The 72089-nt window shown below is 41.4% G+C and overlaps 1 protein-coding gene and 1 pseudogene across 1 annotated transcript; one reads left to right on the top strand and one right to left on the bottom strand.

The window, feature by feature from the left end:
• The window catches only part of LOC100611571 (cytochrome b-c1 complex subunit 2, mitochondrial-like), a 13002-nt pseudogene extending 5637 nt beyond the window's left edge, over positions 1 to 7365 (top strand).
• A 43886-nt stretch (positions 7366 to 51251) lies between these two features.
• On the bottom strand, positions 51252 to 53548 carry CCR3 (C-C motif chemokine receptor 3). Its single transcript, XM_003309768.4, has 2 exons — positions 53497 to 53548; positions 51252 to 52804 (listed from the first exon to the last, which is right to left on the bottom strand). The coding sequence occupies exons 1-2, from the start codon at positions 53546 to 53548 to the stop codon at positions 51726 to 51728; spliced, it is 1131 nt and encodes a 376-aa protein (XP_003309816.1). The 3' UTR covers positions 51252 to 51725.
• Positions 53549 to 72089: the final 18541 nt, after the last annotated feature.

Here is a 72089-nt window from a genome sequence, read left to right as displayed (position 1 = left end):
CGTTCAAGAACCATTGCACTAATGGGTAACTTCAGATGCTTTAGGGGATGAGCTCTAGGCTGTAGGAACACAGCCAAGCAACTCATCCACTGGTCAGAAGCAAGGAGGTTCATTTTCATTCATTCCTTCAGTCATTCAACAAACATTGAGTGTTTACTATGTGCTAGGTGTGATTTTGAATACTGGTGGCATGAGTTTACAGAGATAAATCAGTCATAGGTTCTTCCCTCAAGAATTTCACAGTTTAATGGTGAAGAAAGTTACTAAATTGATAATTGGAATAACGTGATCAGTACCTGAAGCTCACACTTTCAAAGAAATAAGACATCCACATTTATAATCCACCAAATCTTCAGGGAACAGCTATTCTGGGTCAGGCGGTAAGGTTACAGAAATGAATAGGACAGAGTCCCTGTCCCCTGGAAACTTCGAGGCTAGTGAATGAAAAGGAAATGTGAACAGGTTGGCTAATTATGGTTCCTTGGAGTCCTGGATGATAACTAAGAGAAGATAGGACTTTTCTGAGTCATGGATGCTTGGAATTGATGCCTGGTGAATCACCATGGAAACAGGATTGATTCTCATTCATGAAGATAGTTCTAACAAATATTTTTAAGCACCTAATTAATATTTTTTCCAGCTCTGTCCCAGTTATGCTCTGTCCATGGTCATAATCCACATCCCACAGAAAATCAGATAGTCTGTTTTCACGTTGCTGATAAAGACATATTTGAGACTGAGCAATTTACAAAAGGAAGAGGTTTAATGAACTTAAAAGTTCCACATGGTTGGGGAGGCCTCACAATCATGGCGGAAGTTGAAAGGCATGTCTCACATGGTGGCAGACAAGAGAAGAGAGCTTGTACAGGGAAACTCCCCTTTATAAAACCATCAGATCTTGTGAGACTTATTCAGTATCATGAAAACAGCATGGGAAAGACCTGCCCCCATGATTCAATTACCTCCCACCGGGTGCCTCCCACAACACATGGGAGTTCAAGATGAGATTTGGATGGGGACACAGCCAAACCATATCACCAGAGGAGGGGAGAGTTTTGATGTTTAATGATTTTAACAGGGTTCCATGTTCTTTTGACATTCCATGGCCTGTAACACTACTGGTGTTGTCCCCAACCACTCCAGCTCCAATGTCATAATATTTCAAATCCATAGGGGTCCTAAGTCCTGAATTACAAAGGCTTTATGCTCCACAGGAGGGAAATGTGCATCTTGCCTTTCCTAGAAGCCTGCAGCTCACTTCAAGTGGAAAGGAGTCATTCCTCTGACTTCTGTCTGCTTTAATGGTAAGGCCCAGAACTACATGGCCAAAATCTGGGTTGTGAGAAAAGTTAGGTAGGACTCTGGGGTCTTCAGCTGTAAGTGCTGTTGTGATGAGCTTAGTCGTAAGGTCATCCACCTGAAGTAGCATGTGTTTCAATCTCAGCCTTTGATTTGTTTCAGCAAACATAACCAAATGAAAAGAGGAAGGTATTATTTCTAACTTCAGGAATGAGGAACCAGTGTATAACACACATTCAATAAAGCATTACCACCAAGCATTAGACATTTGTCATTTTTTATTTTTAAAAACAATGAAATCATTGTATTTGTGAGCACTAAGGATACTATTTCACACACTTTTCTTTTTACATCTGTAATTTTCCCTTGGCCCTATTCTGTACAAAATCCACAAGAATTTCCTCCTTCTTCTCCTATATAAAAATCCATTTTTTTCTTGCATTTGCTCTAAAGTAATTCATGAAATTATCCAATGTGGTATCAGTTGTGGTGATGAGCTGGTAAGTGCTGAAGGCTGAGGGAGGTGCTGTGAGGACTGACATATTGAGGCTCCCTGTCCTTAAGAAGGATGCTCTCTGGGGAAGGAGGTGAATTTAACAGACCTGGAGGGGCAACCAACAATCCTACATTACCTTATCTGTAGAACAATGAAGCTCTGATTTATGCATAAGACTGCATTGTACTTCATTTATGTTCATGAAGGATACTGATCTGTTGTTTTCCTACACTGTCTCTGTATGATTTTGGTATCAGGGTAATGCTAGTTTCATAAAATGAGTTGGAGAGTATCTCCTCCGCATCAATTTTATGAAAGACATTGTGGAGAATTATTACTGTTTCCTGTTTGATTGTCCAGTAGAATTTACCATTGAAGCCATCTGGGTCTAGAGTTTGCTTTGTGGGAAGACTTTTAACTATAATTTCAATTTCAATTTTTTTTTTTTTTTTTTTTTGAGACGGAGTCTTGTTCTGTTGCCCAGGCTGAAGTGCAGTGGTGCGATCTCGGCTCACCACAACCTTGCCTCCCGGGTTCAAGCAATTCTCCTGCCTCAGTCTCCTGAGTAGATGGGATTACAGGCACGCACCACCAAGCCTGGCTAATTTTTGTATTTTTAGTAGAGACAGGGTTTCACCATGTTAGTCAGGCTGGTCTCAAACTCCTGACCTCGTGATCTGCCTTCCTAGCCCTCCCAAAGTGCTGGGATTAAAGGCTTGAGACACTGCGCCTGGCCTTAATTTTGTAATAGCTATAAGACTATTCAATTTGTGAGTATTTTAGGTGAGCTTTGGTTGTTTGTGTCTTTCAAGAAATTTGTTTTATCTAAGTTGCCTAATTTATAGTCATAAAATTATTCAAAGTATGCCCTTATACTTTTTATATCTGTAGGATCTGTAGTGATATTGCCTCTCTCATTCTTAATACTGGTAATTTGTGTCTTCTCTCTTTTTTACTTGATCAATCTGGCTAGAGTTTTATCAATTTTATAGATCTGCTTAAAGAATCAGCTGTTTGGTTTGATTTTTTTCTTTTGTTTTCTATTCATTGATTTCTGCTCTTATCTTTATAATTTCCTTTCTTCTGTTTACTTTGGCTTTAGCTTATCCTGCTTTTTCTATTTTCTTAAAGTAAAAGCTGAGGTCATTGATTTGAAAGCTTTTTCATTTTTTAATATAGGAATTTGGTGCTATCAATTTTCCTATAAGCATTTCTTTAGTCTTATCCCACAAATAGATTTCAATTTGGAGTGAAGTAAAAGCAAAACAAATGCAGAAATATATTATCTTGGAAAATCCTTAGGACAAAAATGGGAGATAGATCATCTGACATTAAGTACAACACAGTCATTCAGGACCTTTGAAGATGGTTATGTGGTTGGGTTGCTAGTAGGGACTAGGGTACAGTCAAACCTCTGGTCACAAAGCTGAATGGTAACTGTGGTTTCTGAGAAAGAGCACCTTTTCATAATTTGCCTGAAAGGATCCTACAGCTGCTCTGTCAATGTTTGTTTTCATTATTGGAAAAGATCACTTCTGTTTTGTTTTTTGTTCAGCTTAAGAAGTGATTGGCTCACTTTGAGGAACCTTATAAGACAAAAAACAGATATCTTTATGTTGAAGTTTTCTTATCAGATGAGGCTGGATAATAATCTGTGGCCTGTTAAATGTTGTAAATATTTTCTTGTAATCTACCTTGCTTAACAAGTTGCCTATATATTTTTTTCTAGGAAAGGTGAAAAAAAAAAAACAAAGAAAGATTGCTTATATTTTTAACTTATTTTTATCATATTTGTCTTCATTTATTCATTTATTACTTCTGTGTTTTGCTTAGTAAGACCTTTTCTATTTCAAAGGAATAAAAATATTCTTCTTTTTTTCTAGTAGTTTTAGAATTTTATTTTTTACATTTAAATATTTCATCTGTCTGGAATCTATTTTTCGCATATGATACAAAGTAGGAGTTTCACTTTATTTCTCACCAATGTATAACCAATTTTACCCAACACCATTTATTGAATAACCCATCTTTTCCCAACTGATTTGAAGGACCATCTTCATTATACGCAAAGCACCTATAAATATATGAGTTTCCTGTGACTATCTGTCTTATTTTGTTCACTTGCTTGCTCATTTCTGCCCTCATGTTAATTACTATTGCTTTATAATACATTGTGGTATCTGGAAGGATGAGATTTTATTCTCTTTCTTTTTCAAATATTGTTTGGTACCTCACATTTTATTTTCCACGTAAACTTGGAATCACTTTGTCTAGTTTTTTAAAATCCTGTTGAATTGCATTGAGTTTATAATTTAACTTGAGGAGAATGAATATCTTTATGATAGCAGTCTTTCTATCCAGGAACATGGTAGGATGCTACATTTATTCAAGTCCTTTTTTATGTGATTCTGTTATTTAACTAATTAGATTTCATTCCCAACTTTGTGCTAATTGCCATTTCAATAAGGCACATCTTTAGCATCCTTATTCAAGTAACTGATAAATCATTGACTGGAAAATAGTTTGATATAATGCATTACAGCTTACTACTAAAGACTGTCTTTGAGAGTAAAATTAACTCATTAGTCAACTATCCTTGGATACTGCTGTTAAACTAGTCTTCATTTCTAATTTAGCCTAGCCATCCCACAGGATTCAATCCAATCCTATCCAACCCAATTCAATTCAATTAAATGGACCTCTCATTACTTGAGTTCCACATGCTAAGGTATGTATAGGCAGCAGAGAGTCTGCCAAATATCTTGTTGTCAATCAGCTTCATCAGGCATTCCTGGAATTATCTATCAAGTAATTTTGTTGACAAAGGGAAATGTGGTTGGTGTGGCATGAACTGTTTTTAGTGGATATGTGCTATCCTATAATGTAAGAATTGGTTGCTCTGCTGGAGGAGTATGGTGGCACTAGGCCAAGGGATTAAGCAACAACAAAACTAGGGATGGGCAAGTGTAGTAAAACTGGGAAGTTGTTGCCTAAGCATGCATGAGAAGAAGTTAACCAGAAGCTCATTGGCATTGTAGACAGACAGCAGGGAGATTCAGTCAGTGACTGGGGGTGGAAATGAACAAGCAATATTCAAGAAGTTCACAAACGTTGGACATTGAGTTTAGTAGAATGTGTAAGTGTTTGTTTCGTAAGTCTCTTACGGTCTAGCCAGAGGAAAAGGACATAAAAAACAAACAGGAACTTCCAGGAAGATAGAGTAGAAGTATTTTTCCATATTTCTCCTATTAAATATGACTAAATCCCTGATCTAAAACAAATAAGAAAACTCCAAAAGGTGGAGCAGATTAGCTAGAGACGTTGGGACCCAAGAAACCATACGGTAGTAACATCACTGGATTTTCTCTGTGTCTCACACATCCCAGACTGTGCTGGAGAAGCTAGGAACCTGGAAATACAACAGGTAAACACAAAAAAATACTTCCAACAAAAGTCTGCTCTTTCTAACCAAAGGGCTAGAAAGACAGAAAACTTTTGGACCTCAAATACTCCACTCTAGCCAAGCAGTACAGAGACAGCTATGGCCCCACACCCACCCATGCTGCTAAAGGCCCATTGGGAGCAAGACTTCCACCCTCGACAGGCTATATTGAGGCCTTCAAATCTCTCTTCACTCCTGTAGCAGGATGGTATCAGCGAAGGCCAGGTAGGGAGCTGGGGCTTTCATCCCTATCAGGCAGTAATGTGGCCCGCTTCCTCCTCCCTGTAGCATCAGTGGGACAATGTGGCAAGTCTGGACTTCAGCTCCCACCTAGCAGTAACAAAGCTTCCCTCCCACTCCCTACTCGGGTTGTTTTAGAGCAGGAGGGCTAGTGGAGAGGCAGGACATTTGCCACCACCCAAAAGTAATGTAGTATCAGTGGAGGCTGCATGGGAATAGTAGCAAGCCACCAGGACAGTATTAGCAGAAACCTAGTGGGGACTCCCACCCTCACCAGCAGTAACAGGAGCCTCTCCCCACTTTGGGTATCAATGGAGACCAAGTGGATAATGGACTTCTACCCCTACCTGGCAGTAATGAGGCAGTGCCACCCCTTTCCCTGCCAGAGCAGTGTCAAAGGAAACGAGCTAAAATAGAGGTTTTAAATAAGAAATAGAAAATATAAAGAACTACATGGAAATTATAGAAAATACATTTAAAAACTTGCTGAATGGTCCTTTAAGCCAGAAGTTACTATGGGTCACGAACAATCTTGAGACTTTATTCCCTCTTTTTGAGACTTTATTCCCTCAAAGTTGCCCCCAAAGTTAAAGCCACAGCTACCCCCACAGGAGTGGCTCCACATCATCAGGACCTTGAGATCATCAAATTTCCAAATGGTTTTATGATTTCTCCTTTGGAAAACTATGCCCTGCATCAAGAATTGGTTTGTTCATTAAAGCAGGCAGTAGCTATGAGGACTCCAACAATTTAGTAACTTCTCATTTGCTGTGTCTTGCATCCAGTTTGACTACAAAAGGAGCTTCATTTTTCAAGATAGCCCATGACGTTGAAGCAGCTGGTGGTAAATTAAGTGTAATTGCAACAAGAGAAAACATAGCTTACATCATGGAATGTCTGCAGAGTGATATTGATATTCTAATGGAGTTCCTGCTCAGTGTCGCCACAGCACCAGGATTTGGTCATTGGGAAGTAGATGCCTTCAGTCTCAGCTAAGGATAGACAGAGCTGTGAATTTTCAGAATCCACAGGCACATGTCATTGAAAATTTGCATACTGAAGCTTATTGGGATGCCTTGGCTAATTCCTTGTATTGTCCTGGCTATAGGATTGGAAAAGTGACATGGGAAGAGTTACATTACTATGTTTAGAACCACTTCACAAGTGCAAGAATGGCTTGGTTGGACTTGGTGTGAGTCACCCTGTTCTAAAGCAAGTTGCTGAATAGTTTCTCAACAGGAGGGGTGGGTTTCTTTTGTCTGGTACAAAAGCCAAATACTGTGGAGGTGAAATTCAGGAACAAAATGGAGACAGTCTTGTCCATGCTTGCTCTTGTAGCAGAAAGTGCTGCCACAAGAAGGGCACAGCAAATGCATTTAGTGTTTTTCAGCATATCAAGAGGGACACCATATGTCAAGGGGCACAGTGATGCCACCAGCTATCTATAGCAGGCTATTGCCAAGGCAATTCACCAGCCACTTGCTATTTCTGTTTTTAATGCTAGTTACTCCAATTTTGGACTCTTCAGGATGTACATTGTCTTCCAGGCTGCAGCTGCTGGAGATGTTATCAAGGCTGCCTATAACCAAGTGGAAATAATTGCTCAAGAAAAGCTTTTCAATGTCCAGGCTGCCAAGAACAAACTGAAAGCTGGATACCAAATATAAGTGAAGTCTTCTGAGGGTTTCATAGAAGAAGTCAGGCCCCAGGCTGTAGTTACTGGTTCTTACAAGCCAATATCACCAGTCCTTCAGTAGATTAGTTGGTTGGCTAGTGCTGTCATCATCAATTCTGCAAAGAAGTTTGCTTCTGGCTAGAAACAAACTTCTACTTGTTAATGGCAACAAGTGGAAATTTGGAACATACACCTTTGGTTGATGAGTTGTAATACAGAAGCACATATTATAGGAAAGGGCTGAACATTCTCTCAGCCCAGAGCCTCAAACACATGGAAGCCAGAAGTATCTAACATTTATCTTTGTGTGTTTTTTTTTTTTTTTTTTACAATGAGGTAAAATGCCTTAAAGCATAAATGTAGGCAATTATTCCCAGCTTACCCAAAGTCAATAAAACATTTTGCTTAAATGTTAGAAAAAAACTAACTGGATGGGTTCAAGAGCAGAATGGAGGAGACAGAGAAAAGAATCAGTGAACTGGAAGAATGAACAATAGAAATGACCTAATCTGAACAACAGACAGAAAATTAAAAAAAAAAAAATTATGGCCAGGCGTGGTGGCCCGCGCCTGTAATCCCAGCACTTTGGGAGGCCAAGGCGGGCAGATCACTCAGGGCCAGGCATTTGAGACCAGCCTGACCAACGTGGTGAAACCCATCTCTACTAAAAACACAAAAATTAGCCAGGCATGGTGGTGTGTGCCTGTATTCCCAGCTACTGAGGAGGCTGAAGCAGGAGAATCACTTGAACCCAGGAAGTGGAGGTTGCAGTGAGCCTAGATCGTGCCACTGCATTCCAGCCTGGGCGACAGAACAAGACTCTGTTTCAAAAATAACTAACTAACTAAATAAATAAATAATAAAAAAAATGAACAGAGCCTCAGGAGCCTGTGGAATTACAACAAAAGATCTAAAATTTATGTTATGAGTCTCACAAGGAGAAAAAAAAGAAAATGAGGCTAAAAAGATATTTAGAGTAATAATGGGTAAAAACTTTATAAATTTGGCAAAAGACATAAGCTTACAAATTAAAGAAGCTGAGTGTATCCCAAACAAGATAAACCCAAAGAAATCCACACCAAGACATATTATAATCAAACCTCTGAAAACTAAAGATAGAGAACAAAAAAATATTGAAAGCCAGAGAGAAACACAGTAGAGGACAAGCAGCTTAAATGACAGTGAATTTTTCATTGGAAATCATAAGGCCCAAAGTTAGTGGCACAACATTTTTTAATTGCTGCAAGAAAAGAACCATCAATCTAGAATCCTATATCCAGTGAAAATATCCTTCAAGAATGCAAGGAAAATCAAGACATTATCAGATGAAGAGAAAGAAAGGATTTGTCACTAGCAAATAAGACTATCATAAAAGAATGTCTAAAGGGAGTTCTCTGAACCAAAGGGAAGTGACAAAACATGAGGAAGGAGGCAAGAACAGCAAAAAGACTAAAATTATAGGTAAGTGCAGTACATTTTCTTCCAGCTCATGAGCTTTCTAAATTGTGTTTGCTGGTTGAAACAAAAATTGTAACACTGATAGTCTGAAATGTGTGTAGAGGAAATATTTAAGACAGTATATAGGCTAGAAGGATAGGGAGATAAGGCTTCTGTACATCCTTTGAATGGGTGAAAGTTGATACCAGTAGACTGTGATAATTAATGTATTTGTCACATAATACCCAGAGCAACAACTTAAAAGGTACAAAAACATGGATAAATCAAAATGGAATTCTAAAAAAATGCTCTAATATCCGACAGAAAGGCAGAAGAAAAACAGAAATGAAAAACAGAGAGAACAAACAGGAATTAAAAATAAATGGCAGACATAAGCCCTAATATGTCAATAATTACATTAAATGTAAATGATCTAAGTGCACCTATTTAAAAACAAAGATTGGTAGTATGGATTTTAAAATGTGACTCAACTATATGCTGTCTACAAGAATCTCACTTCAAAATAATGATATATGTAGATCAAAAATAAAAGGATGGAAAAAGATATATCATGCAAATATCACTCAAAAAATAGGTGTGGGGGCATTAAAGAAAAAAAAAAAACAAAAGAAATAGTGGTGCCTGTCTCAATATCACATAAAGAAGGCTTCAGAGCAAAGAAAAGTAACAGGGGCAGAGAGGGACATTACAAATGGATAAAAATGTCACTCTCCCAAGAAGACATAGAAATCCTAAATGTGTGTGCACCAAACATTAAAGTTGTGAAATATGTGAAGAAAACATGGAAAAAAAATAAAAGGAGTAAGAGATAAATCAACAACTATAGCTGGAGACTTCAAAATCCTTCTCTCAACTACTGATAAAACAATTAGATAAAAAATTATAAGATTATAGAACTTAATAACATCATCAACCAACAGGATCTCATTGACATTTAAAGAACATTTCAGCAAAATGACAGTAGAATACATATTCTTTATAAGCATCCACAGGTTATTTACCCAGGTTGATTATGTTATAGGCAATAAAACAAGCCTCAACTCTTTGAAAGAGTTAAAATAACACAGGGTGTGTTCTCAGATAACAATGGAATCAAAATAAAAATCAATAATAAAAAGATAACAGTTTGGGCACAGTGGCTCACACCTGTAATCCCAGCACTCTGGGAGGCCGAGACAGGTAGATCACTTGAGGTCAGGAGTTCAAGATCAGCCTGACTAACATGGTGAAAACCCCATCTCTGCCAAAACCCACAAAAATCAGCCGGGCATGGTGGTGCGTGCCTGTAGTCCCAGGTACTTAGGAAGCTGAGGCAGGAGAATCACTTGAATCCAGGAGGTGGAGGTTGCAGTAAGCCAAGATTGTGCCACTGCACTCCAGCCTGGGTGACAGAATGAGACTCTGTCCCCCTCCCTCCACCCAAAAAAGAAAACAGAAATATCAACAAACATTTGGAAACTACACAGTACACTTATAAATAATCTATGCACCAAAAAGAAAGTCTTAAGGGAAATTTAAAAATACAATGAACTGAATTAAAAAGAAAATACGGCTGGGTGCAGTGGCTCACGCCTGTAATCCCAGCACTTTGGGAGGCCAAGGAGGGTGGATCACGAGGTCAGGAGATCAAACCATCCTGGCTAACATGGTGAAACCCCATCTCTACTAAAAAATACAAAAAATTAGCCGGGCGTGGTGGCGGGCACCTGTAGTCCCAGCTACTCGGGAGGCTGAGGCAGGAGAATGGCGTGAACCTGGGAGGTGGAGCTTGCAGTGAACTGAGAGCATGCCACTGCAGCCTGGGTGACAGAGTGAGATTCCGTCTCAAAAAAAAAAAAAAAAAAGAAAATACAACATACCCAAATCTGTGAGACACTGCTAAAGCAATGCTGAGAGAGAAATTTATAGCACTAAATGTGTATATTGGGAAAGAGGAAAAAATCTCCTATCAGTTATTTTGCTCCCTCAAGAAGCTGGGAAAAGAAGAGCTAAATAAACTCAAAGCAAGAAAAACAAGAAAATAATAAAAATAAGAGCAGAAATCAATGAAGCTGAAAAGAGAAAAATGACGAAGAAAATCAGGAAAATACAAGCTTGTTCTTCTAAAAGATTACTAACATTGACAGCCTCTCGTAAGACTGACAAAGAGAAAAAGCAAGAAGACACAAATTACCAATATCAGGAATTAAACAAGGGGTATCATTACAGACCCCAAAGAAATCAAAAGGAAAATAAGGGAACACTATGGACAACTCTACACATATAAATTTCACAACTTCAATGAAATGGACCAATTCTTTGAAAAACACAAACTACCTTAACTCACCCCGTGTGACACAGAAAATTTTAATATTCTCTCTAACTATTAAGGAAATGGAATCCATAATTCTTGAAATTCCCAAAAAAGGAATCTCCAGGTCTATATGGTTTCACTGGGGGAAACCAGTGCTATGTAATCTCTCCAAGAAAATAGAAAAGGAAGGAATACTTGTAATTTTTTATATCTAGAATTACCTTGACACCAAAACCAGAGAAAGTCAGTACAATAATAGAGAACTATAGACAAGCAAATAAAGATCAGTTATGGCTGGGTACCATGGCTCATACTTATAAACCCAGGACTTTGGGAGTCTGAGGCAGGTGGATCACTTGAGGCCAGGAGTTCGAGACCAGCCTGGCCAACATGGCAAAACCCCATCTCTACTAAAACTGTAAAAATTAGCTGGGCTTGGTGGCATGTGCCTGTAATCTCAGCTACTGGGGAGGCTGACACACAAGAATCACTTGAACTGGGGAGAGGGAGGCTGCAGTGAGCCAAGATCGTGCCACTGTACTCCAGCTTGGGCGAGACTTTGTCTCAAAAAAAGTTGTTTTTTAAAAGATCAGGTGTGCTTCTATATACTAGCAGCGAACATATAGACACCACAATTTAAAATATACCACCTCTCTGCAGCTGTAGAGGGCAGACAAAATTCTAAACCATAAAGGTAATTAAAAAGTCAATTCCAATAATGTATTAAGCAGAGAACATTCACAAGAATATTGGTCCTACATTTTTGTCTGGTAAAGACTGGATGAGAAAATTTGCTAATTGTGACCACCTTTTTCTTTTATCATAAAAAATCATTCTTGCAGTGTGTTTTTAACAGAGATTTTCAAGATACCTAGACTTTAGATATAACTATAATTACTATGAAATATCACTTTAAGTATCAAAAGTCTGATTTGCTAAATTGGTTCTGTTACTTTATAATTTATTGTACTTGGTACTAAAATTTAAATTGTTTTTTTTGATTTCTGAAGGTATAGACACTTGTAATGAAAAGGGCATTATGATTTCTTTATTAGCTATAGGATATAAATAAGCAACGCATGTAGATTTCTTATCTTAAAATATTGCTTATGATTGATTATCGTCTTATTATCTTACCTCAGGATGTTTTGTTATGTGAAACAATAACTCCCCTTTTTGTTTAATCTATTAATTTTGGTTAGCTTTTGTGATAGTTGTGTCCAGAATCATCCTGATTCAGATTTACTCCAGATGAAATTAATCATGAATTAATTGAAAAAAGACTTTAAAATTACTGTATTTTGTTATTCTGGAGAAACAAATGAAGGAATTACTTGATACTAAAATAGAGCAATGACTACAAAATAATATGGGAAGAAATGACACAAAAAGAAGGAGTATATGAAAAAGAACAAATCAAAAATAGTAAAATCTTAGAAATTAAGATTATTGTCATCAAAATGGAAAATAATGCTCTCCAAACTATACACAAAGAAAATCCATGAATTGGAAATTAATATGGAGAAACTCACCCAGGACATAGCTCAAAGGAGCAAAGATATTTTATGTGGGAGAACTAATAAGAGACTAGAGAATAGATTGAGAGACTGACATTTGCGTGGTGTTTCAAAAAATAAGAGAGAAGGGGATCAGTGAAAACTAACATCTGAAAAATTAATAACTAATAATTATTCTAGAATTGGAGGACATGAATGCTCTATTCAACATATGCCTAGATATATTATTGTGAAATTGTAGCACATTAATGATGTAGAGAATCCCTTGAAAGACATCATCGAGAAAAGATTGGTTTTATGCCAGATGACAAGGTGTTCAAGGAAAATGACTATCAACATAGAATTTTACACCCTGCTAAACTGTTATTCAAGAGTGAAGACACATGAAAGACATCTTAAGACATACAAGGATTAAGGGATTTTACTCTTTACAGGCACTCATTAAAAGAACTATTTTTAAAATGTGCTTCCACAAGAAGAAAAGTGAACCTAGAAGAAAATCATGACATACAAGAAATGGCTGTAAGGACAGAAACTGATAAAAATAGATTGGTAAATTTAACTGCTGATGGAAGAAAACTTACGTTGTTTAGAAATGTAAAAGAAAACCACCTAAACAAAATCCCCTAAACCTCAGGGCAGCAATGACTAGATAGTAGGGAGGTAATGCTCAGTGAGCAAAGTGTGCAAAAATTTATGTCATGTTGAGAAGAAAAATAGAAATATTGAAAAACTTTAGAATCTGTTAGAAAAATCTGTAATTCAAGATGGATGTTTTTTAAAACAAAGAAAAATAAGAATAACTTCAAAGAGAATTGACTACACTGTATAAATTCCAGGGGGAAAAGCAGACTAAAGACAAGGGAAGAGATTTAAGAAAGGAAAAAGTTGGTCAACAGAAAACAAAACAGATTAGCTAAAGCGAGTCTGATTATATCCGTAATCAAAAAAAAGTTAAAAAGCAATGGAATAACATAATTTCTTAAGGACGTAGACTTTCAGACACTGCTTATACAAGAGCTCCTATAACAAAAGCACATAGGAAGACTGAAAATAAAGGGATGGAGAGGTATTCTAGAAAAAAAATTCACCAAAATCATGCTGAAGAGTAACATCAAATAGAATTTAAGGCAAAAGGTTTAATTTGAGAAAGAGAAAAACTACATAACATTAAAGAAACAATCCGCCAAGAAGGTAGTTTTCATTTTGTTAATATAACAAGAAGAAATACAAAATTCACAGCATTATAAAATGTTAAATACTGACTTTTCAAAAATTTTACAAATAAAATATTTTCCAATTTTTACATCAGAAATGAGGTTGCTCCCACAGACATAAGCCTTTATCATATTTTACACTTAAAATTGCTAAGCACATTTCAAATCAAGATTTTTCCTGTTAATAATTTCAAATTCGTGATAATCGTGATCAATGAGAAGCTTTATTCAAATAAGTAAGTGACAAAAATGAAAGCAAAATGTTTAGAATCATTCAAAAGTTTGCAACAGTTGAAATGATATTTGAAGGATCTAATAGTTATCTTTCATTAGAAAATATAATGTTGAAATATCTTGAAATTTGAAATACAGACAAATATCAAAGGTATCAAATGTTTCACATGTAGGGTTTTTAACATGATGCAGTGCTACTTCACAAATCATGCATATATTGTTAGAATGGTCACCCTGCAAATGGTCGGGATGCCACTAAAAGGGCACAATAGCCACAATGGAGGGAAGTGACCAAAATATGTAAAACAGAGAATGGGTGCTGCTGCCAGGAGCTATATCTTCCAGGAGCCCTGACTGAGCCTCCCTGGCCCCCAACTCTACTGGAGACCTGGGCTGTGCTCCGGGTTCCTGGACACCTGTAACATGGACAAACTCCTCCTGCAATTTGACAGACCCCTTGTTCTGGATTGGCAGTCAAGGGCTCTGTAGCTGGCTGGTGATGTGGATGTCATCCCTGGGCTTAGCACATACCATAGAGCAGCAAAGGCTCTATGAATAAGCCTCTTGTGCCTGCCACCCGGGGTGAGCTTCCTGAGCCAGGGCTGCCCTCTGAGGAACCCCAGACTATGGCGCTCATGATAAGGCATTGCCCAGCTGTCCTAGGGCTGAATAAATCAATACGCTACAACATACTCATAGGCCATTCATGGCCTGCCAGCTCAGATGTTATGAAACAGAGAAGACACAGAACTTACAGAAAAGCTGACCATGTGTACATTTATACTAGACTTATTAGCAAGTTTGCAAGTAACTGTATCATACAGACCACACTTTCTGACCAGTTTATTAGATTAAAAATCACCTTCATATAGATTGCAAAAAGCAGAAGAACATGTATTTGGAAGCTAAAAATAAGTTTCTGGCCAGGTGTGGTGGCTCACGCCTGTAATTCCAGCATTTTGGGAGGGCGAGGCAGGTGGATCACTTGAGATCAGGAGCTGGAGACCAGCCTGGGCAACATGGTGAAACCCTGTCTCTACTAAAAATACAAAAATTAGCTGGGTGTGGTGGTGGGTGCCTGTAATCCCAGCTACTCGGGAGGCTGAGGCAGGAGAATCACTTGAACCTGGGAGGTGGAGGTTGCAGTGAGCCAAGATCACACTACCACACTCCAGCCTGGGCGACAGAGCGAGACTCCATCTCAAAAATAATAATAATAATAAAATAAAATAATAAGTAAATTTCTAAAGGACTTATGAGTTAAAATGAAAGCAGAACAAAAGTTACAAAATATTTAAAACTAAATGAAAATGAAAACATGGATCCATAGTTTGCCATTTACTCTTCTGAAATCTAAGATTCTGAAAACTGAAACTTCTTTTCATAACTCTGTGAGTAGCCTAATCTGAGGCTATTCAGTCTTAATTAACTCACCTTTAACAAGAGTGATGAAAAGAAATGAGAAAAGGTACAAATAAGTAATATTAAAGCAACAACAAAAGATAGCTAAATGGGATAGAGGGTAGACATCAGGAGAGAACAGAGGGAGTAACTTTACGCCAATTCATTTGGAAATTTGGATGAAATGAATAACTTTCTAGAAGATTATGCATTTCCAAAATCAACTCATGAGAAATAGAAAAACTAAATAAACTCTTAAAGAAATCGCATTATCTCAGTTTCCTCTCTTTCCCAGCAGATTTCCAGAATAGGAAATATAAATAACCAATAAACACGAAAATAAGCTCAACTTTCATCATAATCAATAAAATGTAGATTGAACCTGTGTTGGGTTCACATTTCCCACACATCTGATTAGTAAAAATTAAAATATGTGATAAAGCCAAGTATTGGAGAGAACGTGACAAAAGCTACCATCTCCCACGATGTGGGTAGAAATTTAAATTACAAACCTATTTGTAAGAAATTTGGCATATCTATAAAATGTAGAGATGCCCTGATCAGCGCTTCTATTTTTAGGTATACATCCGGCCTAGAGAAATTTCTATACATGGGCACAAAGAAACAGCAAGGGTGTCGGGCTCGGTGGCTCACGCTTGTAATCCCAGCACTTTGGGAGGCTGAGGTGGGTGGATCACCTGAGGTCAGGAGTTCAAGACCAGCCTGGCCAACATGGTGAAACCTTGTCTCTACTAAAAATACAAAAATTGTCCGGGCGTGGTGGCACACGCCTGTAATTCCAGCTACTTGGGAGGCTGAGGCAGGGAGAATTGCTTGAACCCGGGAGGCAGAGGTTGCAGTGAGCCAAGATCTTGCCATTGCACTCTAGCCTGGGCGACAAGAGTGAAACTCCCTCTAAAAAAAAAAAAAAAGAAAGAAAGAAAGAGAGAGAAAGAAAGAAACAGCAAGAGAGCCAGGGTGTGGCTGGAGCAGAGGAAGTGAGGGGGAGTGTGGTGGTGGGACCCAAGGCAGAGCAGGGGGTTGGGAGCCAGGTCTTGTGGGGCCTAGCAGGCCATGGGAAGGGCTTTTCCCTTTACTGGGGACCAGCTGGGGAGCTAGCAGAGGGCTCTGGGTAGTGGAGGGATGGATGTTTTAACAGGATCTCTGGCTGCTGCACTGAGCATAGCCTATTACAGGAAAGGCAGAGGAGGGAAGCAAGCCCCACCTGTGATGGTGGCTTGGACGAGGACAGTAGCAGTCGCGATGGTGTTAAGTGGTCAGGTCGTAGACGTAGCCCCAGGCCACACTATTGATGCTAAGCACATGGGTGGCACCAGCCTCACTGCCACAAACAGTCTAGTTGCGAAGGTTCCAAATTTCCAAACAACAAACAAGTCATCTCTTCTAGTTTGTACTTATTGGAAACCAGCTTCTCCTTTTCAGGCAAGTTTCTTTCCTGTTCCTTGTTGGAGAGAGGAGGACACTGCTATTTCTGCTTCTGTAATTTTGAGTGTTTGGGAAGAATTTCTAAAAGTAAAGGGTGCTTGACGGATCCTAGTCACAGCAAGCATGGAGGGGTATCATGAAAGGCAGTAGGAAAGCAAACCTCAAACCAGAACAGCAAAATCCCTAAGGATCCCCACCCCCACAAAAAAAGCATTTTCAGAAACAAGCAATGAAATTAAACAAAGTAATAATAATTTGAGTTTGAATCTGGCTCCAGAAAAAAGGGATTATCCTGTAATTGGTGCTTCTTCGTAAGAGGGAATCTGTTCCTTCGTGTCATTCTGTGAAAGGGAGATTCTCATTTTGCTCTGTCTAGGCACCAAGCCGTTGACTCTAAAGGGTTGATTGGATATCCTGAGTTTGGAAGTTTATGAAGAAAATAAGAAAATTAGTTGAAGAGACCGGAAGTCATTCTTTGAAATGTACAGGTTGCCAACAGTTAATTTGAACATACATCTATCAAAGAACAAGTATCAAAAGCAAGCCAGCTAGGTGATTCTGTCATTTATAACTTGAGCCTGTTGCTGGCCTTGGAAGATTAGGAACATTCACCACCCCGTCCCCTCGGGCTGGTCTGAGCATGGATTGATGAGCAGAGCACCAGATGGACTTAGTCTGCACCTATCCTACTGGCAAGAGTGGCATGCTTGTTTAGGGCAACCTGCACAACCATCCATACCCACCCCTCCTCATCCACATCTTGGTAAAACCCATAGCTAAGACCAAAGAAAGATCTCTTCGTTTTGGTTCAGTCTGGTTCCTCTTTTTTAATCCTTGTAATATTCATGTTTTTTTGTTTTGTTTTGTTTTGTTTTTTTGTCGTCTGCTGTCCTTTTTGCATCCCACACAGGCCATGCTAATCCACCCTGACACAGGCTAGACTTGCCACTTCCTTTTATTACGGCTGACACACTAACTGCCAAGAGTATCTCTCTTTTTGCAGTTTTACAAAGCTCAGACTTTAAAGTAGGTGATTTTCACAACTCTGTGCAATGTTCTAGCTGTTTTTCCCTTGTTGGATACTTGGCAGATCTACTTCGATATAAGAACTTATGAGCTGTCTTTTTCTTTTGTTATGTCTCTACAAGATGTCTCCTTCCTCTCCTCTCTTTCCCTTTCTTGTTAAAGCCTTGGATGTTCTAATTTTGAGGTGGCAGTGGTTTAGGTTTACCTGGTTTGTGGTGAGTGAAAAAAGCTCTTAGTCATCATAATGATGGAATTTAAGGCTTGACCATGGATGTCGGGGATTGATAATTCGGTTTGGGATTCCACAAAATAACACTGTAGATGCTAACTCCACTGGCCAGGGCTGCATTGCTTTTAATTTTCTATGCAGGTCTTGTATGACTTCCTTTGAATCTACTTTCTCAGTTACTTTTCCCTTTGACTTAGACAAGTTCCATTTTTAAATCATGACTGCTTGAAGCTAGGAGGCCTGAGATTCAGTCCCTTCTCTGCCAGTAAATGAGACACTGGTTCTGAAATGCTATCCCTCAGGACCTTGGTTTCCCCAAAAGTAAAGAGGGAAGAGCAGGCTCTATTCCAGCTCTAACAGCCTGCATAATTTGGGAAGTTGTCTTTTACTATGTGCACTGTGCACTAAGGAAAGAAAAGAAGGGGGAGCCATCACCCTGGATGTGTTTTCCTCTGATGTCTCGTTTGCCTGTTTCGTTATGATTCTAAGAAAATGGAGTGAAAGACGGACGAGGCTACAGAAATGATGTGTCTCTCTCATTTAAAGGTTTTTTTTTTTTTTTTTTTTTTTTTTTTTTACCTCTTTCTGTGCCCTCCCTGACAGTGGTTCTCTAACTTGTCCTTGTTAAAGCAAGGATTGACAAGGCCACCAAGAGAGTTTCTGGTTTAGTAGCTCTGGGGTAGGTTGGGGCCAAGACTGCACTTCTGACATCATGTGGCTGAGACTGCCGGTCTGGGGATCACACTTTGAGAACCACTGTTCTATGGAACTAGTCTCAAAGCCACAGTCTCCTAAATTCCACAGTCTCAACTTGACCTCTTTCTCCAGCACCTGACTGGCTGGTGTTCCTAGCATAGGAGACCCCATTGAATCGGCACCTCACTTTCATCCGTTTGGTTTGGCCAAGAGTACCTATACTCAGACTAAGTGTCTCAGCCTCTAAACCACATTAAGCAGCCCAGGTAGAGGCACCGAACTCCATCTGGGCCAATGAGCGGCTTCCAGGGTGACCTGGAGTGGAGACAAACAGATTTCAGCCTCTCAGATTTCACCCTTTACGATAGAAACCCTCAGCTGGTGGAAGTAAGACATAAAAAAAGCTTATTCGCAGCCACAGGAAGAGAGAGGCAGAGGTTAAAAGATAAGTTGAGATGAGAGAAGCAGAAGGAGATCCTTGTTGCCCCAGTCTCCCATCTCTGTCAGCCGCCCTTTTTTGAGGCCCTGCTGCACCTGTCTTTGAATTCCACGAAGAGCTCCTGTACCCTTAAAATAAATTCCTCTGTTGGCTTAACCCAGAGGTTTTCAGGTTTTCATGTGCCTCAGCTCCCTTCATTAAAATACACTGCTGGATGCCGCACCCAGAATTTCTGATTCAGCAGGTCTGGGTTGGGGTTGGGGCCTGAGATTCTGCATTCCTAGCAGGCTCGCAGGTAATGGGATGCTGCTGATCAGGGATCTGACTTTGAGAACCAGTGGCTGCAGAAGTAGCCTTAATATTTCTGCTTGTATAATAAAAACTAGGGTGTCAACGGAGCCTCCTGCTCCTCTAAGAGTTCATGTAGTGGTTTAATATTTCCACTATTCAGTCCCCACAATGACCCCTGGGGCAGAGGGGGGTGTTGCAATTCCTGATTTACAGATAAGAAAACCATGGCTGTTGGAGGTTAAGTTACCTGCTGACATCCCTCTCTCAGAGAGGGCAGAGCTGCGAGTTGAGCACAGCACTGTCTGACTTGGAAGCTCATGTTCTTAACTTGTGCTCTGTTTCACTTCCCATTGTGGCCAAACTGGATCTGTGTTGCCATCTGGACATGGCCCATGCTGAGCCCTCTGCGCTTTTGCTTAGGCTGGTCCTGCCTGGAGTGCTGTCTGCCATGGGCTCTACCCAGCCATCCTTCAGAGGCCTGTCAAAGTCTCCCTCCCATGTGTAGCATCTCCAGATTTCCTAATCTCTCTCCACTTCCTATCAAACCCTTTATAACGTCTTCCTCCTTTGAGTAGCCATCACACTTTGTATTTATCTTACTATCTGTTGTCTTGTCTCGGAGTCACGTGTTTTCCCAGTTCCATGCACTGGGCTGTGAGATTCTAGAAGGTGGGGACTGATCTTACTCATGTTTGGATTACCCACTCCCTCCACTCCCAGCACCTGGCTCAGTGCCTCAAACACACCCAGCACTCAGCAGATGCCAGTGAGGTTTAACTAGAAAAAAAGAGTGGTTTGTTCTTTGGTGCAGGCTGTGGCTTAGGGAGATCACCCTGCTGGATGCTTATCAGGAGTGCTCTAGGGCTGTGGGAGGAAGGGAAGGGGAGGAGAGGATGTGGGAAAAGAGAGGGGGAGGCCACGCAGTCTCAAAACCTCAGCCAACCCCACATGGCACTCTGGGGCTAGGATGGGCCTGCAAAATAATACAGGGATGAGGCAATGGATGAGGGCCGCCCTTGCCCCTGGACAGGGGCATGACTTTGGGCAAGGTCACTCTTTTCAGCCAACATGATTCCCAAAGAAGGCTGAGAGCTTGGGGTATGTTAGCAGAACTCCAAGCACTGGGAACATGAGCCCTTCAGTGCCAGAGGGGAGTCTAGGGATGCCACATAATGACCACTGCATCCCTTTAAATGATCATCTTCATCTATTTGACCCTGGTGCTCCCCTTCTGCTGCCTGTTTTCTGCATCTTATACTCAACCCAGGGATTTAGGGTGGCCTCTCTGGTGTGGCAGATTACCCAAAACCCATCTCTCCTCCTTTCTCTGGCCATGATTGTACTCAAGACAGCCTCCTTTGCAGCTAGGGGTGGCCAGGTGCACAGTCCTGGCCAATGAGACCTAAGTAGAAGTCTGCTGAGGATTCCTGGGAAATTTTCCCTTCCTGATATTGTTGTTGTCCCTTCCACCTCCTAGTTTTTTTCTTCCTGCTTGGAATGCCATCTGGAGCCCATGTGGCAGCCACAGCATGAAAGCCTCATTTCAAAGAGATGGATGCAGCTGCTGGGGTTTGTGTGTGAGTTAGCAAGGCCATATTCAGTTGAGTTCCTGTGGCTGGGGTTCTGCTGTATGTGGGGACGGTGGGTGGAAATGGGGGCTGTGACAGATGCAATATACTGGAATGCCACCCACCCCTGTTGCTATGGCTATTAGGGCATTGTTCCTATATACCTGGTTATCTAGAAGCTGGAGCTGTCAGTCATAGATTATAGGTCTTGGATTTGGGGAGTTGATGAAAAGTTTTGGAGAGTAAGGAAGGGGCACTATAGGGTGGGTGTGGAGAAGGCAAGCCAGCAAGAAACAAGCATAAGAAGAGGAAATGATTAGGTCAAATCACTGCTGTCCAATAATGGTCACTTCCTACCAATTCCCAGTGTTGTGCGCACATCCAAGTCTTTCATGGGCCTTACTCAAGACTAGGCAGGGGGCATGGGAGAGCTTAGGCTCTGAATCTTGCATTCCTCACTGATAAGCTGTGTGAGCTTGGGCAAGGCAGTTAGCCTCTCTGAGTTTTCATTTGAAAAAAGATGCAATGTGACATACAAATAAGAGATATGCCATGAAAAACACTGAAAGTAAATAGATGAGAAATGTAAGAAAACAAGTGGACACCAGATCCAGGCCACCAGGAGTGTGCTCCAAGGTTCAGAATTGCTGTATGCCCTGCTACAACGTGGCTGTCAGCTGTCCAGCAACCAGTGCAAAGAGCAGAACACATCTATGTTCTGATTCTTTTTTATGTTGTTTGTTTGTTTGTTTTGAGGTGGAGTCTCGCTTTGTTGCCAGGCTAGAGTGCAGTGGTGTGATCTCAGATCACTGCAACCTTTGCCTGCCAGGCTCAAGTGATTCTCCTGCCTCAGCCTCCCAAGTAGCTGGGACTATAGGCATGCGCCACAACTCCCAGCTAATTTTTGTATTTTTAGTAGAGGCCGGGTTTCCCCATGTTGGCTAGGATGGTCTTCCTCTCTTGACCTCGTGATCTGTCTGCCTTGTCCTCCCAAAGTGCAGGCGTGAGCTCCGTGCCCGGCCATATGTTCTGATTTTTTAGACTCAGAAAATCAGGCAAGGTAGTTCCCCAGGAGATTCACAGTCATTCTTGGTACAGGATTCAAGGAGAAAAATGTCTCAGAGAAAATGGGTTTTCTTTGAGAAGACACAGAAGCGATGAAGCCTGTCCTGAAGTCTTTTACATCTTGAAAAAGGTGCTTAAATAAGCTTAGAGTCCCACACTGGTGTATCAAAGGCTCTGCAAGTCTCACATCTTCCAGAGCTTCTGGAGCACAGAAGACCATCTTTGACTTCTTCTTCCTCTTGTCCTGTTTTTCTGTAGCAGTCATTAATTAGTGTGTCCTGGAGAACAGGATGGCAACTACCAGTGCAATGTAATGAACGTCCTTTTGAAGATCCATGGAGTAAAGACAGCTTTGAAGGGCAATTTTATTTTCTTTTTTATTTATTTTTTTGAGACGGAGTCTCTGTTGCCCAGGCTGGAGTGCAGGGGTGCCATTTTGGCTCACTGCAACCTCCGCCTCCTGGGTTCAAGTGATTCTCCTGCCTCAGCCTCCCGAGTAGCTGGGATTACAGGCACCTGCCACCACACCTGGCTAGTTTTTGTATTTCTAGTGGAGATGGGGTTTCACCATGTTAACCAGGCTGATCTCGAACTCCTGACCTCAGGTGATCCACCCACCTTGGCCTCCCAGAGTGCTGGGATTATAGGAGTGAGCCACTGAGCCCGGCCTCAAAGGGCAATTTTAAAATAGAGCACTCCTCACCGGGAGTCGGTGGTGACAAGCTGAGGCACAGTCCAGTAAGCAGTGTTTCGAGAGGGGAGAGGAAGCCGGGGAGTGTCTGGCTCGGGTAGGCATTCAATCTCTCTGCACTCAGAGAGCAGTTTCTTGCTAAGGGACGAAGGCCATTCTTAGCACATGAGCTATTCCTTTCTTTCCTGATTACAGGAGTTGAAATTTCCTTTTCATGGGTTTCCTGAAAGCAAAAGTAACATCCCTGGACACCTTGCTGGAGAGGCAGTGTATTACTTGTAACCAAACACATATTCCTCCAGTAGGAAGGTCACATGAGTAAAGGAAAGAAAGGCCCTGTGTGTTGGCCCAGGCTCCACTTGTCCATGAAGCTTTCTGTGGCAGCCCCAATTTCAGCCCCTTCTCTGTTGTTTGCACACTGCCTCAGCCTCCACATCAGGCAGTCTCTTCTGTCTGCCTTATTGCCTATATCAGCATTTCTAAAACTTTAAACTGCCTACAAATCATCTGGGAGTCTTGCTAAAAATGCAGATTCTGGTCAGTAGCTCTGGGGTGGGGCTTGAGATTCGGCCTTTCTGAAAAGCTCCCAGAGGGTATGGATGCTGTTAGTCCATGAACTTCACTGTGAATAAGGAAGCCCTACATCAAACCATGGCACTGCTGTTCGTTGCCTTCCAATTGTTTCACGTCCTCTGTGCACGCCATAATGCTTAATTCAATACTGTGTCCATGGACGCTGGTTCTAAGTGTTTGGTGGGCACCATGGAAGCTATCAGAAAATCACAAAAACTAACCTGATTCTTCAGTTTCAGGAATTGGAGCTAGGATCATGGACAATTAAAGAGAAGAAAACCTCTGCCCCTCTCGCAGCCCCAGGATGTCTCAGTTTCAATTCCTGTGTTGAAATCCCCTTCTCCTCACCTGTTCTTTCACCTTTTTGTCTTGGCTTCTGTAGAAGGATTGAAACTAACAACCTTTGAGTTTAAGTACTTAAAGTAATTTCCTTCTTGCAGGTTTTGAGTTATCTACATGATTCATCTCCCCCTCTGCTTTTTGAGAGTCTACAACTCCCTGCCCCAGCAAGCCCCCAAGCCCACTCACTCCTGGGATGTGTCACAGTTGCTTTGCCAGTTCCCTGGGACTCCCCCTTGCTCTGTGATATCAGCCTTCTTTCTGGAATAGAGAAGACGTGGATGCCTGCCCCATCCACATCTCACTAATCCTTTCTCTGTTGTTTGCACACTGCCTCAACTGGGGCTCCTGTGTGCCGTGCTTTCTGCAGAAGAGCCACACAGCCTCAAGGTCATGGAGGCTGTGAACATGGGTGGGACCAAGATGCAGCTCAGAAACAGGTGGGTGCTTATTATTCCATTGCTGCTCGCCTCACCCAAGGTCACTGAGCAACGTCTAAGGTGTCATAACTGACACATATGAATCAATAGGTGACTGGAGGAAGTAGGGACTACCCTGGGCCAGGGGCAGGGCAAATGGCTGGATGGCCAAATTGCATCTGAAGGAGTAGCTGTCACATGAAGAATCCTACACAGGGGCCGATGGTGTGTCCTGACCCAGGTTTCTGGTTCCATCTCGTAACAGCTTAATCCACTGGGTGGGGCCTGGCAGAAAAAGTACAGACACCATCTAAATCTGTGTACAAAATCCAGGTGATCTGTCCTTTTGGGCCACAATGCAGAGTGGGAGTCTAAAGAAAGCTGAGGACATCCAAGATGAGGGGAGAGGGCCTTCCACAGCTAGGCAGGATTTCAGGCCCCCTACTGGGCCAGAGATTTAAGGATGCCAGAGTTTCTTTTCCCTCCACAACAAAGATAGCCTGACAATGTATAAAACTAAAATTTGATGGCATGTTGTTGTAGGGGGTAGAGGGGTTTGAAAGAAAGTGTATATGCTTTCCTCCTTCATATTATTATTTTTTAAAGTGTGCTGAAAGCAGTGTTGCAATCTGATTGTTTAATCTAGCACAATTTGCTTTGCTGGAAGTAACCTTTTTGAGGGAAACCTGCTATCTGTGGTATGAAATCTAGTTCCTGATCTCATCAAGGTGTGACTTTCAACATGTCTCTTTTGAGTTATCTGTCTTTTTCTTCCAACTTTGTAAGAACTCTAGATATTGTAGATATCAATACTTTATTCGTCATCTTAGTTGCAAATTTTTCTTTTGCAAAAATATTTTTGAACTGGCTTTGCTGTGACCTATTTTGTTCTACAAAAAGTTGAACAATTTATATACTCAAATATGTTTACCTTTTTACATAGCTTCTGGATTTCTGAGTCAATTATTGCTGAAATAGGGAAACACTATTAATTCTCGTATGGTCCAGAAGGTTTTTTTTTTCCAGATAGACTTGGTTTTTCTAGGTATATGGGCATGCGAGGTTTTACCAATATTTTTCCTTCTTGTTTTATTGCATTTGTTAGACTCTCTAAGACAACATTAAATTTCAATGGTGATAGCAGGAATCTATGTATGATTTCTGAACTTAATTGGCTTAGTTTTAATATTTTACCATTTGGGGTGTTTTTTTGATGATTTTAAATAACAGAATTTATCACAAAAAATTCTATTTAGAATTATTATTGGGAATAATTGCTGGATTTTATAAAATAATTTTTCAGTATCTATTAATATGATCATTTGGGGTTTTATTCTACCGTTTGTTGATTGAATGCATCGAGAGAGTAGACTTCCTAAGCTGAACCACGTTTCCATGTTTGGGTAACATCACTTGACCATAGTATATACATTTTGATATATTGCTGAATTTCATTCACCAATGTTTTGACTATTACTTGTGGACTTACATGAGATTGATAAACAGTTGCCTTTTTTCATTCTATCTTTAAAATAGTCTGGCTTCATAAAGTTGAATGGGAAGTTTTCCATCTTTTTCCGTGAGGTGGAATAATTTAAATATGATAATATTATCTGTTCTTTAAAGGGTAAGTAGAACTTAGCTGTGAAAATATTTGGTTCTGGTACCCTTTTAAAAAGTAGATATTAGTTTACCTTTCTAATTTTTCTGTGTTAATTGGCCTATTTATATATTCTACTTACTTTTGGGTTTTGATAATTTACATTTTTCTGGGAGATCGCTCATTTCCTTGAGGTTCGCAGTGTGTCACCACAGAGTTGTATGTAGAATTCATCTACGCTGTCCTTATCCTTTCCATCTTTCTACGTCTCCTCTCTCATCCTGAATAAATTGACAGTTTGCAGAAAGAAAATGCTAATGGCTAACAAACATACAAACATTCTCAAGCACAGTAATTACATTAAAAATGAAATATCACTTTAGGCCCATCATATTAAATGTATCTGGAAGATGGAAATGTCTGCATAATAAATTGGCCAGTGAAGTAGGGAGAATTGAGAGGTTTTCTTATACAGTGCTTGTGAAAAAGTGAAGTAAATTATCATAATTGTTTCAGAAAATAATCTAGCAGCCTCTCTTTAATTTAAGATACATCCAACCAATCCAACTCCTGGGAATCTATACCATGGAAATAAAAGTACCATGAGTGGTATATAAGAATATTTAAGTGGGGGAAAAAAAAGCCCCAGAAAGTGATTAATTTAAAATACTTGAAGGGGTCAATAAATTTTGGCTCATCCACACCCTGAAATATTATCATGCCACTAAAAGGAAAAAAATTAGAACTACACCACCTGATTTGGAAGAATTTCTGCATGGTCTTATAGGATAAAAAGGTAATATGCAAAGAACTGTGCATTACGTATCATAAACAATGGGCAAAAAAGCTGCATGGGTGTACTAGCTCAGAGAACATGGCCATTGTGAGACTTGGGGGCACTCGAGTTGGGAGGAGGGGTTTGGAGAGGCTGGTAGGGAGAAAAAAAGAGAAACAAAAAACTGTGCTAAAAAGAAAAAGATACTCTCACATATGCAAGCATAATATGATCCCATAAATGTAAAATTATGCATAAGAATTTGCATTTTTGCATAAAGAAATTGGGGAAAATGGAGAGTTAAGTATTATGTATTGAATAGAGGGATGTCCATGATTTGTAATAAAGTGAAAAATTAGCAAGTTAAAGAGAAATAAATACCATATGACAATATATCAGTGGAAGAAAACAAAAAAATCTCCATATGTATGAATATGTTTGTATTTCTTTTTGTTTAAGCCAGGAAAAAGGGGGAAGGGATGCTAATGCTTCTATACATCTTTACATATTAAGTTAGCCCTTGATACAACATACATATTTTTTTTTCTAATCTGAAAACCATCAAAAAAAGGAACGGGAGTCAGAGGACGAGGAAGCAACACAAAATTAAAAATAAAAGTAGAAGCCGGGTGCAGTGGCTCACACTTGTAATCCCAGCACTATGGGAGGCTGAGGCAGATGAATCATGAGGTCAGGAGTTCAAGAACAGCCTGGCCAACATGGTAAAAGCCCTTCTCTATTAAAAATACAAAAAACTAGCTGGGCGTAGTGGCGGGTGCCTGTAATCTCAGCTACTCGGGAGGCTGAGGCGGAGAATTGCTTGAACCCGGGAGGCGGAGGTTACAGTGAGCCGGGATCGCGCCACTGCACTCCAACCCTGGGCGACAGAGTGAGACTCCGTCTCAAAATAAATAAAGAAATAATAAAATAAAAGTAGAAAGTAAAACTAATCAGAACTTTAAAAAACATTTTTAATAATAAATGCTTCTGGTCTTTTTTTCTGTAAAAGCTTTTCAAGTCAAATTACACAGCATGGGTCAGCCCCATGGCTAGGGAGCAGTGTAGGTGCTAGGCACAAGGTCATCATCAACTGCTGCACCTAGAAATGAGTTACTGAGTCCAAAGTCATGCAAGTCCATGCTCTCCCAGCGACATCAATTTCTATTGGATTTTCATTGTGAGCTGACATTTATAATCTTCAGCCTATGAACCAAATGTCAAATTTAACCATAATCAACACAACTCATACATAATAATTAAAGAAATAAAAAGAAAAGAAGTACAGGGTGAAACAGTAGTGTTTATTTCTGCAACCGATATTTAAGATCCCTCCTCCACTACTCATTTTATGTTCCCCTTTCTTTTGGCCACCACTTCTCTGGGTGGAGTCTGTTGAGATGGCCCAATCCGTCATTTCTTAGCCATCTGAGGCATTTACAGACCTGTCTGTATAGGACTGTGGTAGTTTCTGTTAATTTCTACTTTTGGATATACTTGTACAAGGACACAAATAAAATATTCCCCTAGATTTCACCACCCATATTATATATACTCTTTCAGGATCTCTTTCTCTCTCTCCTTCTGCCTCCCTCCATCTCTGTCTCTCTCTCTTTTTCTGTTTGCAATTTCTTTGGTTGTGTAAGAAAATGATAGCACCAGGTGGCATTCTCAGTTTCCAATTAGGGAGAACTTTTTGGGTCCACTTACAGAAGTATTCTCACTTGGTCACAAAAACTTTGGACCAGCAGAGCCTAGAGATGTGAAGGCAGGGTGGAACATGTGTGGTGGATCAGCAGGTGAAGGCATGGGATGCGCCAGCCCCTCTGCTCTCTACATCCATCTCTGCCTCATGGTTCCCCAACTCGTGCACTCTGGCTCTGGTTGAGAGCCTAGGTCAGCTCAACCTTCACCATCTTGTCTCAACTGGTAACCTTGCTAAATGTTTATATAATTTTTTGAAAGTCCATTGACTTTTCAGGCACAGTAAGAAAATTAAAAGCATCTCACCAATGCATCTTTAGTTTTCTTATAAGACTTCCTGTAATACCCATAGTTCTTGAATTAGCCACACAGATGTTGCTCTCTTTTTTTCTGTTTTAACTTCTTATGAGTCACAAGAGGTAAAATAGCATATACATTTTTGAAAAGTACCCAATATGAAAATATATAGGGATTCAGTGCCATTCAAAAATAAGGCTGAGGTAATATGAGGTAGGAAAAATATATAGTTAAAACAATCTAATTTTGGTTTAAGCATTGACCTTAGCCATTGGAAGGCCAAAAAGCCAGATGCCTATATCAATTTCATTTTTTAGATTCTTGAACTTCTATATGATCAATGGGCATGTGATTGTGTAGGACACTATCTTATCAATGTATGTAACATGAGCACAGGTTTTTGTTTGTTTGTTTGTTTGTTTTTGAGACAAGATCTCACTCCTGTTGCCCAGGCTGGAGAGCAGTGGCATGATCATGGCTCACTGCAGCCTCAACTTCCCAGGCTCAGCTGATCCTCTCACCTCAGCCTCCCAAGTAGCTGGGACTACAGGCACATGCTGCCATGCCTGGCTAATTGGTTGTAATTTTAGAAGAGACGGGGTTTGCCATGTTGTCCAGGCTGGTCTCGAACTCCTGGACTCAAGCAATCCCCTGGCCTCGGCCTCCCAAAATGCTGGGATTATAGATGTGAGCCACCATGCCCTGCCTACAAGCACAGTTTTACTGCAAATAACGTAATGGTTAGTTCCAAATACAAGTAAGCATTTAGATGTGCCTTATAGTGAAAAGTCTCCTTACATGCTTTATATGTTGATATTCTATCAACCAATTGAAATGTAAATGTACATTGAAAATTACAAGAGTAAAATGCTGTGAAAACTAATGGCAATAGAAGCTGTCAATTTTTGTGTACAAAAAATGAGATTTTCAAGTGACAAAATAAATAGAAAAATAGATTGGCAGTTAAAACAAATATTAAGAGAAAGTGTGTGTTATTAGGTGCTACAGAGAGCACATTGTGCCAGGCAGGGACCAAGAGATGTTTATAAATATATAAATAACAATAACAAGTAGAATAGAGAAAAATAATTGATTATAGAGATTAAATTACACCATAATTTTAATCTTTGTTGTTTGACTGCAATCTCAGCTCACTGCAAGCTCCGCCTCCCGGGTTGACGTCATTCTCCTGCCTCAGCCTCCCAAGTAGCTGGGACTACAGGCACCTGCCACCATGCCCGGCTAGTTGTTTTTTGTTGTTGTTGTTGTTGTTTTGTATTTTTAGTAGAGATGGGGTTTCACCATGTTAGCCAGGATGGTCTTGACCTCCTGACCTCGTCATCTGCCCGCCTCGGCCTCCCAAAGTGCTGGGATTACAGGCGTGGTGTGAGCCACCGCATCCTCCCAAATTAAAATAACCTTTAACAATTGTGACTAATTTTTAGTTTATTTAATTCAACTTCAGCTAGGAATCTTCTCAGAAAATTTTCTATTTGAGAATTCTTCCTATCATATGCTGATGAGCCAAAAGCAGAATGTCAAGATTTCACCTCAAATTTTTCCAAAAAGACTCTAGAAGAACATATAGAAATATCCACGATAAACAATCTTTGATCCAGACGTGCAAAGAAACATAAATTATGAAGAAAAAAAGGAAGTGTTGAGAAAAAGGAGAGCCTCAGAACATATTTTATCTCATGAATCAAACTTTGAAACATGCTACTTCATATGAATATTTTACAAAGACATAAGCCTTGCTTTCGAAACCATTGAAAATACAAAGGCTAAAATGTAAACAAAAACCTTGTCACAGTGATTGCTAGAGGTTGCCACCCATCCTCAGAAGTTGAAGGATTTTGTTATCCTAGCACTTTGGGAGGCTGAGGCAGGCCCATCTCTTGAGCCCAGGAGTTTGAGACAAGCCTGGAAAATATGGCAAAACCCCTTCTCTACAAAAAATACAAAGATTAGCCAGGTGTGGTGGCATGCACCTATAGTCCCAGCCAGTTGGGAGGCTGGGGTGGAAGGATCACTTGAGTCCGGAAGGTCGAGGCTGCAGTGAGACATGATTACAGCACTGCACTCCAGCCTGGGTGACAAAGTGAGAAGACCCTGTCTCAACAAAATAAAAAAAAAAAAGAAGTTGAAGGATTTTGAGATTCATCCAGACTATGATTTCTAGCTAGAGATCCTAGAAAACATTTGCCTGCTGTGCATTCTGCTGTGCACAGAAGGATTACAGACAATAATACTAAGTGTGCTGATATGGTGTCTGATGCCCCTTATATTTAGACGTTCAAAGACAACCAGATAGATATAAAACCAAATGATGCAAGTGCCCTTTTACCTTTTTGCTTACAACCAGCAATTCTGCTGCATTATGCAGTGTTGTAGTTACTTTCTGAAAACACAACTGAAAGGTGTGAACAAAACATTGCACGCTCATGATTCCTAAATCACTCATAGCCTCACCGTGTGCTTCCTGTTGTCTCTGACAACTACAGAATATATATTTTTATATTTTTTAGTATATATATATATATATATACACACACATATATATTTTTTCTTGAGACAGAGTCTTGCTTTTTCACCCAGGCTGGAGTGCAGTGGCACAATCTCAGCTCACTGCAACCTCCGCCTCCCGGGTTCAAGCGATTCTCCTGCCTCAGCCTCCCGAGTAGCTGCGACTACAGGTGCGCACCACCATGCCTGGCTAATTTTTGTATTTTTAGTAGAGATGGGGTTTCACCATGTTGGCCAGGCTCATCTCGAACGCCTGACCTCAGGTGATCCATCCGGCCCGGCCTCCCAAAGTGCTGGGATTACAGGCGTGAGCCACCACGCCTGACCTATATATATATATTTTTAAGTTCAACAGCATAGTGGAATAACGCTGAATTCTACCATGCTTTGGCTTTACTTGGTTGTGAAGAGGTGTCCGGGTCTTATACAAAAACAACACAGTGAATGAAGGAAGAAATATTTATTGAATGGAAAATCAGCAAAGGAAAAAATTGTATAATTGTCAATGACAATGGGAAGCACATAGTGAAGCTATGAGTGATTTAGAAATCATGAGCATGCAGTGTTTTGTTCACACATTTCAGTTGTGTTTTCAGAAAGTAACTACAACATAGCATCATGTAGCAGAATTGCTGGTTGTAAGCAAAAAGGTAAAAGGGCACTTGCAGCATTTGGTTTTTAGCCAAAGGTAAACTATATGAGATACACAAAATAGTGGACCTGGCTTGATGCACATTCATCCAAAATGTTCCAGTGGCATAGGAAGCATGATGCTTTGGAACAGCCATTTGATGAAAAGAAAGTGTAATCATAAACTTTACAGAAAACAGTACTGGCATCATAGAACTTGCTAACAACCAAGAGTTGCTTGTGGAAAAATAGCTCATTTACGGGAACCAGCTGAAGAAGTCATCTTGAGAGTGCAAATATTTCCGACCCGATACTGCCGTCAAGATCCTCCTCCTCCAGAGGTGTGTGTGCAGTGGAAGCCAAGATGCAGATGGAATCTGAGATTTTTTTTAAAAAAGTATCTAATGCCAATCACATTGCTCCATGGCACATTATTAGATTCAAGGCTTAAGAAGAAACTCTTCTCAAGTACTTCTATGGAATCCCATGTGCATGGAAAAATACTAGAAATTTAAAAATAAAAGTCAAGACAATAATCATAAGCCTTTGTCTTAGTTTGGGTTCCCCAGAAGGTGGAGACTGAGATTGAGACAGTAGAGGTGAGGGACAGGGGAGTAAAGCTGGAAAGAAGAGAGGACCAGAATGAGGATTCACATGCACCCAACCAGAGGAGCTGCTTGCTAGGCCTCTCAGGACTGCCTGATGAGCTGTGAGATGCTTCTTAGGATTATGAACCTAGGGGAAAAAAGAGATCCCTTTCCCCATCAGATCCGGTCACCCGTTGGTCAAAGCTTTGCCCCACTAGGCATGAGGTCCCCTGCATTTGCAGCTTGCACATGTGTGGGTGCTGAGTGTCAGTGGAGGAGCCCTGAGATAGGGATGAGAGGCATGGCCCAGGCCCAGGCCAGGCACATCCGGCTACAGCTGTGCAAGGCTGGCTGGAGCCCACAGCACAAGAGCCCAAGAGGATTGGAAGTGTTGCCTAAGAGGTGTCCAAATAGAGAGCTTCTGAACATACTCAGAAGACTTCTTTAAGCAGTGCACAAACAATGAAATTGTATTATCATTCATGATGGTATCTTTAATTCCAGGAGTTGAAGAGGAGAGATGCTTTTACCTTAGCTGATTACCCAGAGAGATAAAGAAAGGAAAGCTGAAAATCTTGGTGACATCATCATGAGCACTCCCTCATACTGGCACAGTAAACACCAAACCCTGCCCTCCTATCGACCTCACTTGGAGGCCTCTGACTTGTATCTTACACTTGCCACATAGTGACCACAGGAACATGGAATGCTGACAGTGCTGAGAAGTGGTGGTTTCCTCACCTAGATATCAAACTTTAAAAATTAGAGCAGTCAATTTTAACAATACAGTTGCAATTATAATTACATTTTAAAATACAATTTCAGATTGTTCTTAAATCCCAACAATTTTTTCTATGATGGTGACAGTTTTGGCCTTAGCGTGGCCAGGTACTGATTTTTAGCTAACATTGGACCATTCAACATTTCCCAAAATGTGTAGTTGGTTGGCCTCTAGTTTAGTATTGTTCTAATAATCTGATAATATTCTAGCATCTATAATGGGGAGTGTTTTCTCTGTGTTTGGTTACTAAGGAGTGAATGGCCAAGTTTGTGTTTATGTCTTTCAATTGTCAGTGTCTGGTACACAGTAAGGAATTGTGTTTATAATTTAATCATACTCTTCTATTCTTATTTTATTATATTTTTGCTTTTACTTCTTCACCTAATAACATCAAGTTTTTAAAAGTTATCAAGTTACAGGCCAGTTGAGGTGGCTCATGCCTTGTAGTCCCGCACTTTGGGAGGCCAAAGCAGGTGGATTACATGAGTCCTAGAGTTTGAGACCAGCCTGGGCAACATAGCAAAACCCTGTCTCTACAAAAAATACAAAAATTAGCCAGACATGATGGTGTGTGCCTGTAGTCCCAGCTACTTGGGAGTCTGAAGCAGGAGAATTGCTTGAGCCTGGGAGGTTGAGGCTGCAGTGAGCCGTGATCATGACACTGCACTCCAGCCTGAGTGACAGAGCGAGACCCCATCCAAAAAGAAAAAGTTATCAAGATGTAATAGTGCATAGTTAAGAAATTAGAAATAGCATTTCCTGCCCCGTCCCCTCCCCACCCCTGCCCACTCCTATGAGGCAACCACTTTCAACTCTGTTGGCTGTTTCTCTGGTGCTGCCCTAAGTGTTAAGTAACATGCTTATATTGATTGCTACTTCATAATGTATCAATTTTAGACAGAATTTATTGATTTCCTGTTCTTGTAGGTGAGGATTTAGCTTACACTTCTTTCCCCTCCCAACATCCTCTCAATATGGTTTTTTGACAGTTTCTGGTTAAATGACTAGTCAGTGTTCACGTTATTATGACCACATAAGTATTATTCACTGTTGAGCTAAAGTTTTATATTCTTGGAGTTAATAGTAGTTTCTTTTGATTTTTTCCATCTGCTTACTTTGTAAAAATACTTATCACCAATTTCCAAAATGCTCAAATTTGATCTGTCCTGGGCCCAACAATAATTTTTTAAAATGTTCGAAACCTACAAATTTCATGTCCTTTCTAAATACCAGTCTGGACAGGCTTCTGTGGAGGTCCTGGAGATTCCTTTGCCACTGTCCTGTGTCGAACTCATTTCTAAGATCCTAGGATCTCCTCTTTCTTGGTTACCTCTTCATTTTGCTAAAGCATATATTTTGTCTCTTCTTGAGAATGGGTAAATGGAAAGTAAATTGCAAAATCCTTCTGTGTCTAAAAATATCTATATTCAAGCCTCACTGGATCTCATACGTTGGCTCTGTAGAGATTTCTGGGCTGAACATAACATTTTCTCAAAACTGTGATGCTGTTGCCCCACAGTCTTGTATCAGCCAATGTTGTCATTGAGAATCTGATGTCAAGTCCATTTCTATTCCTTTCTGTTACCTGTTTTTCCCCCTCTTAAAAGCTCTCAACGTATTTATCCCTGTTGTTCTGAAAGTTCATAATGATGTGCTCAGAAGAGGGTCTGTGTCCATTTATCATGGTGGGTACTTGGTACCCGCTTCATCTCACAGACCTGTGTACTTCCATTCTGGGAGTTTTTCCTGAATCACAACAGCAACAACAACAACTACTATTACTGCTACTACTGCTATTACTGCTGCTGCTACTTCTACTACTGGGTATTCTACTTTGTGATGACACCCGTTTTTGCTATTCTTGAACTCCTTGAGTCAAATTTTGGATACAAGCCTGGACAGGAGCATGGCAGCAGCCCCTTGGAGGGCGAAGAAATGCTACATCCCTTTCAGCAAAAAAATAAGTCCTGGGTTGTTACTGGACTCCAGGGGACTCTGAGAGTTTGACTATGAGACACCAGCTTACCATGACACTCAGGTTGTTTATTATGAACTGACTGCCACCTGACCTACTTTGCCACAGAGAGACCCAATAACACTGCATCATAAAGGGGAAGTGGGATTATATAGGACATAATCCACACAGGTTCGAAAGGCAGCATGGGCAGGTTATTCATGCCTATCCCATCCCTAGTCCCAACAACTGCCATCCTCTCCCTTCACCTGGACCTGTGGCCTCCCAGGAAGTTGGCTGCGATGATCTGTCTGAGGATGAAAACACTCATGCCTGTCTTATGGATAGAGGACTCTGCACTTTGCTTGCACCAGCCTGAGGTAGACTGTGTTAGATTCAGCCCCTCTCAGGGGTAGCCCTAAAGGACAAGTGGAGAAGACACCTCCCAGGTGGCAGAAATCAAGGTGTTTATCATAGTGTCCTCTTTGCTTCGAAGGAAAGATCACCAAGGGTCAGAATCTACACATATTTCTAGAAAGTGTTTATTATATATGGTCAGATGTAAGGGAAGACAGAAGGAATTAAATGGAAAATTGTTATCAAGATTTGGAGGAGTATGTCAATGGATTTCTTTGAATGAGTCCCAAACCTAAAAATATTCATATCTCATGTGAATTCTCACCAAAATGCCCCCCAGGATGGAAGAAACTCGGAAAATAGCACATGCTGGGTCACCCTTCCTATGGCAGCCAGATGATTTCTCAGAGGCTCATGAACAGCGTAAACAGTGGCACAGGGAAGGAGACCAGGCATGGACTCCACACACTGAGGCTATCTGCTTTCACTGGACCTCACCTCTTGCCTGAAGTTGGAGACTCTGATATTTTCTCCGGCTTTATCTTTCACTCTCTGTCAGCCGTGTGTTTTATCAAGACATTGAAGGTTTTTGTTATTCCCGTTTCCCAGGTTCTCTCAGCACAATATTAACCATGTGGACCAAAGTGATGTCCTGTCGGGTGATGCAGTCACAAGGTCCCTGCAGATTACAGTGAGGCAAATCACCTGAAAGTAGCATCACCCCCAGGCAGGATGGCAGCGTGTACTCTGCTCCTGACAGCTGGAGACAAACTGCTTCTTTCGGTGCCTCTCTGTACCAAAAGGGAGAAAACTGTATTTTCCTCATCTGAAGTTAGCAAACTCCAGTGTGTAGATGCCTGTGTTTGAAAACTAGTTTTACTGGAACACAGCTGTGCCCGTGCACTGACATGTTGTCTGTGGCTGCTTTCTTGCTACAACTTCAGAGTTGAGTAGTTGTGACAGAGACCAGCTGGCTTGAAAGCCTAAAATACTTACTATCTGGCCCTTTAGGAAAAAGCTTGCCAGCCCCTACTCTAGACTGGCATCTACATGCCAAATACCATGACTGTAATGATTTGCCTCAGCAAGGGAACCAAACTTAGAAGACAACACACACAGTGAAAGTCACCATCTGATTTAGTTGTAACATTCCATGGCTATTCCCCAAGACCCATCAATTTATTTTATTTTATTATTTTTTAAATTTTTTTACTGGCAAAACTGGAGCATTAAAAGGAGGTATGACAGGAATCAACATATCTGTGTCTTTCTTATCTGTGATGAGACTAATCTGCTATTTTCTTCATAGGATAGAGTGTTGTTTTTGATTTTCTGCTTTGTATGGGCAGGGGGCCTTCAGTGGCTTCCACTTGGGCCTTCCTCTGTTGTAGCCATTCTTTACTGTCTGAAAGCCTAACGGGAATCCCATTCTTTTTTTTTTTTTTTTTTTTTTTGAGACGGAGTCTTGCTCTGTTGCCCAGGCTGGAGTGCAGTGGCGTGACCTTGGCTCACTGCAACCTCTGCCTCCCAGGTTCAAGCGATTCTTCTGCCTCAGCCTCCCGGGTAGCTGGGACTACAGGCCAGCACCATCATGCTTGGATAATTTTTGTATTTTTTTTTTTTTTAGTAGATATGGGGTTTCACCATATTGGCCAGGCTGGTCTCGAACTCCTGACCTCATGATCTGCCCGCCTCGGCCTCCCAAAATGCTGAGATTACAGGCGTGAGCCATTGCACCCTGCCTACTAAGTATGTTCATTCTAACACTGCACTGGAGACTGGTGAAAATCACAAGGTGGGTTCTGGGCCAAATTCTGCCTACAATGATACAAAGTCACATCAAAACTCTATCACCTAGCACTTTGGGAGGCCAAGCAGGTTGTTTGCTTGAGTCCAGGAGTTTGAGACCAGCCTGGACAACATGGCAAAACCCCATCTCTACAAAAAATGCAGAAATTAGCCAGGCATGGTAGCATGTGCCTGTAGTCCCAGCTACGCAAGAAGCTGAGGTGGGAGGATCACCTGAGCCTGGGGAGGTCTAGGCTCAGTGAGCCAAGATCACACCACCAAACTCAATCTTGGGTGACAAGGTGAGACCCTGTCTCAAAGGGGCGGGGGAAGCACCTCTATCTCCTGGCCCTCATGGGTGCCTACTCTGAGGCTGACTAGAGTGATTTCCTGGGTCTTTTGGAATTACTGTAACTTAAAATTGGCAATCAATAATACCAAAGGCTGTGGGTATTTCTTTTTCCCAGTGCATATTATTCCAGGAAAATTGGTTACAGGTTCATTTGGGAAAGCCTAGGTGTTACAGTATCATGTATGACATATTGTAGAGCTCTTTTTTTGAGGTGTGGTTTTCTTCTCACTTAAAAGGCCCTCATTTTATGAAGTGACTCACTTCTGAGAATTTGGCGAGAGGCCACATTTTCTCACTACAACTCAAGACAGATCTGTTTTTTTGCCAGACCTGACATTTTCTTGACTTAATTCTTGGGATCTCCATAATGAATAAACATAGTCAGAGGCTTCCGGATGTCAGATCACTCCCTGAGCTGTTATCACCATGCTTTTCCTGTTGGCTTTTATAATGGCCACATCTATGTTGTTTCTTGCAGGTAAAAAGTCCACACTTAACATACTCCCTATCTGACTGAGGTCAAAGATTGCATTTCAATTACAGCCCCTCCCACTATCATTCCTAATGAGCTTCCCTCTCCGATCTTGTCTTTATGACAAGAAAAAGAGTGTCAGTGGTAGACTGACATTATGCTTGATAGAAGTATAATGTTCCTGTCTTCCTCTAGATGATTCCTAGGGATCTCTGGCCTTTTACACTCATTGAGGATGGACCAGCATTTGGTCCAGGTTTGTATTAGACCAATCAACAACTCTTAGGACCTTAACCATTGAATGCAATATTTTCGATGAGTGTACATGTCAATTAATTCAGCCCAATCCAAATTTCTATTCTGCAATTTTTTATTAAGCACTCTTAAAAGCCAAACTCAGTTTTTCAATAATGTTCATTGACCACTTTCTATAATTCTTTATGGAATTTTTTCCCATACCTTGATTCTGCATTTTACCCTCTGGGCCAGGTTGAATTCAAATCCTGTTTATTAGGTGAGCAACAATGAAGAGCGAACTGTTACCTTTCTCATGCTAAGGGAAAACAGCTTCCTTAGAAGGAGAAGTAGAAATGACAGTGTTCCAGAGGGGATGGAGGAACAGGGTTTCCCAGGTCCTATGCATCCTCCCAGATATCCCCATTCCCACTGATCCTCAGTCTATCTTGTCAATGCTTTAACATTCATACAGGCTTTTTAGCAAATTTGCAAATACAACTCCTATTATAATTAAGACACTTCATGCTCTGAATTAATTTCCAATAGTCTTAACCTGGCAGCTGCAAGTAATAAGAGACTTTTTTTTTCAACATGGTCACAGAAAGGCTTTAAGTTTCACTCTAACTTGAAAATGAAAGTTTCAGCATTTGAATGGTCTTGCTTTAAGTTTCTCAGTGCCTTCAGAAGCAGCCATCCTACCCTCTAGTTCTGGCCTTCTTCATCCTCTTTAGATTGGTGGATAGCAGCACCTTCCTGCCAACCCCCACCCTCATCCCACCAGGCTTCATTCTCAATAGGCACATGGTCTGAGGTGATAACTTGACTAGTTGTTTAGCCATTCTATCACATGGGTGCCATTTTCCCATCTTGGAGTTGGAAGGGAGTCTTACTTCCTGCTAACTAATTCAAACACTCATCACCTCCCTGGAAGGCTGATGTCTGCAACCTGCTTTCTAGCACACATTTCCATATCAGTCAACCTTTTTGATTTATAAACAACCCCAGCTTCAGCCAAGAACGACTGTATGGACAGGGTTTGGATGGCTCACAGAATGGAAGAAAGAAGGACCTTTAGCCCTCAGAGAGGACAGGAGCCACTCAGAGAGGACAGAAGCCTCAGCCCTAAAAGTCCATGTAGCCTTTCCTTTTTTTTTTGAGACGGAGACTTGCTCAGTCCCCAGGCTGGAGTGCAATGGCACCATCTTGGCTCACTGCAACCTCCGCCTCCTGGGTTCAAGCAATTTTCCTGCCTCAGCCTTCTGAGTAGCTAGGATTACAGGTACCCACCACCATGCCAGGCTAATTTTTGTATTTTTTAGTACAGACAGAGTTTCACCATGTTGGTCAGGCTGGTCTCAACTGCTGACCTCAGGTGATCCACCCGCCTCAGCCTCCCAAAGTGCTGTAATTACAGATGTGAGCCACCACATCCAGCCCAGGTAGCCTTTCTTTTTTCTTTTTTTTTTTTTTTTGAGACAGAGTTTCGCTCTTGTTGCCCAGGCTGGAGTGCAATGGTGAGATCTCGGCTCACCGCAACCTCCGCCTCCCAGGTTCAAGCGATTCTCCTGCCTCAGCCTCCTGAGTAGCTGCGATTACAGGCATGCACCACCACACCAGTAGTAGAGATGGGGTTTATCCATGTTGGTCAGGCTGGTCTCAAACTCCTGACCTCAGGTGATCTGCCCGCCTTGGCATCCCAAAGTGCTGGGATTACAGTCATGTGCCACTGTGCCCAGCCCCATGTAGCCTTTCTTTAGACATAGAATCAATCAGTCCCAACCATCTCTGTATGTCTTCATTTGAGTTTTCAAATCCAATTGGCCTAGCTTAGGTCAGGCTACCATCAATTCCCCCTTGGATCAAATAAGTGAAGAGGCTGTGGGAGGAACCTGGGGTTGGCCACTGTGGGGATCATTGCGAGCCAGGCAAACTCCCCAGCCTGTGTCTATAGCAGCATCACTCCCTGCTGCTGATAGGTTTCAAAGTCTTGGCATTTAAGTTTCTTAGTTCTGGCATCAAAGTGCCCTTGCTTCCAGAACTCTCTCCCACCTGCCCAATTTCTCTCTTCTAAACATTCTTTGTTCGTTCCCAACTCTGCCTTTGCTTATCCCCCTCCCACGACTCTCCTCAGGGGTGTCACTTCCTGTCTTTTAAGACCCAGTCTGGCCTCTCCTCCTATAGGAAGTCTTCCCTGAACACTCACTTGACATTTACCACAAATTTTTTAATGACCAGTTTCTTTTCCTGTGCTGTATGTGGTCACCTTGTGCCACTCAGAGTCCCAGCAGCAAACAACTGACACTCAAACAGGGCAATTTGAGGACACTTTAATAAAGGGGCTATTTACAAAGGGACTAGCAGCATAAAGTGAGAATACCATCCCATGAGGTGAGTAACAGCAGGGATTTATTACCAGCCCAAGGTCTGAAGGGGAAAAGGGTGGGAGAAGGTGTGCCATACATGAGATCAGTTGGGGTTTGAACAGCATCTGGATTGAACAACATAGGGTGAGGAAGATGTCGGCCTCTCCATCCATCCTCACTTGTCCCAGGTCAGAGGAGTTGCTGTTCTGATCGTCAGATTTCAGAACATGGACTGGGCCACATTTACGAGCGGTTGGGGTCTCTGAGTGTTAAAAGGTCCCACACAAGCACTAGCAAGTCTACTGCTTTCCCTTCCAGGCAGTGGTGGGTTGAGCCAGGCTGTGGCTCACAGGGGCAGGTGCTGCTCTCTTGCTTTTCTTTGTCCTCTTATATTCACACGTGTTTTTAGCATACCCATTGCTGTGGGCTTGGACATGGTCTTCTGGAATATAATTTGAATTTTGGTTTAATGGGATGTAGGGGAATATGTAGACCTTGAGCCACATACAGCTTTACCAAAGCCCTCCATCCAAAGGAGCTAGGAATTCGCCCAGATAACAAGGTGTACCCTGTTTCCTATCTTCTGTTGCTTTCTTCCTGCGGTCACGGCCTTGCACAATTCCTGGGGATACAGATGGCATCCCCCACGTTTTGCAACACAGTTGGACAATATCAGATTTAGGCATTCCTGAGTTTCTTGTTGTATTATCAAACCTCACCTCCCTCCTAGCCCTCGGGCACACCCTCTACTGACTGAAGAACTGTGCAGAGCTAGCTCCTCTCTGCCACCAGCCAACACCCCCTGGTGTTCAGGTTCCCCCACTGCAACTGTCTGGGACGCTGATGCCAGCAAGTGAAGGACTCATCTGAGGTGGGGCTCATCTGACCAGGGCCTGGAACTGAGCCAGGGAGAAGGTTGTCCTGTCTGAAAAAAATTGAGAGGCCTTCCTCAGTGAAAGAAAGTCTTGACTTCAAGGGGCGGCTCTTCCCATGGGCATTGGGCAGCGCCCAGTGGACTAGTTCTTGCTTAGCTAGGAGAGGTTAACCTTGAAGTAGGCAAAATTCAAGTATACAGGATTTTAAAGACATCATTAGGTATTTTCATATTCAAGCCCATATCCATATCCTTATTTATGTCCATATCTAAATCTATATCTATATGTATCTTTTTTTTTTGAGACAGGGTTTTGCTCTATCACCCAGGATGGAGTGCAGTGGTGGGATCTCAGCTCACTGCACTCCTAGTCTCAAGTGATCCCCTTGTCTCAGTCTCCTTAGTAGCTGGGACTACAGCCATGCACCCCCACACCCAGCTAATTTTTGTTTATTTTTTGTAGAGACCTAGGTCTTGCCATGTTGCCCAGGCTGGTCTCAGCCTCCCAAAGTGTTGGGATTACAGGCATGAGCCACCACACCTGGCCTATGTATCTTTAATATCAAAGCCTTTTTTAAAAATTATACTTTAAGTTCTGCGATACATGTGCAGAACGTGCAGGTTTGTTACATAGGTATACACGTGCCATGGTGGTTTGCTGCACCCATCAACCCGTAATCTACATTAAATATTTCTCCTGACGCTATCCTTCCCCTAGCCCCTCCACCCCTAACAGGCTCCAGTGTGTGATGTTCCCCTCCCTGTGTCCATGTGTTCTCATTGTTCAACTCCCATTTATCAGTGAGAACATGCAGTGTCTGGTTTTCTGTTCTTGTGTTAGTTTGCTGAGAATGGTGGTTTCCAGCTTCATCCATGTCCCTGCAAAGGACATGAACTCATCCGTTTTTATGACTGCATAGCATTCCATGGTGTATATGTGCCACATTTTCTTTATCCAGTCTATCATTGATGGGCATTTGGGTTGATTCCAAGTCTTTGCTATTGTGAACAGTGCTGCAATAAACATACGTGTGCATGTATCTTTATAGTAGAATGATTCATAATCTTTTGGGTATATACCCAGTAATGGGATTGCTGGGTTAAATGGTATTTCTGGTTCTAGATCCTTGAGGAATCGCCACACTGTCTTCCACAATGGTTGAACTAATTTACACTCCTACCAACAGCATAAAAGCATTCCTATTTCTCCACATCCTCTCCAGCCTGTGTTGTTTCCTGACATTTTAATGATCACCATTCTAACTGGCATGAGATGGTGTCTTATTGTGGTTTTGATTTGCATTTCTCTAATGACCGGTGATGATGAGCTTTTCTTCATATGTTTGTTGGCAGCATAAATTTCTTCTTTTGAGAAGTGTCTGTTCATATCCTTCCCCTACTTTTTGATGGGGTTGTTTTTTTCTTGTAAATTATTAAAGTTCCTTGTAGATTCTGGATATTAGCCCTTTCTCAGGTGGATAGATTGTGAAATTTTTCTCCCATTCTGTAGGTTGTCTGTTCACTCTAATGATAGTTTCTTTTGCTGTGCAGAAGCTCTTTAGTTTAATTAGATCCGATTTGTCTATTTTGGCTTTTGTTGCCATTGCTTTTGGTGTTTTAGTCATGAAGTCTTTGCCCATGCCTATGTCCTGAATGGTATTGCCTAGGTTTTCTTCCAGGGTTTTTATGGTTTTACTCTTATATTTATGTCTTTAATCCATCTTGAGTTAATTTTTGTATAAGGTGTAAGGAAGGGGTCCAGTTTTACTTTTCTGCATATGGCTAGCCAGTTTTCCCAACACCATTTATTAAATAGGGAATCCTTTCCCCATTGCTTGTTTTTGTCAGGTTTGTCAAAGATCAGATGGTTGTAGATGTGTGGCGTTACTTCTGAGGCCTCTATTCTGTTCCATTGGTCTATATATCTGTTTTGGTACCAGTACCATGCTGTTTTGGTTACTGTAGCCTTGTAGTATAGTTTGAATGCAGGTGGCGTGTTGCCTCCAGCTTTGTTCTTTTTGCTTAGGATTGTCTTGGCTATAGAGGCTCTTTTGTGGTTCCATATGAAATTTAAAGTAGGTTTTTCTAACTCTGTGAAGAAAGTCAGTGGTAGCTTGGTGGGGATAGCATTGAATCTATAAATTACTTTGGGCAATATGGCCGTTTTCACAATATTGATTCTTCCTATCCATGAGCATGGAATATTTTTCCATTTGTTTGTGTCCTCTCTTATTTCCTTGAACAGTGGTTTGTAGTTCTCTTTGAAGAGGTCCTTCACATCCCTTGTAAATTGTATTCCTAGTTATTTTATTCTCTTTGCAGCAACTGTGAATGGGAGTTCACTTATGATTTGGCTCTCTGTTTGTCTATTATTGGTGTATAGGAATGCTTGTGATTTTTGCACATTGATTTTGTATCCTAAGACTTTGCTGAAATTGCTTATCAGCTTAAGGAGATTTTGGGCTGAGACGATGGGGTTTTCTAAATAGACAATCATGTCATCTGCAAACAGAGACAATTTGACTTCCTCATTTCCGAATTGAATACCCTTTATTTCTTTCTCTTGCCTGATTGTCCTGGCCAGAACTTCCAATACTATGTTGAATAGGAGTGGTGAGAGAGGGCATCCTTTTCTTGTGCCGGTTTTCAAAGGGAATGCTTCCAGCTTTTGCCTGTTCAGTATGATATTGGCTGTGCGTTTGCCATAAATAGCTCTTATTATTTTGAGACATTCCATCAATACCCAGTTTATTGAGAGTTTTTAGCATGAAGGGGTGTTGAATTTTATTGAAGGCCTTTTCTGCATCTATTGAGATAATCATGTGATTTTTGTCATTGGTTCTGTTTATGTGATGGATTACTTTTATTGATTTGTGTATGTTGAACCAGCCTTGCATCCCAGGAATGAAGCTGACTTGATCATGATGGATAAGCTTTTTGATGTGCTGCTGGATTCGGTTTGCCAGTATTTTATTGAGGATTTTTGCATCGATATTCGTCAGAGATATTGCCTGAAATTTTCTTTTTTTGTTGTGTCTCTGCCAGGTTTTGGTGTCAGAATGATGCTGGCCTCATAAAATGAGTTAGGGAGAATTCCCTCTTTTTCTATTGATGGGAATAGTTCCAGAAGGAATGGTACCAGCTCCTCTTTGTACCTCTGATAGAATTCGACTGTGAATCCATCTGGTCCTGGGCTTTTTTTGGTTGGTAGGCTATTAATTACTTCCTCAATTTCAGAACTTGTTATTGGTCTATTCAGGGATTCGACTTCTTCCTGGTTCAGTGTTGGGAGGGTGTATGAGCCTAGGAATTTATCAATTTCTTCTAGATTTTCTAGTTTATTTGTGTAGAGGTGTTTACAGTATTCTCTGATGGTAGTTTGTATTTCTGTGGGATCAGTGGTGGTCTCCCCTTTATCATTTTTTATTGTGTCTATTTGATTCTTCTCTCTTTTTTTCTTTATTAGCATGGCTAGCAGTCTATTCTGTTGATCTTTTCAAAAAACCAGCGCCTGGATTCATTGATTTTTTTGAAGGGTTTTTCATGTCTCTTTGTTCATTGAAGACCTGCAGTTCAGTCCTGTCAATTCATGTGAGCCTATGTGGATCTCAGAGAGCTGAAACTTGGGGGCCTGGATTTGCCAGCAGTATGCTGAACTGGCAGAATTCATGGGATGTAAACTTTACTTTTGTCCCTCACTATCTCTTTAAACTGAATTAGAGGCTGAAGTTCTTCTATACTTGAATCCCTGAATGAAAATTCCGGCAGTCCCACAGCTTTCGTCATTATGCTTAGGTACAAAAAATCCCAGCATCATTTGAGGTCACAAAAGGACAATTTCAATTCAAAAATTAAAAAGCTGATCCCCATATAATAATCAAAACTCCATTTGATTTGACACTGAAATCTTCCCCACTTTCCCAGCTCACCCAGCTGGCTGAGGGATAACCACTTGTGGGAGAGAGGAGCGGGGCACAACCCTGTCTATTTTTCTCTCTGTCCTGCATTTTGACCCCTCCCCAGTTTGCTAAGCATGGATTCTCACCCTCTCACTGTGTGGGAGCTGGGAAGGGAAAAAGGGTTGGTGTTAGGAAAGTTTTTGTTTGACTGGTCCTGTCATAAGATGGTGTCGTCCTTTCTGGGGCTGGTGGATGTTTACAACTTAATCATTTCTCTCATGGGCTGCTTTGGTAGAGTCATTGGCGTCATTCCTCGAAATATTCAATGTAACTCCTGTTAGTTTTTTAAAAATGCATTTTCCCTGGCTTTCAACCTCCCATCATCCTGTCGTTTTGGCAGGCCACTGCATACACATATGCTGTTGGGGTCCACAGGGCAGGATTGGAAATCCTCCAGTCAGCTCTCTGGGATCTGGCCCATGTAAAGAATTCTACATTCTTGGCCAAAATCATCTCTAGAAGTATAGATCCCTCCCAAAGTAATGGCAGTTCTCCTCCACCCTACCCCCAGTGCAGCTGGCTGGCCTGTTCCTTGTCTCCAGATTTCCTGGATGTGAGTCAGATGCTGATGCGTGGTGCTTCTTTAACTCTGGTGACTCCTACTGAGCTCTCAGGTGGTGCCATTGGCATCACTCTCACCAGGCTTAAGGTGAGAAGCAGGCATCCTGAATACCAGTAGCCCTCTACAAAAAACTTTTCAAATACCTCCTTAATTTCATCAATCAATCCAATCCCTTTGTCCCCCTTATAAGTGAGGGGTCTCAAGAGTTGTGAAGTCTGTTTTTACAATTCCTTTGGAAATTATCTTATAGTCTACTTTGGGATACAGTATCTAAAGGACCCTACTGCCTCAATAAAAACTTCCAATATATCTTGGTGCATACTGTTAGTGTTTTGCATTAGTGAGAAACATTTGACTAATATACAATTGAACCCTAATTTGCTTGCTTTGTACTGCATCCAGGCTCAAGGAAAAACTAACCTGGGGACTTAAGTGGCTTGATCACCTCACACCCCAAGTTTTCCCCCTGACAACCCGTTCTCTCTCCTCCTCTCCTCCTCATGGCTGAGGAGAGCCAAGTCCTGTGGATTATCAGGAGTCAGGAAACTTATTCTGTAAAGGATAGAAAAGTAAATATTTTAGGATTTATGGGCTATACAGTCTCTGTTGCAACTATTCAACTCTCATAGTAGTGCAAAAGCAGCCACAGACGATGCATAAAAAAATGAGCCTGGCTGTGTTCCAGTGACACTCTATTTACAAAACAGGCAGTGGGCCAGGTTTGTCCTGCAGGTCCTTGTCCGAGCCCTGGATTAGGTCAGAGACTAGCAAAAGAAGAATGGTGACCCTAACTACACTGGGGATTTACCTGGGAAGAAGTGGATGAAAACCTCAGTGAAGTTTTTTACAGTCCATAGGCTAGAAAGGACCAGAAACTGCTTTGTTCAGGAGATATGAAGCCTTTAGAATTTTAGCTCTGGAATCTGGAGAACATCTCAGGAACTCAAGCTGGAAAGGGACCATCTTCTGAAATAGCAGATTATGATGCTGAACAAAAGGAGGAGGAGTAAAGCAGCCAGGGAAGAAAACAGAGAGGCACATTCAAGGGCATCTGTCATTGCCCAATGTCACACTAGGCATCACCAGAGCAGGCATCTGTGGGTCACTTTTGTGCCACTGTGCCTTCCAACAAACTGACCCACCTGCCTGGATGCTACTCTCACTCCCACCATCTGCTTCATGAAAAACTGTTCTAACACTAGTTCAAATGCGTAGCAAATGCTTTATCTCTCAAGCCTTAACCAAGCATGCCCAACTGTCTTCCAACATCCAGCATCTACATCTTGTTGCCCCAGGAATGTTCTCCAAAGCTGGGAAGGCCTCCTGCCCTAGCAAGGCCAGCAGGAAGTGCTGGGGATTAACATCCCCCAGGAGCAATCCTCGGCCAATGACTGACAGGAGTGGATTATAAATACCCCAACTCCCTCACCCCTCAAATCAGGAGAAGTGTGTTGTACTGTCTCCCAGAGTTCCCTAGTGGCTTTAACTCCAGTCACCCCCTGTGAAAAATGGCTGGATAATGTACCCTTGTTCGCATCTTCTCCTCCCTCCCTATTTTACTTCCTCACTTCCCTACTGGAGTTTCCTGCACTTTGCAAATAAACTTTTTGCTCTCAAATCCTTGCTCAGGGTCTCTGCCTGGAGGAACCCCATCTAAGCAGAAAGACACCTTCTCTGTGCACCTTTCTTCAATGTCTCCATCCTACTCTCTGCAGCAGTGTCCTTCAGGCACCCCTCATGTTTCATTACAGCCACAGGAATCAGGTGGGTCTCTTCCACTGAACAGTGAGTGAGTGTTCTAGAAATGGATCTCGTTCATTTTGCGTCACCAGGATTTTCCCTATTGTGCAGTGTTCAGGGCATGTGTTTGAGGGCTACAGGGTGCTGGATGCATAGGTAGAGGAGGGGTCAAGAGGCAGGTTTGAAGGGGCTACTGCTGCACCACTACCAATGTGGCCATTTAAATTTAAATCCAAAGTAATTTAAATTGAATACAATTTAAAAATTCAGTGCCTTAGCCACCTAAGCCACATTTCAAGTGCTCAAGTGCTCAATAGCTGCATGTGGCGATCATATTGGACAGTGCAGATATAGAACATTTCTCTCAGTGTATTTCTATAGTTCTTGAACAGAGCTGGGATGGGGAACAAAGCAGCACACACCAATTCGTGATTTGGTTATGTGAAGTTTGAGAGAGTCAAAAAGCTCCTAAAAGCTTTCAAGGGTAAGAGGAGTATGGTATGAACAAGCATCTCTATCCTGCACTTGTGGTTACCTAAGGCAGATGCAACTTCATAATGCAAGAGAGAACCAGTGATGTGTAGTTCAGTTTTTAAATGATTGTTTTATTTACATTTTGGCTGAACCACAAAAAAGAGAAGTACTTCAAAGTGTCCTAGCCAAATTGAGATTCACGTTGCGTGGTTTAGAGAGTTCACATCCTGTGTTGGCCATGCAGAGCTCTCAGATAGGCAAGACAGTGACAAAAGGCCAGGCCACTCACCAGAGGGTGAGGATGGATGGAATCATGGCCAAGAGAATGCACTCCCTTTCTCCAAGCATTGGATTGGGAAATAAAAAATGTCTTCTGGTCTTCATGTGGAACTTTCATCTGGGTTGAATTCAAGCATTGGTAATTCCTTTATAAGGCATGATCATGAACTCTGGCAGTGGAGGACAAGAGCAGTGTCCAATTCAGTCTGATGGTGAGCCCCCTGCAGGCAGCATCCAAGTTGAGATTGAATTGGACATCCCCAGGGAGCTCACCGTCAGACTGAATTGGACACCTGTGGGTGTGCCCTTGTTTGTTTCCTCAGAACTTAGCTAAGAACATGGTGGATGCTCAGCAAATGTTTGCTGAATGGTAAATGACCAAATGAATGAACAAAACCTGAGTACCCCTTAGTGAACAGTGGGAACCATGCCTGGCCTCACGACCAATGGAGGTAATGCTGTGGGCTTGTCCACCACTCTTCTCCTCCTTTTTTTTTTTTTTTATCATATATTTTGTAAACTTAGAGCCTCCAGCTCCTAACATTTTAGCAAGATTAGAGTCTACTTGGGCCACAGAGGGGCCTTAGAGATGATTTAATCCAACTTTTTTATTATATGGATGAGGAAATTGGGGCCAAAAGAGGCCAAATAATTTGTGCCAGGTCACAGGATTAATTCATGGCAGGAGGCTTCTAATCTCCTTATGACTGGTAGGACGTATGCCTACTTCTGAACATCTACATAGCAGCCTAGCCTTTTATTTTTTATATCATTCTAAGGTTGTATTTATTTTTTGAATGAGAAGTATGTCCCCATGATTGAAAATCCAGAAGGCACAAAAACTCATGCTTCTTTTCCTGTTCTCCAGCCACCCCATATTGGTACTGGTTTCTTTTGTATCCTTAGAGAGATGGTCTATACACCTAAGTACAGAGTAAAACGTGTGTGTGTGTGTGTGTGTGTGTGTGTGTGATAAGCATATGATACACTCTGCTTTGCCCTTTGATTTTATATTTTCATTTTTTTACATTTTTTACAACGTCTTGCTCTTGTCACTCAGGCTGAAGTGCAGTGGCGCCATCTCGGCTCACTGCAAACTTGCCTCCCGGGTTCAAGTGATTCTCCTGCCTCAGCCTCCTGAGTAGCTGGGATTACAGGTACCTGCCACCACACCCAGCTAATTTTTGTACTTTAGTAAAGATAGGGTTTTGCCATGTTAGCCAGCATGGTCTCTATCTCCTGACCTCGTGATCCGCCTGCCTCGGCCTCCCAAAGTGCTGGGATTACAGGCATGAGCCACCATGCCCAGCCTTGCCCTTTGATTTTTGCACTCAGCCATATATCACTCCTAGTGCTTTAATTCATCCTTCATGCTATCTCTTGGTCAAATTCTCCTGAGTGCTCCTGGAACCTCTCTTACCAGCTGCTGATCTTTCCTTGCCTCCAAACTTGCACTCACCTCCTAACTTCCCTCCTGCATGGTTCTGAGGCCTCCCCTCCATGCTCTATGTGTTACCAGATGTATCTTCCTACATTGTTTTCCTCCCCTGCTCTAAAGCCTTCCATAGCTCCCCTTGTGTGAAATTCATGGCCCACCCTACCCTGTCCATGCCGCCCTCCTGTCCACAAATATGCATACCCTCCTCTCTCCCCTTGGGATGGGGCATTCCCTTGGGTTAAAGGTGCCTTCTCCCAAATTCTCTCCCTTTCTAAATCCTGCCTTTCTTTCAGAAAACTGCTGAAAAGCTACTTCCTCCATGAAATCTTCCTCCCCTCACGTTCCCACAAGAAGTCGTTTTTCCCTTCCTGGCCCAGGCATAGCATTGAGTGTCTACCCCTTTGCACCAGAGTTGTTTGTTTCCATCTTATACCCCTTCTAGACTGAAGGTTTCATAGGGGCAGGGATTGTGCTTGTCTTACACATTTTTGCATCTTTCACTTAACCTGAAGCAGTGTTTGTGCACCCTGTCCGGATCACCTAACAGACAGCTGTTGGATGGACAGCTGGCAAGGCTCACATTGCACAGTCATATGATCTCTACTGAGAGGCATAAGTTAATCAGAAGCTTAGAACTTACTTCCCCTAGAAGCCATAACTAGGCAGAACCAAAGGGAATGGAGACCTGAGCCATTCCTACTTTTTTGGGGGGGATACTTTTACATCATAAGTTGCATGTTTTCCTCCTTAGGATGTAGCTCACACAAAGTCATACTCATCTTTGTATCTACCATAGCTTCTAGGGCAGGGTATTAAATATAGGCACTCAAGAAAAGCTCAACTAAATAAAAATGATGGAGTAGAAAGACCCACTAAACTGATTGGTTTACGATGAACTGACATACATACGCTGTCCTGGGTGGTGATTGTTTTTGGCAGAGCCTAGATCACAAGGGTAGTTTACATTTCCTTCTGACACTAAAATCTGCAATTTCAAGGATGGGTCTGGAATGTCCAGACATTTTAGCTAGGGCAGTTGTTCTAAAAGCATGGTTCCAGGACCAGCATCATCAGCATCACCAGAAAACTTGCTAGTGATGCTAAGCACATTATTGTGTCTCATTCTAGATCCGCTGAACCAGGAACTCTTGGGTGGGGTCCAGCCATCCACGTTTTCACACAACTTCCAGGTGCTTCTGATGACAAGTTTGAGAGCCACTGAGCTGCAGGTGCCGAGAGCCCCTGCAAGCCCAACACCTCCCCGCTCCATACCCGGGCTACTTCATATGTACGGAGGCCCTGGCCTCCTCTGCAATGTCAGATTGGCATTAAGAGGACAGTGCACACTTCTCAGGGCTCTGTGAGTCACCCATGGGAAATTTTGTCATTCAGTGTGAACAGGAAATCAACAAACTATGAAGAATATTTAGAACAGGAATGGCATGCCATTATGTTGCTTACGATTATTTATTCACACTGAAAAAACAAGCTTTTCATTAAGCAGGGAAAGAACTAGGCACATTAGAAAATAAAATAGTTAACTTATTGTATTGTGTGAAAATGTTTTATTTATATCAATAGCTGGCTGAAGTTAACGTATAAAATATAAAAAGTTTTACCTTTTTGTAGCGGCATATAGTAACTATCTAACATTCAGGTGCATTAAAATGTAGGTAACTCTTCAGAGAAGCAAAGCTCTGCTTTTTAGGGTTGATGATGAGTACGCTGCCCAGCCCCTGGCCTGTGGTAATGACCTTAGGGTACATGCATCTACTGCTACTGCTGTGTGTATATTTCAGTATCTTCAAGAGCTTCAGTGTTGCACTGGAAGTTTGAAGGACTGTTTTAGAGGTGAGTGTGGAAGGCTTAATGTGTTTGCTTCATCTCCTTGGTCCTTCCTCTTTAGGCAATTTTCTGCAACTGACCTAAAACACAATAGAGAGTTCCGGCTCTGCTGTGGATGGAGAGACAGAGCTGGTTCTTTCCAGCTTCTCACTAGGAAGGAATGGGATGTATCTGCCCAGGTGCATGAGCACGTGCCTGTGGAAGAAGTGGCGCAGGTACTTCCGGAACCTCTCTCCAACAAAGGCGTAGATCACCGGGTTCATGCAGCAGTGGGAGTAGGCGATCACCTCTGTCACCAGCATGACCAGGTCCAGATGCTTGCTCCGCTCACAGTCATTTCCAAATAAGATGGATTGATAGGAAGAGAGAAGGATAGCCACATTGTAGGGTGTCCAGAAAATGAAAAACACCGACATGATGACAAAAATGAGCCGGATGGCCTTGTACTTTTTTTTACTGGGGCACCTCAGCAGTGTTTTGATGATTCCTGTGTAGCAGATGGCCATAACGAGCAGAGGGAGAACGAGACAGAAGATGGTCATTCTCAGAGTGTAGAAATGCCTCCAGCTATATACTGTATCCTCTGGGTAAAGAGCACTGCAAAGAGTCTCTTCAAACAACTCTTCAATCTCATAGAAGATAAATTCAGGAAGAGCTGCTAGCACTGCCAGGCCCCAGGTGACGATGCTGGTGATGACACCAAAAGTGACAGTCCGGGCTCGAAGGGCAAACACAGCATGGACGATGGCCAGGTACCTGTCGATTGTCAGCAGGATTATGAAAAAGATCTCGCTGTACAAGCCTGTGTGATAAAACCCTGAGAGGAGCTTACACATGCCATGGCCAAAAACCCAGTTATGCCCCCTGACATAGTGGATCCAGAATGGAAGGGTGAAGAGGAAGAGCAGGTCTGAAATGGCCAGGTTGAGCAGATAGATGTTGGTCATAATTCGGAGCCTCCTGTATTTTATGAGGATCATCACCACCACCACATTGCCCAAGAGGCCCACAGTGAACACCAGGGAGTACAGCGGGGGCACAAACTGGGCCATCAGTGCTCTGGTATCAGCTTTTTCACAGAGCAGGCCCACGTCATCATAGTAGGATGTGGTACCAAAGGTCTCAACTGTATCTAGTGAGGTTGTCATTTCACTTCTCCCTGTGATAGAAGAAGAAAAATACAATCCCACAATGAAGCATAATCATCCTTCGTAAAACACACCAGTTGATTTATTCATGTACTCAACAAAGATGCCACATGTGATAGCAGCCTAGGGATTCTTTAACATGAATTTCAAAAGGCATATCAGAGGTGCCAGGAGAGGGGTTGAGGAAGGAAAGAGCTGAAGCTTTCAAAGTTAGCATGACCCGGCATGGGAAAAGAAACAGAAATGTTGTGGGGTGGTGGTGAAGAATGGGGATATAGATTTCTGAAAGCATTTAAAGGAAGAAATACAAAACAGGAAAAAACAGGCTAGATAATGATAACAATATAATAATCATTATTATTACTACTGTCTCTTACGGCATTTTGCATTTTATGTTTTACAGTTTACATATACCTTAAAAATCCTTATCCATTTAAAAGCAAAATACGTATAATAATAATAACAATGATTATTACAATTACAAGTAATTACGCTTCTCCAGGGCCCCATAATGATGTGCCATTCATTATAGTTAATGGGGAAATTGAACCTTGAAGAAATTTAGTAATTTGTTCAAAATCCTCTAACAAGTAAATATAAAATTTGGGCTAGATCTTTAGTCTCTATTCATGTCCATTTCTCCTGTCACTAGATTCAAATGTAGTGATTTTTAAATTTAACGTTTGAAAAATTTGCTACGGACTTGAGGAACCTGGCTTGTGTGCTCTTAACAGCATTCTTATTCCAAATGGCATAATCCAATCCACAGCAGCTGTGAAAAAAATACACATTTTGTCTGTTACACATGTACAATCACAGTAATTAACTATTACAATAATTACAATTATAAGCAGCATTAGTTTAGGTTACTTTCCTTTTCTTGCCCCTGGTGATGCTGAGTTAGGCTGGTAATATGCAAAAAGCAAACCCCTGGGAGCTTCTCCATCACAAAGGGGTAAGCAGGAGGGGTCAGTCAATGGGATTTCTTACTGGACTTGATATTTCTTAGGCCAGGAACCCTAAGGCCAGTGCCTGCTTTTCTTGAGATGATAGACTTCGGTGGAAAAGGAGGAAAATAGAAAACAGATAAGGCAGGAGTCATGGAAGGACAGTGAAGCCATGCACTAGTTCCTCAGACAGCATCCAACTGACTTTCTCCTTTCTAGGAGGAAGGGACAAGGGTGAAGATGTGAATATACAGGCCGATGGGCATTTCTCAAGGTAAATCTGAGAAAAGCTTAATAACTGGGGCCAATGCGGGGAATTGTTTTTGCTTCTTAATAGAATAATTGATCGAATACTGAGGCCCCACATGTTGGGGTTCTGGGTAGTCAAAGTCAGTGAGAATAGAGATGGAAATGGAGCCAGTCCTAGTGCCTCTCAGCTGCATGCCTTGGACAAGCCCTTAATGCAGAGCCTCCTTTACTTATACCGAAAGTGAGGACCATTGGGTCACTTGGGGTTGTGATGAGGAAAAATGAGAGTGTATGTGAGTTCACATTTGAAACCAGAAAAAGCTGTAAAACTGGTAGGAAGCAGGAATGAAAGAAGGACAATTAGAAGCCATTTCAAAAGAAATTAGGAAAAATAGGGTCCCTTGGGTGGAACTTGTTGATCTCTTTTCATGGGTCTGTCCAGGTACATCTCCCACTGATCAATGGCACATTCCAGGCTTCTGAGGAGGAAAATGGACTGAGGAACAAATGGTTTGTGTGTGCTCCTATCAGCATTCTTATTCATAATAGCATAATCCAATCCATAGCAGCTGAGAAAAAAAATACACATTTTGTCAGTTACACACGTACAATCACAGAGAGTGTCCTTCTGCACTTCAGCATCTAAAGCAAGAAAAGAACAGAACTGCTAATTCTGGAGAACAAAGGTATAGTAGCCTGTATTCACCGTTAATTATTTGTATTTATTTTCCTTTTCTCCAAGAGTGATTTAAAAACAGGTCAAACTTTTAAAAAATTACTTAAGTTTTGCTCAGTTTGAGGGTAGTGTCTTTAATTCATGTGTTATTTCTATAAAATCAACATGATCAGGATGATAAACTATAGAACCTTTTGGTTTGGGTTTCAGGGCTGCCTATGAGCTTTTAGCACTGAAGTTCACAGCTCAAGAAAGCATGCAGGTCCTCCAGAGTCAGCAGCCAAGTCCTTGATTACTAGCTGCATGGGATCAGAGACAGAAAATCTCATATGGGCAGGGGACCTTGGCTCATGCTTGTAATCCCAGTACTTTGGGAGGCCCAGGTGGGAGGCTCGCCTGAGCCCAGGAATTCAAGACCAGCCTGGACAATATAGTGAGATCCTATCTCTACAAAAAAATAAGAAATTAGCCAGGCATGGTGGCGCATACATGTGGTCCCAACTACTTGGGGGGCTGAGGTGGGAGAATCCCTTGAGCCTAGAAGGTTGAGGCTGCAGTGAACTGTGATCACGCCACTGCACTCCAGCCTGAGCGACAGCCAGACTCCATCTCAAAAAATAAATAAATAAATAATTAATTAAAAATTAAAAAATTAAAAACCTGATATGGTTTTCACCTGTCTACCCAGTCTCAATCAAGGTGAATACTTAGATACAAAATAGTCAAGAGGTTTGAATTAGGCTTTCAAAATGGCCTTTTACATTTTGGAAAACGATAGGGTAATCGTAAATAAGTAAGAACAATAAGAAAGAAGAGCACAAAAACGAAAGTAAAAATCACCCAATCTCCTCATGCAGCATTTACCACTGTTAACATATCTCTGTGCAGATATGGATGCCCGTGTGCAAGATTTACAAAAGTGAGGTCAACTAAAATTACTCACAATACAACTCAGCAGTGAAATGTGCAATGATTCTTTAGTCTCCAAACTATTTTGGTCTCTGTTACCAGCTTCTCATCTGCTGGATAGCAGGAAAAAGGATTCACACATTTTAGTCCAAAGTGGTTTAAACTTCTCTTGATTCATTCATTTGAACAATGATTTTAGGTTTTACTCATCCTCTTTATGCTGTCAGCTTATAATTTCAGTTTCTTCTTTCAGTGTTCCTTTCTAAGATGGTGGCAGAGATCTGGAGGAAGGGCCACTACAACTTGAGACATGGGGCAGAGTGGGAAGGGGGTGTTCCTGTCTCCTGTTGGTCCTTGATTTATATGACTGGTGTCTGCTGAGTGGGGGTGACCTGGTTCCAATGCTGAGCCTTTTTCTGGAACCTGCTGTGGTGGTTTGTAGCTAATATACTCATGAGGTATTCATTCTTAGTCTTCCTTGGGCTGGAATGGAGAGCCCTCTCTGTTACCACGACACCTCCACCAGGGCCCTGGCCCTGGCCCAGGCTATGCACCTTTTCCTGCACTGGTAGGCACTGAGGCAAGGCTGCTGCTCCTTGACTCCCTGCCCATGCCATGAACAAACCGAGGAACTCTCAAGAGTACAAACTAGATCTTTTTTTTCTGCCTGACCACCAACTTAACTGCACTGGCCATCCCATCTGGTAAGGAAGTGCCCTACAGGGAGACATTCCTTGGGGGTCCCCATCTTAGCAGAGAGCGCTCCATGCCCCCTAGCTCTGATGGGGAAGGTAGGGATCCACAGGTGTGACTGCTTCCTTTCATAACCACTGTGTCTCTTCTCACATTCCCTGGGGTCAGAGGAGAGGAGCCTCCTCCTCTCCATTCTCATCTGACAAATTTTAAAACACTATGTGTTGAATAACCATCCTCTCACCTTTGGGCTTGAAATATCACCTTTGTCGTATATTCTTTAATGTTCCTGAATCTGATTTTGTACCTTATATTCTATTGATATCTTATTTCTGTGCTAGAGACACTTTTTATTGTAGATTTATTAGATGATTTATATAGATGATCTTATTATGCAACTCCCTTTCATTATACATTTCCAAATGTCTTACCTATTAGAGCCATTTGTTTTATTAAACTTTAGGATCATCTAGTCAATTACTTATAAAAACATAAGTTTGGGTGGAATTGTGTTACATTTGTAAATAAATTTAGGAAGAATTGATAACTTTACAATATCAAGGTTTTATACCTGGGAATGTAATTTTGATCTATTTTGAAGGTTATTTAAAGGTTATTTCAACATGAAAAAAGAGGATAATAAAGAACAAAAGTTAAATGAACATAGAAAGTAGGAGGGAGAGAAAGAATGAGAGAGAGAATCTTATGTGGTTAAACTGGATAAAATTGAATGAATTTATTACAAGGATTTTAAAATGGGCTTTCAATATCAAAGTACACTGATGCAAAACTAGAATTTGGTCTTCTTTCTGTTAAAAACCACAAAGTTTTCTTGGATTATTAGTCTACTCTTGATAAGAGTAATGAAAGTGTTTTCTCTGCCTTTTAAGTGATCTGCCTAAAAGAGCAGATTTTATTTCTCATCAAAATAATTTCCTCTGCCTCATGTTGTGTTTATCAAGATCTTTGATTACTTAAGAAAATAGAGTTATTTGTGTTACAAGAACTAAGATTTTTCATTTTTGTTTTCTTAACTATTGCCCAAGACCATTGGAACTCACCTCTTACATCTGCATAACCTGGATGCAAGACATGGAGTCAAAGGAGATCATTCTGGAGCTTTAAGGTTTGACTGCCCTGCTGGATTTTGAATTTGCATGGGGCCTGTAGCCCCTTTGTTTTGGCCAATTTCTCCCATTTAGAATGGCTGTATTTACCCAATGCCTGTACCCTCATTGTATCTAGGAAGTAAGTAACTTGCTTTTGATTTTACAAGTTCATAGGCAGAAGGGACTTGCCTTGTCTCAGATGAGATGTTGGACTGTGGACTTTTGAGTTAATGATGAAATGAGTTAAGACTTTGGGTGACTGTTGGGAAGGTATGATTGGTTTTGAAATGTGAGGACATGAGATTTGGGAGGGGCCGGGGTAGAATGACATGGTTTGGCTGTGTCCCCACCCAAATCTCATCTCAAATTGTAACACCCACAATCCCCATGTGTCGTGGGAGACACACAGTGGGAGGTGATTGAATTATGGGGGTGGGTTTTTCCTGCACTGTTCTCCTGATAGTGAATGAGTCTCACGGGATCTGATGGTTTTTAAAAGGGGAGTTTCCCTGCACAAGCTCTTCTTCTCTTGTCTGCCACCATATGAGATGTGCCTTTCACCTTCCCTCATGATTGTGAGGCCTCCCCAGCCATATGAAACTGGAAGTCCAATAAAACTCTTTCTTTTGTAAATTGCCCAGTCTCAGGTATGTCTTTATCAACAGCATGAAAATGGACTAATACAACTATGTAACTTTCTGTATTTGCCTTTGAAATCTTTTACTTGTCACTTTGGCTAAATGGATACCTAAGTATTGTTTCACAGTGAACTATGATCCTATTTAATCAAGTGCTTTAAATCTTTAGACATTTTTGACAACCTTCCTAAATCAATTCTACATACAGTCTTTTTTTACCTTAAGCTAACTTTGGAATTTTGCAGAGAGCCTCTGGAAAAACCTCAAAGGAATTTATTCTCTCCTTATATTATAAAAAGAGAGATGTTAGACTAATTAAGTTTATTTAACATATTACATTGCATGGGAAGAACTGCCAAATAAGAAATAACGTTAAATCTTCTTTATGTTATATTTGTATAGATATATCTTATTAATATGTGTTTCAGAAATTATATGAATTTCCTAAATATCAGATATGTCCTGGTATAATTTTACCAGCCATGTGTTGTATATCAGCCATATGTTGTATATATTTTATCAGCCAAAATGTTGTATATCACAGAAATAACCAAATTTCTTCTTCAACTGCATTATAGTAAATTCTCAGGGGCATTTTAAACCATTGTTCATCCACAGCAGTTATTGTTTTACTCTGGTGCTTTCCTGAAAGCTTTTGCAAATACCTTATGGTACAAAATGACATGAAATTCATAGAAAGACTCTGACACATACAGGTTTCTGACAGTTTTGAACTAGGGTTGTTTCTAGCCTTACAGTCCTGCAAGCTGAAGTTGAATTACCTAAAATAAACTTCAGAGAAATCACCACAACAGCTTGTATATGAACATCTTTTGTGCATGTTGCTGCACGGCCACTCAGAAAGTTCCCTGGACCTCCAATGACATTACCAGAGACATTCAAACTGCAAGCCAAGAAAATCTATTAGAGGGAAACAGCCATATTTTTTAAAATGCTGTTTCTATGTCATTGAATCAGGAATTGTAGCCCTAAATCTTAGAGATCTAAGAGATCAGATCCTACTATTCTACCAGATCAGGGAAGCACAATTGATTGGCTAAATCTTGGCTCTTAAGTAGGTTGGTTTGGTTGGTTTTGGGGTATTTTTCAGACTCTTGGTATTATCCTCCTATTAGTCATATTGATAATATCCCTTATGCAATGTAGTCTCACAAGGATCTTAAATGCTTGTCAGCAGCCACTAACTCAACAGTTGATCTCCGTGAGGATTGAAAACCAAAACTATACGAACAAGAGTCATCAAAATAACCTACTGAGATTCTAGTTTGTGACCTATAAATGTCTACAGAAAGGAAAGCAACATGTAGTAACCAAGGGTAATAGCCAGTCACATTCTCAGTTCAAGCGAGAGGATGACCAAAAGGGGGGAATTGTTAAAGAAAAATAAAAATGAAGGCCACAGTTTAGATATGTCCCAAGGCCCAGTGCTGATGATATTCTTGAAAAACACAATCCCAAATGCTATAATGTTGAAATCCCAAAAGATCAAAATCACAATCCTAAAAGACTAAAATTCCTAATGTTGAAATCCTGAAAGCTGAATTCTGCGGAAGGATTAGTGCATTTCTGGTTGTACACACCGTAGTTGCATAATGTTAGTTGCATCGTGTTAAGAAGAACTATTACTTGCTATTATCTTTATTTGGAAATTAGGTATGGTTTAAGGAGATATGTATGCATGTCAACTTGACAAAGGGTGGATCTGTGGACTTAATTTTAGATGTCAACATGACTGAGTAAAGGAATAACTAGAAACTTGTTGAAGCATTGTATTGAGTGTGTCTGTGAAAGTGTTTCCAGAGATTACTGTGTGAGTCTGAGTGGATTAGGTGGGAAAGATCTGCTTTCAGGGTTGACAGGCACCATCCAATCAGCTGGGGGCCTGAAGAGAACAATTACAGAACGCAAATTGGTCTGTCTTTGAGAGCTGGAACAGACTTTTCTTCTGTTGCTTTAGACATCAGAAATCCAGGCTCACCAGCCTTTGAACTATACAACTACCCACCTCCCCCAACTCAGTGGCTTTCAGCCTAGGACTGAGAGTTACAACATTGGCTTCTCTGTTTCTGAGGCCTTCAGAGTTACACTGAGCCACACTACCTGTATTCCAGGGTCTCCAGCTTGTAGATGGTCTGTTGTGGGACTTCTTAGCCACCTTAATTGTGAGCCAATTATCCTAATAAATCCCATCTCATATATCTACATACATATCCTATTGGTTCTGTCTCTGGAGAACCCAGACTAATATAGATTTGGTATTGAGGAAGCTGAGTATCATCCTTCTTACTGGAATGATATGCCATTATGGTTTTAAATACTAATACATGTTAAGGACTCTCAAATTGATGTCTTAAGCCCTGACCCAAATTCCTACTCAAAATTTCATCTTAAGTGTCTAATGAGCATCACAATATTCCATTACTCTTCCTTTACTCTCAATGGAAGAGACTGGTGAACTTTTTTCCCAGAAAAAAAAAAAAAAAAGCCTGGGACAAGCTAAGTGTATGAGGTTACTTTAATGGTGAAAGATAACAATGTTAAAGTTGATTATTATTGGTGCTACAAAAGCACCAATCCTTTAATTGCAACAGCCAAGCAATAAACAGACTTTTAAATGGACAGCATATACTTAGGCAATGTGTAGACCACAACGACTCTCCAAATACAAGTGCAGCAAGTGTTTTGAAGAACTTAGAAGTGAAAACACACAGAAAAAATACAAGAAATTTCCCTTGCCAAGTTACTCAATTGTGTATCACTTCTGTCCCTTCACCCCTAGTGCCAATTCACTATGCTATGTATTTAATCTTTGCATCATTTTCAGTAGTGGAGTTATAAACTGTGTAAAGACATTTAGAGAGTTTTATTATGTTTTATGCCATTTTTTTTTGCAAATTTGACTCCTGAAAGTACATTACTACTACAACTTTGTGTGTAAGCATTGTGTGTGTGTGTGTGTGCACAAATGTGAAGACCTCCTTGATAAATAAACAGATGTCCTTTTTGTGCCTCTGTGTTTGTGAAAGATACAATTTCTCGAGGTCTTGGCTCTTTGGGCAACTGGCAAATATGGTGGTGACCCATCATGGTTCTCGATTGATCTCATCCAAAGAATTAGGATGTCCATCACAGTATTTCAGATGACTACAGTTTATAAAGCTGGGTGCACACAATTATTAACTATAGTGATATGCATTTATACATTGTGATTTTTTACACAATTTATTTGTGAATAAAATTTTGACACTATTTATTTATGTATAAAATTCATCTGCTCATAACTGTTATACCCTTGTGACTGTTGTTAGTATACCTGAGTGTTTATGCTTGCAAAAATATATACATTATTCCCTATTGTGAAGTGTTCTGTTGTGTTTTTATAAGTTTTTCAAAATAAATCCACCTATAGGAATATAAATAAATGTCTTTTAAATTATTGTTTTCAGAGTTATATTTTCAGGATTTTAATATTTTGGGATTGTGGTTTTTGGATTTAAAATTTTAGTCTTTCTGGATTTCAACATTTGGGATTATGGCATTCAGGATTGTGTTTTTCAGGATTACAGCCCAAACTCCTCAAGGCCAACCACCCATAGCCACATAGCCAAGACTGAAGTCATCCTGATTTCCCTGAAAAGCCAGATGTAATAATAAATGAAACACAAAATATAAAGTTTATGTCATTTTCAGCATGATTCAGTGAAATTAAACCAATCTGCTATAGACAAATCAGCTTTAAATGTTCTTGTTGCAACACCATGTTAATGTATAACAGCAAATCACAAAAAAAGTTCAAAATACTGAAAGATCTCTGCAAGGAAAACTACAAAACACTGCTGAAAGAAATCATAGATGACACAAAAAATGGAAACACATCCCATGCTCATGGATGGATAGAATCAATATTGTGAAAATGACCATACTGCAAAAAACAACCTACAAATTCATGCAATTTCCATCTCAATACCACCATTATTCTTCACAGAACTTGAAAAAAAATCCCAAAATTCACATGGAACCAAAAAAGAGCCCACATTGCCAAAGCAACACAGCAAAAAGAACAAATCTGGAGGCATCATGTTACCCAGCTTCAAACTACACTATTAATATAAGGCCATAGTCACCCAAACAGCATGGTACTGGTATAAGAACAGGCATATAGACCAATGGAACAGAATAGAGAACCCAGAAATAAACTCAAATACTTAAGGCAAACTGATTTTCAACAAAGCAAACAAAAACATAAAGTGGGGAAAGGACACCCTATTCAACAAATGGTGCTGGGATAATTGGCTAGCCATGTGTAGAAGAACGAAACTGGATCCTCATCTCTCACCATAGACAAAAATCAACCCAAGATGGATCAAAGACTTAAATCTAAGACCCAAAACCATAAAAATTTTAGAAGATAACCTCAAAAGAACTCTTCTAGACATTGGCTTAGGCAAAGAGGTCATGACCAAGAACCCAAAAGCAAATACAACAAAAACAAAGATAAATAGATGGGACTTAATTAAACTAAAAAGCTTCTGCACAGCAAAAGAAATAATCAGCAGAGTATACAGACCACCAACAGATTGGGAGAAAATCATTGCAATCTACACATTTGATAAAGGTCTAATATCCAGAATCTACAAGGAACTCAAACAAATCATCAAGAAAAAAACAAATAATCCCATCAAAAAGTAGGCTAAGGACATGAATAGACAATTCTCAAAAGAAGATATACAAATAGCCAACGAACATATGAAAAAATGCTCAACACCACTAATTATCAGGGAAATGCAAATCAAAACCACAGTGTGATACTGCCTACTCTTGCAAGAATGGCTATAATAATAATAAAAAAATAGATGTTGGCGTGGATGTGGTGAAGAGAACACTTTATGCTGTTCATGGGTATGTAAACTAGTACAACCCCTATGGAAAACAATGTGGTGAATCCTTGAAGAATTAAAAGTCGATCTATCATTTGATCCATCAATCCTACTCCTGGGTATCTACCCAGAGGAAAATAAGTCACTATATGAGAAAGATACTTGCACACACATTTATAGCAACACCATGGTATACTACTCAGCCATGAAAATGAATGAAATAATGGCATTTGCAGCAACCTGGATGGAATTAGAGATCATTATTCTAAGTTAAGTAACTCAGGAATGGAAAACCAAACATTGTACATTGTCACTCATAAGTGAGAGCTAAGATGTGAGGATGCAAAGGCATAAGAAAGATAAAATGGACTTTGGGGACTCAGGGGAAAGGATGGGAGGGGAGTGAGGGATAAAAGACTACACATTGAGTACAGTGTACACACTGCTCAGGTGATGGGTGCACCAAAATCTCAGAAATCACCACTAAAGAAATTATTCATATAACAAACACCACCTGTTCCCCTAAAACCTATTGATTTTTTTTTTTTAAAAAGAACTTTGAACCCAGGGGGGAAAAATATTTCCTCCTTTATGCTTTATAAACTATGCTGTAAGTGCTCTAAGTGGGAATCCCTACACTTTCAGATCTATGTCTCCTCACTCCCAAACTGTTCTTTTGTGTGCACAATAAACTTCTGCAACTTTAAATTTTGATCTGATTTTATTTTTGACAAATGTAAAGTTTCTTTTACTCTCCCCTTTCTCAATTTCCTCTCCTCCTCAGAGGGGAGTTTGTTGTTGAGCCCTCTTGATATTTGTTTATGTACTTATACACATAATTATAAGTGGCTTTTTGGTACATAAATCAGGACCTCACATGGCACCCATTTCATTGCTGGATAATTCTATTCAGGGTGTTCTTGAGTGGTGGCTGAATTTATATACATAATTATAAGTGGCTTTTTGGTACATAAATCAGAGTAGGAAATATCAAGTTTTCTGTGACTTTTTAAACTTTATGTCTTGGAAATCTTTCTATATCAATACTTGTAGAACTGCCTCATTCTTTGGTACATAAATCAGAGTAAGAAACATAAAGTTTTCTGAGACTTTTTAAACCTTACATCTTGGAAATCTTTCTATATCAATACTTGTAGAACGGCCTCATTCTTTCTAATAGCGAGATGGTATTCCACTGTGTGGAATTTAAACAGTTTTCTATTAACAGAATTTAGATTACCCACACTGGGCATCAACACAAAATTTACCAGTATAACAAACCTGCACATTTACCCCTGAACCTAAAATAAAAGTAGAACAAAAATACTCCAAAAAAATCCGGTAATTCTAGTTTCCCTTAAGGTTAACATGTGATGGGGTTAATAAAGAAACTTCCTGCATGTAAACTTAGTTAAATTTAATCTTAATTTAATCTAAATTAATAAAAGTGTTATATGCAGATAGTGGGAAGGATCATTTCACAGCATCCGAAAGTGGTCCAAATATGTCCAGGGCTCATTTAATGCAAACATTGACCAACTGAAATGCAGTCAAGAGGAAGCTTTACCCAATAAAGATGAGTTGAAGAAGCCAAGCGTATCCATCCTGGAGAAAATCCACTTTGGGGAGGGGAGAGAGTATGATACTGGCTGGGCAGATGAGAATCAGAATTATGTGTGACTCCCTGCAAAGCCTCCCAGAACCAGCAAGAGGTAGTTCAAAGATGCAAATTCAACCACCACTCAAGAACACCTTGAGTAGAATTATCCAGCAATGAAATGGGTGCCATGTGAGGTCTTGAGTGAGCTGTGACTGGAGGAATTCACTCAGAGGCTGAGTGAGGAATTCACTCAGAGGTAGAAGGCATTCCCCCAGAGGGAGGAAGATTGGCTAGAGCAGCATTTCTCAGTCCTGGCTGCATGTGGGAGTCACTGGGGAGCTCTTGAAAATCCCCAGCTTATAAACCTGAACAATTAAATCAGAGTCTCTGGAGATGGGGTCTGGCTCTCAGTGGTTCTTAATGCTCTTCTGGTGATTCCCTTGTGCAGCCAAGGTTGACAACTCCTGGACTACGTGAAAGGAAGTCCCTCCTAAATTTGAACTTTTTTTTTTTAAATCCCTGAGTCATGTAACCCTCCAACCTATTTTAAATGTAGTGGAAAGAAAAGGGGAAACTTAGGGGTAGAATAAAAAATATCCTTAGTTGCAAGTTCTTTAGAAGCTATCACCATGAATGGCAAACACAAGAGCCAATTTAATGGTAGGCTATATTGCTGTATCGTCCAGAACAAATGAAATCTACCACCTGACTCTCCATCCACCTCTCCACCAGCTATCCCTTCTTGTTTCCATCCAATTACCCATCTAGATATTCAACTTGCTTCCCATCTATGCAATTAAGCTGATCCCCTCCCACTTCCTTCCCTTCCTTCGTTTCTTTTCTCAAAAAACCTGGAGTATCCAGAAAAGTTAGTTATCTGTGCAGTGGTCCAATAGAATTTTTCTATATTAGTGGAAATGTTCTGTATCTGTGCTGTCTGATAAGAGAGACACTTGGCTGGGTGCTGTGGCTCATGCCTACAATCCCAGCATCTTGAGAGGCCAAGGTGGGTGGATCATTTGAGGTCAGGAGTTCAAGACCAGCTTGGTCAACATGGTGAAACCTTGTCTCTACTTTAAAAAAAAAAAATTAGCTGGGCAGTAGTGGTGCACCCCTGTAATTCCAGCTACTCAGAAGGCTGAGGCAGGAGAATCTCTTGAGCCTGGGATGCAGAGTTTGCTGTGAGCTGAGATCGTGCCACTCCACTCCAGTCTGGGAGACAGAGTAAGACCCTGTCTCAAAAAAAAAAAAAAAAAAAAAAAAGACAGAAACTAGCTTCATGGCTATTGAGCACTTGAAATGTGGCTACTGCAATTGAGAAACTGAACTTTTCATTTTATTTAATTTAAATAACCACATGTAGAAAGTGTCAGGCCTCTGAGCCCAAGCCAAGCCATTGCATCCCCTGTGACTTGCACATATATGCCCAGATGGCCTGAAGTAACTGAAGAATCACAAAAGAAGTGAATATGCCCTGCCCCACCTTAACTGATGACATTCCACCACAAAAGAAGTGTAAATGACTGGTCCTTGCCTTAAGTGATGACATTACCTTGTGAAAGTCCTTTTCCTAGCTCATCCTGGCTCAAAAATCACCCCCACTGAGCACCTTGTGACCCCCACTCCTGCCCGCCAGAGAACAAACCCCCTTTGACTGTAATTTTCCTTTACCTACCCAAATCCTATAAAACGGCCCCACCCTTATCTCCCTTTGCTGACTCTCTTTTCGGACTCAGCCCGCCTGCACTCAGGTGAAATAAACAGCCATGTTTCTCATACAAAGCCTGTTTGGTGGTCTCTTCACAAGGATGCACATGAAATTTGGTGCCGTGACTCGGATTGTGGGACCTCCCTTGGGAGATCAATCCCCTGTCCTCCTGTTCTTTGCTCTGTGAGAAAGATCCACCTACGACCTCAGGTCCTCAGACTGACCCACCCAAGAAACATCTCACCAACTTCAAATCCAGTAAGCGGCCTCTTTTTACTCTCTTCTCCAACCTCCCTCACTATCCCTCAACCTCTTTCTCCTTTCAATCTTGGTGCCACACTTCAATCTCTCCCTTCTCTTAATTTCAATTCCTTTCATTTTCTGGTAGAGACAAAGGAGACACGTTTTATCCGTGGACCCAAAACTCCGGCGCCGGTCACAGACTGGGAAGGCAGCCTTCCCTTGGTGTTTAATCATTGCAGGGATGCCTCTCTGATTATTCACCCATATTTCAAAGGTGTCAGACCATGCAGGGACGCCTGCCTTGGTCCTTCACCCTTAGCAGCAAGTCCCGCTTTTCTGGGAAAGGGGCAAGTACCCCAACCCCTTCTCTCCTTGTCTCTACCCCTTCTCTGCTTTTCTGGGGGAGGGGCAAGTACCCCTCAACCCCTTCTCCTTCAGTCTTAGTGGCAAGTCCCACTTTTCTAGGGGGCAAGAACCCCCAATCCCTTATTTCTGCACCCCAACCTCTTATCTCTGCACCCCAATCCCTTATTTCCTCACCCTGACCTCTTATCTCTGTGCCCCAATCCCTTATTTCCATGCCCCGACCCCCCTTCCCGCTTTTCTGGAGGGTAAGAACCCCCAAACCCCTTCCCTCCATGTCTCTACTCTCTCTTTTCTCTGGGTTTGCCTTCTTCACTATAGGCAAACTTCCACCCTCAATTCCTCCTTCTTCTCCTTTAGCCTGTGTCCTCAAGAACTTAAAACCTCTTCAACTTACACCTGACCTAAAACCTAAACACCTTGTTTTCTTCTGCAACACTGCTTGGCCCCAATACAAACTTGACAATGGCTCTAAATGGCCAGAAAACGGCACTTTCGATTTCTCCATCCTACAAGATCTGAATAATTCTTGTCTTAAAATAGGCAAATGGTCTGAGGTGCCTGATGTCCAGGCATTCTTTTACACATCAGTCCCTTCCTAGTCTCTGTGCCCAGTGCAACTTGTCCCAAATCTTCCTTGTTTCCCTCCCGCCTGTCCCCTCAGTCCCAACCCCAAGTATCGCTGAGTCTTTCTAATCTTCCTTTTCTACAGACCCATCTGACCTCTCCCCTCCTTGCCAGGCCAAGCTAGGTCCCAATTCTTCCTCAGCCTCCGCTCCTCCACCCTGTAATCTTTTTATCGCCTCACCTCCTCACACCTGGTCCGGCTTACAGTTTCGTTCCGTCACTAGCCCTTCCCCACCTGCCCAGCAATTTACTCTTAAAAAGGTGCCTGGAGCCAAAGGCATAGTCAAGGTTAATGCTCCTTTTTCTTTATCCCAAATCAGAAGCGTTTAGGCTCTTTTTCATCAAATATAAAAACCCAGCCCAGTTCATGGCTCATTCGGCAGCAACCCTGAGACACTTTACAGCCCTAGACCCTAAAAGGTCAAAAGGCCATCTTATTCTCAACATACATTTTATTACCCAATCTGCTCCCGACATTAAATAAAACTCCAAAAATTAGAATCTGGCCCTCAAACCCCACAACAGGACTTAATTAACCTCACCTTCAAGATGTACAATGATAAAAAAAAAAGTTGCAATTCCTTGCCTCCACTGTGAGACAAACCCCAGCCACATCTCCAGCACACAAGAACTTCCAAACACCTGAACCGCAGCGGCCAGGCATTCCTCCAGAACCTCCTCCCCCAGGAACTTGCTACAAGTGCCAGAAATCTGACCACCAGGCCAAGGAATGCCTGCAGCCCAGGATTCCCCCATCTGTGTGGGACCCCACTGGAAATCAGACTGTTCAATTCACCTGGCAGCCACTCCCAGAGCCCCTGGAACTCTGGCCCAAGGCTCTCTGACTGACTCCTTCTTGGCTTAGCGGCTGAAGACTGACACAGCCTGATCGCCTCGGAAGCCCCATAGACCATCACAGATGCCGAGCTTTAGGTAACTCTCACAGTGGAGAGTAAGTCCATCCCCTTCTTAATCAATACGGAGGCTACCCACTCCACATTACCTTCTTTTCAAGAGCCTGTTTCCCTTGCCTCCATAACTGTTGTGGGTATTGATGCCCAGGCTTCTAAACCTCTTAAAACTCCCCAACTCTGGTGCCAACTTAGACAATACTCTTTTATGCACTCTTTTTTAGTTATCCCCACCTGCCCAGTTCCCTTATTAGGCCGAGATATTTTAACCAAATTATCTGCTTCCCTGACTATTCCTGAACTATAGCCGCATCTCATTGCTGCCCTTCTTCCCAATCCAAAGCCTCCTTTGCGTCCTCTTCTTGTATTCCCCCACCTTAACCCACAAGTATAAGATACCTCTACTCCCTCCTTGGCGACCAGTCATGCTCCCCTTACCATCTCATTAAAACCTAATCACCCTTACCCTGCTCAATGCCAAGATCCCATCCCACAGCACGCTTTGAAAGGATTAAAGCCTGTTATCACTCGCCTGCTAAGGCATGGCCTTTTAAAGCCTATAAACTCTCCTTACCATTCCCCCATTTTACCTGTCCTAAAACCAGACAAGCCTTACAAGTTAGTTCAGAATCTGCACCTTATCAACCAAATTGTTTTGCCTATCCACCCCGTGGGGCCAAACCCATATACTCTCCTATCCTCAATACCTCCCTCTACTACCCATTATTCTGTTCTGGATCTCAAACATGCTTTCTTTACTATTCCTTTGCACCCTTCATCCCAGCCTCTCTTTGCTTTCACTTAGACTGACCCTGACACCCATTAGGCTCAGCAAATTACCTGGGCTGTACTGCCACAAGGCTTCACAGACAGCCCCCATTACTTCAGTCAAGCCCAAATTTCATCATCATCTGTTACCTATCTTGGCATAATTCTCATAAAAACACATGTGCTCTCCCTGCTGATCGTGTCCGATTAATCTCCCAAACCTCAATCCCTTACAAAACAACAACTCCTTTCCTTCCTAGGCATGGTTAGTGCAGTCAGAATTCTTACACAAGAGCCAGGACTGCACCCTGTAGCCTTTCTGTCCAAACAACTTGACCTTACTGTTTTAGCCTAGCCCTCATGTCTGCATGCAGCAGCTGCCACTGCTTTAATACCTTTAGAGGCCCTAAAAATCACAAACTATGCTCAACTCACTCTCTACATTTCTCATAACTTCCAAAATCTATTTTCTTCCTCATACCTGATGCATATACTTTCTGCTCCTCGGCTCCTTCAGCTGTACTCACTCTTTGTTAAGTCTCCCACAATTACCATCATTCCTGGCCCGGACTTCAGTCCAGCCTCCCACATTATTCCAGAAACCACACCTGACCCTCATGACTGTATCTCTCTGATCCACCTGACATTCACCCCATTTCCCCATATCTCCTTCTTTCCTGTTCCTCACCCTGATCATGCTTGATTTATTGATGGCAGTTCCACCAGGCCTAATCACCACACACCAGCAAAGGCAGGCTATGCTATAGTACAAGCCACTAGCCCGCCTCTTAGAACCTCTCATTTCCTTTCCATTGTAGAAATCTATCCTCAAGGAAATCACTTCTCAGTGTTCCATCTGCTATTCTATGTGCTATTCTACTACTCCTCAAGGATTATTCAGGCCCCCTCCCTTCCCTACACATCAAGCTCGAGGATTTGCCCCTGCCCAGGACTGGCAAATTAGCTTTACTCAACATGCCCTGAGTCACAAAAACTAAAATACCTCTTAGTCTAAGTAGACACTTTCACTAGATAGGTAGAGGCCTTTCCTACAGGGTCTGAGAAGGGCACCGCAGTCATTTCTTCCCTTCTGTCAGACATAATTCCTCAGTTTAGCCTTCCCACCTCTATACAGTCTGATAACAGACCAGCCTTTATTAGTCAAATCAGCCAAGCAGTTTTTCAGGCTCTTAGTATTCAGTGAAACCTTTATATCCCTTATAGTCCTCTGTCTTCAAGAAAAGTAGAACGGACTAAAGGTTTTTTAAAAACACACCTCACCAAGCTCAGCCACCAACTTAAAAAGAACTGGACAATACTTTTACCACTTTCCCTTCTCAGAAGTCAGACCTGTCCTCGGAATGCTATAAGGTACAGCCCATTTAAGTTCCTGTAGAGATGCTCCTTTTCATTAGGCCCCCAGTCTCATTCCAGACACCGGACCACCTTAGACTGTGCCCCAAAAACTTGTCATCCCTACTATTTTCTATCTAGTCATACTCCTGTTCTCTGTTCTCAACTACTCATACATGCCCTGCTCTTGTTTACACTGCCAGTTTACACTGTTTCTCCAAGCCATCACAGCTGATATCTCCTTGTGCTATCCCCAAACCGCCGCTCTTAACTCTTGAAGTAAATAAATAATCTTTGCTGGCAGGACTATGCTGAATCTCCTTAGGCACTCTCTAATCAGATGTCCTAGGTCCTCCCAATTCTTAGATCTTTTATACCTGTTTTTCTCCTTCTCTTATTCCATTTAGTTTTTCAATTCATACAAAACCGTATCCAGGCCATCACCAATCATTCTATGCGACAAATGTTTCTTCTAACATCCCCACAATATCACCCCTTACCACAAGACCTCCCTTCAGCTTAATCTCTCCCACTCTAGGTTCCCACGCCGGCCCTAATCCCGCTTGAAGCAGCCCTGAGAAACATCGCCCATTCTCTCTCCATACCACCCTCCAAAAATTTTCGCCACCCCAACACTTCAACACTATTTTGTTTTATTTTTCTTATTAATATAAGAAGGCAGGAATGTCAGGCCTCTGAGCCCAAGCCAAGCCATCCCATCCCCTGTAACTTGCACATATACGCCCAGATGGCCTGAAGTAACTGAAGAATCACAAAAGAAGTGAATATGCCCTGCCCCACCTTAACTGATGACATTCCACCACAAAAGCAGTGAAAATGGCCGGTCCTTGCCTTAAGTGATGACATTACCTTGTGAAAGTCCTTTTCCTAGCTCATCCTGGCTCAAAAAGCACCCCCACTGAGCACCTTGCGACCCCTACTCCTGCCCGCCAGAGAACAAACCCCCTTTGACTGTAATTTTCCTCTACCTACCCAAATCCTATAAAACGGCCCCACCCTTATCTCCCTTCGCTGACTCTCTTTTCGGACTCAGCCCACCTGCACCCAGGTGAAATAAACAGCCATGTTGCTCACACAAAGCCTGTTTGGTGGTCTCTTCACACGGACACGCATAAAAGCAAGTAGCCACCATAGTGGACAGTACAGGCCTAGTGTCCAGCATGATGCCTGACAAATGAAGGATGCTTAATAAACTCTTCTTAAGTGTATGAAAGGATGGAGTAGAATAATTTTAACTCTGCTTTGCACTGTCCAGACTACACATCTGAAATATTATGTTCTGTTCCAGGCACCAAATTTTAAGAGGGTTAGTATCAACCTAGACTATAGAAGGAAGTAGGATGATAACAGTCCCAAAACATCAGCCATAGTTGGCAGAACTTGGAAATGTTTTGTATGAAAAATAATAGTCTTTGCATGAAATCAAACTAAATGCCCATCAATGACAGATTGGATAAAGAAAATGTGGTACATATACACATGGAATACTATGCAGCCATAAAAAAACAGATAGTGTCTTTTGCAGGAACATGGATGGAGCTAGAAGCTATTATCCTTAGCAAACTAATGCAGGGAAAAAACCA

Source organism: Pan troglodytes, chromosome 2 (genome assembly GCF_028858775.2).
Source record: "Pan troglodytes isolate AG18354 chromosome 2, NHGRI_mPanTro3-v2.0_pri, whole genome shotgun sequence".
In the NCBI taxonomy this organism is placed as follows: Eukaryota; Metazoa; Chordata; class Mammalia; order Primates; family Hominidae; genus Pan; species Pan troglodytes.
Note: the sequence above shows the minus strand (reverse complement) of the source record. Positions and strands in the feature narration are given on the sequence as shown.

Excerpts from the sequence above, each read along its gene's own strand:
- CCR3 (XM_003309768.4), bottom strand. The coding sequence starts at position 53,548 with ATGCCATTTGGAATAAGAATGCTGTTAAGAGCACACAAGCCAGGTTCC. Across the intron at positions 52,805-53,496 it reads ACACAAGCCAGGTTCCTCAA|GGAGAAGTGAAATGACAACC; the intron begins GTCCGTAGCAAA and ends CTTCTATCACAG.